The 72089-nt window shown below is 45.1% G+C and overlaps 1 pseudogene; it reads right to left on the reverse strand.

Annotated features, from left to right (window-relative positions):
* Positions 1 to 37200: 37200 nt before the first annotated feature.
* LOC121558459 lies at positions 37201 to 58133 on the reverse strand (annotated as a pseudogene).
* Positions 58134 to 72089: the final 13956 nt, after the last annotated feature.

The raw sequence follows: 72089 nt of genomic DNA on the forward strand, positions 1-72089 counted from the left end.
TGATATGTCGGCCAGACATGCAGAGATGCGATTCGCCACCTGGTTATCAGAAGGGGGAAAGGAGAAGATTAGTTGTGTATCGTCAGCGTAGCAATGATAGGAGAGGCCATGTGAGGATATGACAGAGCCAAGTGACTTGGTGTATAGGGAGAAAAGGAGAGGGCCTAGAACTGAGCCCTGGGGGACACCAGTGGTGAGAGCACGTGGTGCGGAGACAGCTTCTCGCCACGCCACTTGGTAGGAGCGACCGGTCAGGTAGGACGCAATCCAGGAGTGAGCCGCGCCGGAGATGCCCAGCTCGGAGAGGGTGGAGAGGAGGATCTGATGGTTCACTGTATCAAAGGCAGCAGACAGGTCTAGAAGGACAAGAGCAGAGGAGAGAGAGTTAGCTTTAGCAGTGCGGAGAGCCTCCGTGACACAGAGAAGAGCAGTCTCAGTTGAATGACCAGTCCTGAAACCTGACTGGTTTGGATCAAGAAGGTCATTCTGAGAGAGATAGCAAGAGAGTTGGCTAAAGACGGCACGCTCAATAGTTTTGGAAAGAAAAGAAAGAAGGGATACTGGTCTGTAGTTGTTGACATCAGTGGGATCGAGTGTTGGTTTTTTGAGAAGGGGTGCAACTCTCGCTCTCTTGAAGACGGAAGGGACATGGCCAGCAGTCAAGGATGAGTTGATCAGCGAGGTGAGGTAGGGGAGAAGGTCACCGGAGATGGTCTGGAGAAGAGAGGAGGGGATGGGGTCAAGGGGCAGGTTGTTGGGCGGCCTGCAGTCACTAGTCGCAAGATTTTATCTGGAGAGAGAGGGGAGAAAGAAGTCAAAGCATAGGGTAGGGCAGGTGAGCAGGACCAGCAGTGTCATTAGACTTAACAAACGAGGATCGGATGTCGTCAACCTTCTTTTCAAAGTGGTTGACAAAGTCATCCACAGAGAGGGAGGGGGGATTCAGCAGTGAGGAGAATGTGGCAAAGAGCTTCCCTAGGGTTAGAGGCAGATGCTTGGAATTTAGAGTGGTAGAAAGTGGCCTTAGCAGCAGAAACAGATGAAGAAAATGTAGAGAGGAGGGAGTGAAAAGATGCCAGGTCGGCAGGGAGTTTAGTTTTCTTCCATTTCCGCTCAGCTGCCCGGAGCTCTGTTCTGTGAGCTCGCAATGAGTCATCAAGCCACGGAGCTGGAGGGGGAGGACCGAGCCGGCCGGGAGGATAGGGGACACAGGGAGTCAAAGGATGCAGAAAGGGAGGAGAGGAGGGTTGAGGAGGCAGAATCAGGAGATTGGAGGGAGAAGGATTGAGCAGAGGGAAGAGATGATAGGATGGAAGAGGAGAGAGTAGTGGGAGAGAGAGAGCGAAGGTTGCGGCGGCGCGTTACCATCTGTGTAGGGGCAGAGTGAGTAGTGTTGGAGGAGAGCGAGAGAGAAAAGGATACAAAGTAGTGGTCGGAGACATGGAGGGGAGTTGCAGTGAGATTAGTAGAAGAGCAACATCTAGCAAAGATGAAGTCAAGCGTATTGCCTGCCTTGTGAGTGGGGGGGGATGGTGAGAGGGTGAGGTCAAAAGAGGAGAGGAGTGGAAAGAAGGAGGCAGAGAGAAATGAGTCAAATGTAGACGTAGGGAGGTTGAAATCCCCCAAAACTGTGAAGGGTGAGCCATCCTCAGGAAAGGAACTTATCAAGGCGTCAAGCTCATTGATGAACTCTCCAAGGGAACCTGGAGGGCGATAGATGACAAGGATATTAAGCTTGAATGGGCTAGTGACTGTGACAGCGTGGAATTCAAATGAGGAGATAGACAGATGGGTTAGGGGAAAAATTGAGAATGACCACTTTCATCATCATCATCAATGGCTGATACATTCCTTTAGCACTAGTTTTGAACTTGAATGCATTCTTATAAAGCACTGGATTTCTCCACTACACTGTTCTTACTGGCTTTTATATAATGTTACATACCTTTAGCATTGGACTCTTAGAAAGAGTTAGATTGTCTTAGGTCGTGGTGATGTTGTGATTATTTCATGTGTGACCAAGCTCTCCTGTGTTCATTGACTGTGTTCGTCATCCTCCTCCTCCTCCTCCTCCTCCTCCTCCTCCTCCTCCCTCCTCCTCCTCCTCCTCCTCCTCTCCTCCTCCTCCTCCTCCCCCCTCCTCCTCCTCCTCCTCCTCCACCCTCCTCCTCCTCCTCCACCCTCATCATCATCAAATAAGTTGTGTCTGTATACTGCAAATCAGTGTTAAGCCGCTAATGTGTACAAGATCAAATAAGCCTTTATATCATCACAGTCTATGACGCCTGAATCCTTGTAACAGGAACCCTCCTAGAGAGTTTAAAATGAGCTTTCAACTTTTCAGCTGAGCCTTTTAACTGTCAGAGGGCTATATAGGCCACTTTCACAGCACTAGCTTTCACATGAAGTCTCTGCTTAGATTGTAGGAAGTGACACGGTCAGTCGAGCCGTACTAACCTGGGCCCGTGCTGTTTCTGCACCATTTGAGCCATCTGTGCAGAGAGAGAAGCAATATCATTCACACACACACGTGCACACAGACGCACGAACATGCACACGCGTGTTCGTGCGTGTAGAGATTTTCTGTTTCTTACATTTCAACAGTAAGAGAGGGGACCTACAGATAAACACATAAAGGTGATGTACTGTGCATTACCATCCCACATATCTTAGACTTGTGTTGACAATAACACAACAAATAATACGTTGAATTTAAAGCGTCGTTAAAAAAAAAACAAAGACACCTTAGAGCAAAAACAAGGAAAGAAAAACTACGAAGAAAGAGCTTCTCATTTCGCATCCATTCATACATCCATCTATCCATTTATCACACGTCCATGTGTGTTTGTGTGAGTGTAACATTTCTCAGGCTATTGTAAATGTGTTGCAGTGGTTACATTTGACATTTACATTTACGTAATTTAGCAGTCGCTCTTATCCAGAGCGACTTACAAATTGGTGCATTCACCTTATAGCCAGTGGGACAACCACTTTACAATGTTTATTTTTTATTTTATTTTATTTTTTTAATGGTGGGTTGGGGTAAGAGGGGGGTTGAATGATTACTTGATCCTATCCCAGGTATTCCTTAAAGAGGTGGGGTTTCAAGTGTCTCCGGAAGGTGGTGTGTGACTCCGCTGTCCTGGCGTCGTGAGGGAGCTTGTTCCACCATTGGGGTGCCAGAGCAGCGAACAGTTTTGACTGGGCTGAGCGGGAACTATGCTTCCGCAGAGGTAGGGGAGCCAGCAGGCCAGAGGTGGATGAACGCAATGCCCTAGTTTGGGTGTAGGGACCCTCTCTGTGTGAAAGCAGTGAAGCAGTGCTGATCTTAACCCGAGGCCTCAAGTGTGGCAGAATCTGAAATGGGGTGGACAAGTGGCAGAGAGAACTGAATACACTAAACAGCATAACGTTTGGTAAAGAGACATCACTGGAGCGTTTGAGAATACAACTCAACAGTACTAGAGGCACATATCGCTCTCTTACCTGTTCTTCCAAAGACACCCAGTCTACCCAGACATTCCTTATGAGCTCCAAGTCCACACTTAGGACAGAGATAGCCCTGGTTGAAGATACCCCTGGAGGAGACAGGAGACATTACAGGTGGGGTAAGTTGAGCCACCCTTATTTCCAGTGGTGTAAAGTACTAAAGTACAAATACTTGAAAGTACTGCCTAAGCAGTTTTTTTGGGGTATCTGTACTTTACTTTACTATTTATATTTTTGACTACTTTTACTTTTACTTCACTACATTCCTAAAGAAAATAATGTACTTTTTACTCCATACATTTTCCCTGACACCCAAAAGTACTCATTACATTTTGAATTCTTAGCAGGACAGGAGAATGGTCTAATTCACTAATCAAGAGAACATCCCTGGTCATCCCTACTGCCTCTGATCTGGCGGACTCACTAAACACAAATGCTTCGTTTGTAAATGATGTCTGAGTGTTGAAGAGTGCCCCTGGCTATCCGTAAATGAAACAAAACAAGAAAATGATGCCGTATGGTTTGCTTAATATAAGGAATTTGAAAATATGTATACTTTTACTTTGATACTTAAGTACATTTAAAACCAAATACTTTTAGACTTTTACTCATTGAGTATTTTACTGGGTGACTTTCACTTTTACTTTAGTCATTTTCTTTTAAGGTATCTTTACTTTTACTCAAGTATGACAATTGGGTACTTTTTCCACCACTGCTTGTTTCTAGGAAACCGTATACAAATTTAATCATTTTACCAAATATTTAGGAAGAGGTCATCATTTCATTGAGTCTGTGAGGGAAGAAACCAAATTGAAAAAGTGGTAAGCAAGTTAGGTTAAAAAAACAGATTTTCACCAAGTCAAACGCATTTATTGTTAGAGCAGGGGTGTCAAACTCATTCCATGGAGGGCCTGGTGTCTGCTGGTTTTTGGGTTTTCCTTTCAATTAAGACCTAGACAACCAGGTGAGGGGAGTTCCTTACTAAGACCTAGACAACCAGGTGAGGGGAGTTCCTTACTAAGACCTAGACAACCAGGTGAGGGGAGTTCCTTACTAATTAGTGACCTTAATTCATCAATCAAGTACAAGGGAGGAGTGAAAATCTGCAGACATTCGGCCCTCCGTGGAATGAGTTTGACAGATGTGTGTTAGAGGTTTTATGATGCTTACATCTAAACCAAAGTTTTAAGATTGTTCTATACATCAGTTGGGGTCTCTATAAGCTTCAATATGAGGTCCTAAATCCTTGTAGCTGTAAAATATTTGCCTTGGGGTAAGATGAGCCAATGGCCATGGGGTAAGTTTAGATGATGGTTTAGCCAATGGCAAGTTGAGCAAATTGAAGTGTTTTCTTCCCAGGTGTAATGCAAGACATTATCACTGGGACATGAGGAAACAACATGGCCAATGTTAAAAATGTTAGATGTTAAGCCTGTGTTAAAAAATGCTATACGCTTTGAACACACCGACAGCATCATTGCATTTTTGTTCACCAGAAAGAAGTACATTCAATTCCAATTAATTTCTGCGTTTGCCTTGCAGCATTGCATTGCAGAGGCAGTTGCAGTGCGTTCTGTGTGGTGCATACATTGGATTTGTCGAACGTATGTGTCAAACCGTATGTTTAAATGGGTTGACAGAAATGGTAGCAGAAGGTGAATGTTGAACATTTGTTGCGCACATATCTAGATGATGCCTCATACTATTTTGCGCAATGACGCAGTCGATGTGTTCAAAGCGTTCAATTATCAAAAGACAAAAAAGTGATTGTGATAGACTCTTAGAAAGAGTTACATACCTTTTGTCACAACCCGGGCTAGAAACTCCGGTCTCAGATGTGGAGAGCTGGGGGTACTACCCCTTAGCCACAGAGGAGGTGTTGTAGGACCCAAATGAAACACCCAAGGCAATACTCCAGGCAAGTAGATTTAATGTTCCAAAACAGGAGGCAAAACAAAACAACTCCACGAGGGGAGAAAAACTAACTAAAGATAACTTTGAACAACTTACTAGGACAGACACGGTGGGACAAAGCAGGAGACACATAGTCAGGACGCAATAACCAAGTGAGAAACAAGGGGAAAACACACAGCTAAAATACACAAGGGGGAAACAAGGCACAGGTGACCTGGATCAAGCTAATTAGGACACATGAGGAAGAACTAAGGCAGAGGGGGAACACAGATGACCTCTAGAGGCCCGGAGACAAACAGGAGGCAGGAAGCTGACACACACGAGGAAGAACTAAGGCAGAGGGGAACACAGATGACCTCTAGAGGCCCGGAGACAAACAGGAGGCAGGAAGCTGACAGGACCCCCTCCTCTAGGAACGACTCCTGACGTTCCTTCCAGAACACCCTGGCCCCAGGGTGCGAAAATCTCGGATCAAACCTGGGTCCAGGATGTCCCTGGCTGGAACCCAGGAGCGCTCCTCCGGCCCGTAGCCCTCCCAGTCCACCAGATACTGCAGAGAGTTCTGGACCCTCCGGGAGTCCAGTATCCGGCGGACTGTGTAGGCTGGCTGGCCGTCAATGATCCTGGGAGGTGGCGGGGTCTGCGTGGGGGGGCAAAGGGAGAAGACAAGACAGGTTTAAGGAGTGAAACATGGAAAGTGGGGTTAACTCTAAGGGAGCGAGGGAGAACCAAACGATACGACACAGGGTTAACCTTTCTAGCAATGCGGAAAGGCCCGATGTATCTCTGGGAAAGCTTCCTGGATTCGACCCGGAGGGGCAGGTTCTTTGTGGCCAACCAAACTCTCTGACCAGCTCGGAAACTAGGGGCCGTCCGGCGGTGGTGATTAGCCTGACTTTGGTATCTCTGGGAGGTCCGAAGGAGGGCACGCCTGGCCTTCTTCCAGGTCCGCCTACAGCGTTGGACAAAGCGCTGGGCCGAGGGAACACCAACTTGCGCCTCCTCCTCTGGAAACAATGGAGGGTTGTAACCGAACTGGCATTCGAAGGGGGGACAATCCGGTGGCTGAGGACTGGAGGGTGTTGTGGGCATATTCAGCCCAAATGATATAGGTGGCCCAAGACGTGGGATTACTGGCCGCCATACACCGCAGGGTGGTCTCCAGATCCTGATTAATCCGTTCCGTTTGGCCATTAGACTCTGGATGGAACCCCGACGATAGGCTGGCTGTGGCCCCAACAAGCCTGCAGAAGGCCCCCAAAACCGGGACGATTGGGGACCTCGGTCAGAGACCACGTCCAGGGGAATACCAAATATCCGGAAGACATGGTTCATGAGGAGCTCAGCAGTCTCCTTAGCCGAGGGCAGCTTGGGCAGGGGAATAAACCGGGCAGCCTTAGAGAACCGGTCTACCACCACTAGGATGACGGTGTTGCCCTGGGATAGAGGAAGTCCCGTAACAAAGTCCAGAGAAAGGTGTGACCATGGCCTTCGAGGAACAGGTAAGGGATGGAGCAGTCCCTGGGGTCGCTGGCGTGTCGACTTTCCCTGGTTGCACACAGGGCAGGCCTCAACATAGACCTGCACGTCCTTCTTGATGGACGGCCACCAAAACCGCCGTCGGAGGAACTCCAGTGTGCGAGCACTGCCTGGATGGCATGTCAAGGGCGACTGCATGACCCCACTGCAAGACGCGGCCCCCGAACAGAGAGAGGAACGTACAGGCGACCGGCAGGACCACCGCCTGGATCGGGCTCCTGGACAAGAGCTTCTCGTACCCCTCTTTCTAGTTCCCACTGAAGAGGTGCGACGATCCTAGACCTCGGAATAATCGATGCCAAGGGCTTCTCTTGTAACTCGGGAGAATAGACTCGAGACAGAGCATCCGGCTTGACGTTCTTGGTGCCAGGTCGGTAAGTCAGGAGGAACTGGAATCGATTAAAGAAAAGGGACCATCGTGCTTGCCGAGGGTTCATCCGCTTAGCCTGTTGGAGATATTCCAGGTTCTTGTGGTCTGTGAGAACCTGGAAAGGGTGCTGAGCCCCCTCAAGCCAATGGCGCCACTCTTCCAATGCCAGTTTTACCGCAAGCAACTCTAGATCCCCCACGTGGTAGTTGCGCTCGGCCTCAGACAGGCGGCGAGACATGAAGGCACAAGTGTGTAATCTCCCATCCGCACCCCTCTGTGACAGGACGGCTCCCACCCCCACCTCTGAGGCGTCCACCTCCACCACGAAAGGTCTCTCTGGGTCAGGGGTCACCAGAATCGGAGCAGACGTGAAGCGGCGCTTGAGATCCTCGAAGGCCCCTGCTGCTTCCGGACCCCAGTGAATCTTGGTCCCTCCTCCCTTGGTAAGCGTCGTCAAGGGGGATAACACCGAGCTGAAATTCTTAATGAACTTCCGATAGAAGTTAGAAAAGCCAATGAACCGTTGAACCTCCTTGACCGTGGCAGGTGTGGGCCAATCGTGGACCGCCTTGACCTTCTTGGGATCCATCTCTAGGTGCCCGGGAGTGACAATAAACCCGAGAAACTGAGTCTGAGAAACATGAAATTCACACTTCTCAGGCTTAACGTAGAGGTGATTGTCAAGGAGCCTCTGGAGAACCCTGCTAACATGCCCCTCATGCTCCTTCAGTGACCTCGAGAAGATGAGGATATCGTCCAGGTACACGAAGACGAACAGATTAAGCATATCCCGGAGAACATCATTAATCAGGGCTTGGAATACTGCGGGGGCATTGGTGAGCCCGAACGGCATCACCCGATATTCATAGTGCCCCGTGGGCGTGTTGAACGCCGTCTTCCATTCGTCTCCTTGCCGGATCCGCACGAGATGGTAAGCATGCGGAGATCCAGCTTAGTAAAAATGGAAGCCCCTTGAAGCAGCTCAAAAGCAGTGGCCATGAGAGGAAGGGGGTATCGATTCCGAACCGTGATCTTGTTGAGTCCCCGGTAATCAATACACGGCCTAAGACCCCCGTCTTTCTTTTCAACAAAAAAGAAGCCCGCCCCAGCCGGGGAAGTAGAGGCATAGATGAGACCGGCTGCCAAGGACTCCTTAATGTAGGTGTCCATAGCTGCGTGCTCGGGGAGGACAAGGAAAAGATCCGACCTCTAGGAGGGCAGCACCCAGGGGAGTAGATCAATGGCACAGTCATACGTGCGATGAGGCGGTAAGGAAGTAGCCCGGGCCTTGCTGAACACTGCCTTGAACCGATGGTAAACACTGGGGACTCGGGAGACGTCAACAGACTCTTGAAACTGGGTACTAGGGGCTGAGGGACTCTGAAGCATGCAGGTGAGTTGGCAGGCGGGACCCCAGCTTAGAATGGTGCCCGTAGGCCAGTCGATCTGGGGATTATGTCTGCATAGCCAAGGGTGACCCAGGATAATAGGATACTCGGGAGAGTCAATGAGATAGAAGGTCTCCTCCTGCTGGTGTTGAGAGATGGTAAGTCGCAGGGACTGAGTCGCCTCGGTAACCTTTCCTGGTTCCAGAGGTCTGCCATCTAAGGCTGTAACTGCCTGGGGTTGAGGGGAAGTAGTTGGGTAGGGATCTTAAGTTCCTTAGCCAAGGTTACATCCAGGAAATCACCTGCGGCACCGGAATCGATCATAGCCTGGACCCGATGCTGGTGGCCCCCCCAGGACAGAGTGGCTGGAATAGCCAGGACAGCGTTAGTAGGAGGCGCTCTAACTCTCCCCATCACAGCCCTCCTGTAGCTGGGCGGGGACAGGCGTTTCCCGAAAGCTCGGGGCAAGTGGAGCGGAAGTGGCCGGCAACCCCGCAGTAGAGGCACCGACGTTCCCTCATGCGACGTTCCCTTTCGTTGGGAGAAAGCCTGGAACGGCCTAACTGCATGCTCTCCGGGAATCCTGGAGCAGTTCAGGAGCCGGGGAAGCTCTGAATGACGGAGTCCAAACAGGAGAAACAGAGCTGCTCAGAGGAACTTGGGAATGAGACACCTGACGGCGAGCCGTTCTCCGCTCTCTTAGACGATTGTCCAGGCGGATGGCCAAGGCTATGAGGGACTCGAGATCACCAGCTGGTTCTCGGGTGGCTAACTCATCTTGAAGGGGCTCAGATAACCCTCCCTGAAAGCAGACCCTCAGCGCTTCATCATTCCATCCGCTCCTTGCTGCTATGGTCCGGAAATCAATGGCAAAAGCTGCCGTGCTTCGGGGCCCCTGACGGAGAGACAGTAGGCGCTTGGAAGCCTCCCGCCCACTGACAGGATGATCGAACACCCGCTTGAACTCTTCTACAAATGCAGCGTGGGAGTCACAACAGGCCTCCTGGGACTGCCACACCGCAGAAGCCCAGGCGAGCGCCTTGTCTGAAAGAAGGGTAATGATGTAGGCAATCTTGGAACGGTCTGTGGGAAAACTTGAGGGTTGGAGCTCGAAGGTGAGGGAGCATTGGGTGAGGAAACCCTGGCAAGAGCTTGGATCCCCAGAAAAGGGCTTGGGAGGTGGTAGTCGGGGCTCCGGCCAACCGAGACGACCTGTCGTCACTGGGGGTGACCTGGGGGAAGGGAGAGGACCAGGGAGGCGTTCAAAGAGCTGGCGGAGGGAACTCATCATTTCGGCCAGGAGTTGAGAATGACTAGCCATCAGCTCCTCTTGTCGGCTGAGAACGGCTTCATGGCGCTGGAAAGAAGCCTCATGTCGAGTGATCACCGCCAACAGGTCCGGGGGAACTGAGTGTTTCTGGGTCCAGATTGACTTGGTTATTCTGTCACAACCCGGGCTAGAAACTCCGGTCTCAGATGTGGAGAGCTGGGGGTACTACCCCTTAGCCACAGAGGAGGTGTTGTAGGACCCAAATGAAACACCCAAGGCAATACTCCAGGCAAGTAGATTTAATGTTCCAAAACAGGAGGCAAAACAAAACAACTCCACGAGGGGAGAAAAACAAACTAAAGATAACTTTGAACAACTTACTAGGACAGACACGGTGGGACAAAGCAGGAGACACATAGTCAGGACGCAATAACCAAGTGAGAAACAAGGGGAAAACACACAGCTAAAATACACAAGGGGAAACAAGGCACAGGTGACCTGGATCAAGCTAATTAGGACACATGAGGAAGAACTAAGGCAGAGGGGAACACAGATGACCTCTAGAGGCCCGGAGACAAACAGGAGGCAGGAAGCTGACACACACGAGGAAGAACTAAGGCAGAGGGGAACACAGATGACCTCTAGAGGCCCGGAGACAAACAGGAGGCAGGAAGCTGACACCTTTAGCATTGGACTCTTAGAAAGAGTTAGATTGTCTTAGGTCGTGGTGATGGTGTGATTATTTCCTGTGTGACCAAGCTGTGTTCCTCCTCCTCCTCCTCCTCCTCCTCCTCCTCCACCCTCCTCCTCCTCCTCCTCCTCCTCCTCCTCCTCCACCCTCCTCCTCATCATCATCGAATAAGTTGTGTCTGTATACTGCAAATCAGCGTTAAGCTGCTAATGTGTACAAGACCAAATAAACCTTTATCAACATCATCATTGACATCATCATCATCATCATCATGACAGTCTATGAAGCATTAAAAGTTGTGTTGAATTGTGTTTGGGAAATAAAGATGGACATGTTTAAAAAGAAGAAGAGGTAATATTTCATTCAGTACATACATTTTGTAGACGGCTTAACTAACCCTGTCCTGTGGCTCAACTTACCCCATACCCGGGGTAAGTTGTGCCAAGAAACCACTTTCTTTGGACAAGCTACCCACTGGGCACACACAGGTTGAATCAACGTTGTTTCCACGTAATTTCAATGAAATGGCGTTGAACCCAGTGGGTGTTTTCAAAACTGTAATGTTTACATGAATTTTGATTATTTCCATACACAACATCCTGAAATACAGTAGACGAGTGGAGGAAGGGGAGGACCATCCTACTCAGTGAATTTCATATTTTTTTTAAATTAGGGAAACATAACAAATCTATCATTTTTTAGATAAAACTATACTAAATATATTAATGTCACCAAATAACTGATTAAAACTCACTATTTTGCAAAGAAGGTCTACAGTAGTGAGATATTTTTTATATCTCCTGAGGATTTTGTTCACTTTCACTTACTTAGCTAGCTAATTTAGCCTACTCAAACACCCGGCTCAAAACAGAGAGGAATGATATTTACGTTAAGCAACCTGGCTAAGGCTATCCAACACTGGAACTCTTCCAAGTCAAGGTAAGTTTACGGTTTTTTATTCATTTATTGCCACCGGGGCCCGCCGGTGTAACTGCTAAACTGCTTGCTGCTGACTGTACCGATTGTAGCGGGTTTACTAACACATTAGTTCTAGTAGCTATATATGATGTTAGCTAATATGGTGACAACGATGTAGGCTGTGTGTAGAGGTTTGCGGTTATGGTATGAAGCTTTGGCTTTGAGAGGTTTTTTCATCTACAGTGTTGTGCACTGAAGTCTACAAGCGAAGGGAAAAAGTGAGAGGACGCCACTGATGTGGATATCTTTGTTAGAAATAATAATATATTTCTCTTGATGGAGTGATGCTGAAGGTAAAAAAAAAAAAAAAACTTACCCCACTCTCCCCTAAAGCATCTATCTAAAGGATACATCTAAAGAGAGGGGATGGTGTGTGTGTTTGTGTGTGTGTAGCTGTAGAGAAGTCAGAATGACATATATCCAGGTCTACAGCGTGTCACTACAGCTAACTGCCAAAATAAAGGAAACGCCAACATAAAGTCTCTTAATTGGCCATTGGGGCAAGCCAGAATAGCTCTAACGTCTCTTAATAAGCAGTTGGGCCACTGCAAGCGAATCAAATCAAAATCAAATAGTATTTGTCACATGCTTCGTTAAACAGGTGGACTAACAGTGAAATGCTTACTTACGGGTCCTTTTCCAACAATGCAGAGTTAACGATAGCAAATAATACAAATCAGTAAAATGAAAGTGACATGAGGAATAAATACACAGTGAAAAACGAATAGCAATAACGACAAAAAATAACATGGCAGGGAGTAATAGTACTGAGTCCATGTGCAGGGGTACGAAGTAACTGAGGTAGATTTGTACATATAGATAGGGGTAAAGTTGACTTGGCAAAAGGATAGATATACATATTAATAATAACAGACAGTAGCATCAGTGTATGTGGTGAGTGTGAAAGTGTGTTTTGTGTGTCTGGGCGTATGTAGTGTGTTTTGTGTGTCTGGGCGTATGTGGTGTGTTTTGTGTGTCTGGGCGTATGTGATGTGTGTCTGGGCGTATGTAGTGTGTTTTGTGTGTCTGGGCGTATGTGGTGTGTTTTGTGTGTCTGGGAGTATGTGATGTGTGTCTGGGCGTATGTAGTGTGTTTTGTGTGTCTGGGCATATGTAGTGTGTTTTGTGTGTCTGGGCGTATGTGGTGTGTTTTGTGTGTCTGGGCGTATGTAGTGTGTTTTGTGTGTCTGGGCATATGTAGTGTGTTTTGTGTGTCTGGGCGTATGTGGTGTGTTTTGTGTGTCTGGGCGTATGTGGTGTGTTTTGTGTGTCTGGGCGTATGTAGTGTGTTTTGTGTGTCTGGGCGTATGTGGTGTGTTTTGTGTGTCTGGGCGTATGTGATGTGTGTCTGGGCGTATGTAGTGTGTTTTGTGTGTCTGGGCGTATGTAGTGTGTTTTGTGTGTCTGGGCATATGTAGTGTGTTTTGTGTGTCTGGGCGTATGTGGTGTGTTTTGTGTGTCTGGGCGTATGTGGTGTGTTATGTGTGTCTGGGCGTATGTGGTGTGTTTTGTGTGTCTGGGCGTATGTAGTGTGTTTTGTGTGTCTGGGCGTACGTAGTGTGTTTTTTGTGTCTGGGCGTATGTGGTGTGTTATGTGTGTCTGGGCGTATGTAGTGTGTTTTGTGTGTCTGGGCGTATGTAGTGTGTTTTGTGTGTCTGGGCGTATGTGGTGTGTTTTGTGTGTCTGGGCGTATGTGATGTGTGTCTGGGCGTATGTAGTGTGTTTTGTGTGTCTGGGCGTATGTAGTGTGTTTTGTGTGTCTGGGCATATGTAGTGTGTTTTGTGTGTCTGGGCGTATGTGGTGTGTTTTGTGTGTCTGGGCGTATGTAGTGTGTTTTGTGTGTCTGGGCGTACGTAGTGTATTTTTTGTGTCTGGGCGTATGTAGTGTGTTTTGTGTGTCTGGGCGTATGTAGTGTGTTATGTGTGTCTGGGCGTATGTAGTGTGTTTTGTGTGTCTGGGCATATGTAGTGTGTTTTGTGTGTTTGGGCGTATGTAGTGTGTTATGTGTGTCTGGGCGTATGTAGTGTGTTTTGTGTGTCTGGGCGTATGTAGTGTGTTTTGTGTGTCTGGGCGTATGTAGTGTGTTTTGTGTGTCTGGGCGTATGTGGTGTGTTATGTGTGTCTGGGCGTATGTAGTGTGTAAAATAGTCAACCTGGAGGCAAAAAAGGGAAGTATGATTAAGATGCTCCAACTGATTATAGGCCACTGACTTGCAGCTGCTCCACAGAGTTTTGACAAAAACAGTGGAGAGAAAATAACATATCTGATAATCACACGCTGCTTTCTGTTGCTGACCAGCAGATGTCAGTGATGTGCGTTGTGAAAAGATAATGAAGCTCAGAGTATTGAACCGTTTTTCGGCAACAATTTGGAGAACGTGCCGAAGCCTTCAGAAAGCCTTGGTTTCCGATCACTAGCTAGAATGTCCCCAGTCTTGCGAGCAGCATGATGGATGATGTCTTTAACTCAGTGTCTGTGGTGTCCCAAGTCCTGAGGACACCCATGGACTTGCTAATATTAGGATAAAGTAATCCTTCTACCCCACCTTACCCCACCCCAAAGAAAGAAAAAAAATATATATTGTAAAGTGGTTATCCCACTGGCTATTAGGTGAATGCACCAATTTGTAAGTCGCTCTGGATAAGAGCGTCTGCTAAATGACGTAAATGTAAATGTAATGCTAATCCTGTCTGCTCAGTCAAGTTTGGACCCAGGGCCTTCAAAAATGACTTTGTGAAGTTGTTGAGGTGTTCGAGGTGAAAGTCAAAGGATGTTATATTTCCCTTCCCATTACAGAACCTGTTCCAGGTAAGACTGCCAACCGAGGGGGAAAAGTCAGACAAGGACCAAAACGAGACAGGTGGGGGTTCTGAAAGACACGCGTGGGAGTGTCCACTGAAAGTTGACTAGGGAACAACAACTGGAACCTAGAAGACACCCACCATGAACACCCACTAAATTTGCCCAAGAACAGATAAACGAAATAAACCCCCACACCAAACTTAAAGTCAGGAAGCAAAAAGTGGATCAAAACAAAAACAGTGAAGATCAGATAAAGGATTGTTTTTTTTTAAAAATCAAATAGGGAGAGACAACTAAAGGTGTTAACCCTCCACATCTCTCAAGACAACTAGAGTGCTGCACCAGCCGCTCTTAAATATCACCTATTCCTGCACAGGTGTAACACCTTCTGAATAACGAGATGTCAAGCGAGCACAGGTGTAACACCTTCTGAATAACGAGGTGTAACACATACTAACAAGGTATTTATTTATTATTATACATTTTTTCATTTTAGCAGACGCTCTTATCCAGAGCGACTTACAGTTAGTGAGTGCATAATTATTATTTTTTCCATACTGGCCCCCCCGTGGGAATTGAACCCACAACCCTGCCGTTGCAAATGCCATGCTCTACCAACTGAGCTACACGGGACTATGACACAGGTGACACCAATCGACGCACCCAACGTGCTAATGTCCAACCTTGAAATATAAATGGAAAAACCAAAGCCTGTAACACTTGCAAGGTCAGTAGAAGGGTACTATGGTCCTCTGTAGCTCAGCTGGTAGAGCACGGCACTTGAAACGCCAAGATAGTGGGTTCGAGCCCCGGGACTAAACATACACAAAAATTTATGCACGCATGACTGTAAGTTGCTTTGGATAAAAGCGTCTGCTATATGGCATATTATTATTATTATATTGGTTGTGACCATAGATAGGTTAGAATGGAGTCAATGTAATGGTGTCAATCACATGGAAACCAGATGTTTGATGAGTTTGATACCAGAGCATATGAGCGGAGTGGAGCGGGAGCGAGCGTGGAGCGTGAGCGGACGGATTTTGAACAGAGCGCAGAGCGGCATTTTTAAAAGGACGGAGCGTCGCCCTATGTCCCGCTCCAATTTCGCTCGCTCACACCACGAGTCTGAAGCATGCTCAAGCCTGACCCAGAATCCATCTGTTTAATTTAATTTGTGTCGTCCATGAATTTGTATTTTATAGAGCGAGAGGAGCAGCAGCAGCAACAAGAGAAAAGCGTTGAGGAATTCAAAAGTTTATTCACTGCACGCAAAGGCCCAACCATAACAAGGGAGAGAAAAAGAGAGCTGGATGTAGCATTTTTTGAAATTATTTTCATGGACTATGAACCGCTGAGTAAAGGAGAACGCGAAGGGATGCAACACTTCGCCAGCGCAGCTCAACCGGGCTACACCCCCCCAAGAAACTATGATAAATCAGTACTTTACTTTGTCAAATTTACATCTGAGATGCCCCATTCACATGCTTCAGCTGGCGATCAAAAAACGCCTTTAACGAGCACGACAACATTAATAGGCTGTTAGTGAAAGTCGGGCACCTGGTGAAAAGTGTACGCAAGAGCACAGAGGAAACCGACCAATTAGGTGTCCGCCCCACAAATGCCTGCGCCATTCGATGGAGCAGCCAGCTGCGGATGATTCAGTCGTTCATCCGGTTGTTCCAAAAAAGACCCGTTATGGCAAAACAAACTCAAGTCTAATGTTGCTAACATCACCCTGAATCAAGTACGGCAGCTGACGCACCTTGTCAGTGTGCTGACACCACTAGCAGATCTCACAGACAAAATGCAGAAGGAGCTGGGGAACCTGGGGATGATCCTCCCTGCTGTCACAGAAATCAAATCCCTGCTCACCGATTACACTCACGCTGCACTTCCAATGTGCATCGCTGCTTTTGCAGAAACATTGGCAAACAACGTGTCAATTCGCTATGGAATATACTATACTGATTAACATCTCATTTTAGCGTCAGTGTTAGATCCCGCTTTCAAGACAGAATGGATAATCCGGGGAGATAAAGTAAGGCTTTGGTTTAAGCTAAAAGTGAAATACATGCAGATTTTGTTCCTTTTTTGGAGTGAGCGGGGGGCGATTTGAGTGGAGCGCGATGCAAACTGCGTTGAGCGCTGAGCGATAATGAGCGGACTGGCCTGATGTGGCTTTGAGCGGGGGGAGCGGAGGGGTGAACAGCTCCGTGAGCGAGGAGCTGAGATTCTCACCGCTCCACTCCGCTCATATGCTCTGTTTGATACCATTTAATTGTCTCTATTCTACCCATTATTATGAGCCATCCTCCCCTCAACTTCCTCCACTGATACAGTGGGGGAAAAAAAGTATTTAGTCAGCCACCAATTGTGCAAGTTCTCCCACTTAAAAAGATGAGAGAGGCCTGTAATTTTCATCATAGGTACACGTCAACTATGACAGACAAAATGAGGAAAAAAAATCCAGAAAATCACATTGTAGGATTTTTAATGAATTTCTTTGCAAATTATGGTGGAAAATAAGTATTTGGTCAATAACTAAAGTTTCTCAATATTTAGTTATATACCCTTTGTTGGTAATGACACAGGTCAAACGTTTTCTGTAAGTCTTCACAACATTTTCACACACTGTCGCTGGTATTTTGGCCCATTCCTCCATGCAGATCTCCTCTAGAGCAGTGATGTTTTGGGGCTGTCGCTGGGCAACACGGACTTTCAACTCCCTCCAAAGATTTTCTATGGTGTTGAGATCTGGAGACTGGCTATGCCACTCCAGGACCTTGAAATGCTTCTTACGAAGCCACTCCTTCATTGCCCGGGCGGTGTGTTAGGGATCATTGTCATACTGAAAGACCCAGCCACATTTCATCTTCAATGCTCTTGCTGATGGAAGGAGGTTTTCACTCAAAATCTCACGATATAAGGCCCCATTCATTCTTTCCTTTACACGGATCAGTCGTCCTGGTCCCTTTGCAGAAAAACAGCCCCAAAGCATGATGTTTCCACCCCCATGCTTCACAGTAGGTATGGTGTTCTTTGGATGCAACTCAGCATATTTTGGTTTCATCTGACCACATGACATTCTCCCAATCCTCTTCTGGATCATCCAAATGCACTCTAGCAAACTTCAGACGGGCCTGGACATGTACTGGCTTAAGCAGGGGGACACGTCTGGCACTGCAGGATTTGAGTCCCTGGCGGCGTAGTGTGTTACTGATTGTAGGCTTTGTTACTTTGGTCCCAGCTCTCTGCAGGTCATTCACAAGGTCCCCCCGTGTGGTTCTGGGATTTTTGCTCACCATTCTTGTGATCATTTTGACCCCACGGGGTGAGATCTTGCGTGGAGCCCCAGATCGAGGGAGATTATCAGTGGTCTTGTATGTCTTCCATTTCCTAATAATTGCTCCCACAGTTGATTTCTTCAAACCAAGCTGCTTACCTATTGCAGATTCAGTCTTCCCAGCCTGGTGCAGGTCTACTATTTTGTTTCTGGTGTCCTTTGACAGCTCTTTGGTCGTGGCCATAGTGGAGTTTGGAGTGTGACTGTGTGACGTTGTGGACAGGTGTCTTTTATGCTGATAACACGTTCAAACAGGTGCCATTAATACAGGTAACGAGTGGAGGACAGAAGAGCCTCTTAAAGAAGAAGTTACAGGTCTGTGAGAGCCAGAAATATTGCTTGTTTGTAGGTGACCAAATACTTATTTTCCACCATAATTTGCACATAAATAAATTTAAAATCATACAATGTGATTTTCTGAATTTTTTTTTCTCAATTTGTCTGTCATATTTGACATGTACCTATGATGAAAATTACAGGCCTCTCTTATCTTTTTAAGATGGAGAACTTGCACAATTGGTGGCTGTGTCATGAACCCTGCGTCCTGAGTTGGTTCCTGCCTGTGTTGCCGTTTTTCTGCTCTGAATCTCCTGTTTCCTGAAGGTTCTTGAACGCTCCCTGCCTGGTTGCCGGGCGACGTTGCTAGGCGGGAGATCTCCCGATTACCCGCACCTGCATCTCATCAGCTATCTGCACACCTGGTCCTGATCATCACCCTTCATAAGCTCTGACCTGACATCCATTCCCTGCCGGATCGTTAGCCATGAACAGTATGTTTGTCAGCGTATCAGCCTCTGAGTTACTAGCGTTAGTTTTGTTGTTTTGCACCTTGTTGGCTTGCCGTGTACTTACCTCCGTTTGTTTCTATCTACAGTCATTCTCCCGGAACCTTCACCCAACCCCTGCCTGGTTGTCGGCGGCTGCCGAGCCATCATTGGATCTGCCACTTCACCTCCACCAACTCATCTCCGCTGCCCACTCTGTCCCCTGGATTATTCTGCATCGTTTTCTGAATCTGTTAATAAATTCTCACCTTTGTTCCACTCACCTCATCCTGGTCTGCTTCTGGGTTCTGGCTTAGAAAACCGTGACAGAACGATCCGGCCAGAAATGAACCCAGCGGACCTGGTCTCTGTTCGCCATGCCATTACCCATCAGGAGAAGATGTTGGGACAACACAGCACGGCGCTACAGGAGATAGCGTTGTCGGTTCGGAACTTTTCTACCAGCCTGACGAAGATCCAGGCTCAGCTCAGTTTGCCGGTGGAGAATCCACCACCGGTTTCACCCCTCTCGCCTGCCTCTTCTGGAGCTGTGCCCTTCCGTGAGCCCAAGGTTCCGACGCCTGATGAGTATAAAGGGGATTTGGGAAGATGCCGTTCCTTTCTTATGCAGTGTGGATTAGTGTTCGATCTACAGCCCCACTCTTACGCTACAGACAAGGCTAGGATAGCCTTTGTTATCGAATTGCTGCGTGGTAGAGCCCTGGAGTGGGCTTCAGCCGTATGGGAACGACAGGACACCTGCATGGCGTCATACCAGGAGTTCACGGCAGAGATGAGGAGGCTGTTTGACCATCCAGTCCGAGGTAAGGACGCAGATAAACGGCTGTTTTCTCTTCGCCAAGGAGCTCGCAAAGTTGCCGACTTCGTTATCGAATTCAGGACACTGGCTGTGGAGAGTGGGTGGAATGAAGAGTCACTGCAAGCGGCTTTCTATCAGGGGTTGTCGGAGCAACTCAAGGATGAGCTGATCTCCTATCCGGAGCCTAGTGACCTGGACAGTTTGGTAGCTTTGTCTATTCGGGTGGATAACAGAGTTCGAGAGAGAAGGAGGGAGAAGCAATGGGAGCAGTCCAATCAATCAGCTTCTCGGTTTCCATTCAGGTCAGGAGGTGGACCAGAACGCGTTGATCATTGTCCATCACACGGGATTAGTGGAGAGGTCCTCCCTCCAGATTCTGAACCCATGCAAATGGGGCGGCACGGGTTAACCAAGGAGGAGCGCCAACGTAGACGTGAGACCAACCGCTGCCTCTACTGTGGTAGTTCGGGACATTACATCTCCACTTGTTCCCAGCGGCCGTCAAACTGCCCGGCTCACTAAGTTTGGGAGGACTTTTAGCGAGCCAGTTACAACCTCTCAATACCCCTGTCAGACCCCGTTTCCCGGCTACCATCATGAACGGAAATCAGAGTTTAGCGATTAACGCTTTCGTCGATTCTGGTGCCGATGGCAGCTTTATTGATGCCGACGTGGTGGAACAGCTGGGGCTTTCCAAGGAGCGATTACCGGAAGCCATTGAAGCTACCACTCTGAACGGCAGTAGTCTGGCACGTATCACGATGAGGACTGAACCGGTTAGGATGCTGTTGTCAGGGAATCATTCTGAGGTTATCTCATTCTTCATTCTGCCTTCTCCCCATGTTCCTCTGGTCCTTGGATACCCCTGGCTGAAGGAACACAATCCCTCGTTCGATTGGGTGACTGGCAAGGTAACTAGTTGGAGCATTGATTGTCATGCTAACTGCCTCAAGACTGCCTGTTCCCATTCTGTTCCCAGTCAGGTCATTGAGGCTAACCCCCCAGATTTGTCCCTGGTTCCCAAAACATATCACGAGTTGGGGGAAGTGTTCAGTAAGCAGAGGGCTCTGTCACTCCCTCCCCACCGACCATATGATTGTGCCATAAACCTGTTCCCTGGGGCTGCCTATCCCAAGGGACGGTTATACAGCATCTCCCGACCTGAACGTGAAGCTTTGGAGACCTACATCAAGGAGTCCCTAGCTGCTGGTCTCATTCGTCCCTCGTCATCACCCCTGGGGGCAGGATTCTTCTTTGTGGGTAAGAAGGATGGCTCTCTTCGACCGTGTATTGATTATCGGGGGTTGAATGATATCACGGTCAAGAACAAGTATCCCCTGCCCTTGATGAGCTCTGCTTTCGACTCCTTACAGGGTGCTACTGTATTCACCAAGCTGGACCTACGCAATGCGTATCATCTGGTCCGGATCAGAGAGGGGGACGAGTGGTTGATGGGTTTCAATACACCGATGGGTCACTTCGAGTATCAGGTGATGCCGTTTGGACTAACCAATGCTCCAGCAGTGTTCCAGAGTATGGTGAATGACGTCCTGAGAGATATGATCGGTCTTTTTGTGTTTGTTTACCTGGATGACATTCTTATCTTCTCGAAGGAACCTTCCAGCCACGTCCAGCATGTCAAGCAGGTTCTGCAGCGATTGCTGGAGAATCGCCTGTTTGTGAAGGCCGAGAAGTGTGAATTTCACGCCCACACTACATCCTTCCTCGGGTACATCATCTCCAGGGGAGAGATTAGGATGGACCAGGAGAAGGTTAGGGCGGTTCTGGATTGGGCCCAGCCCGGTACGAGATTGCAGCTCCAGAGGTTTCTGGGGTTTGCGAATTTCTATCGCAGATTCGTCCGGGATTACAGCCGTGTGGCCGCTCCTTTAACTGCCCTGACTTCCAGTACCAGGACCTTCAGTTGGAATCCTGAGGCGGACCGAGCTTTCCTGGATTTGAAGAGGCGATTCACCAACGCACCGATTCTCTCTCAACCTGACACGGCCCGTCAGTTCGTCGTTGAAGTGGATGCGTCTGATGTGGGGGTTGGTGCCATCCTGTCCCAGCGATGCTCCACTGACGGTAAACTCCATCCCTGCGCCTACTACTCTCGTCGTCTTTCGTCTGCAGAGAGGAACTACGATGTGGGTAACCGGGAGCTTCTCGCGGTGAAGCTTGCCTTGGAGGAGAGGCGCCACTGGTTGGAGGGGGCGGAGCAACCGTTTATTGTCTGGACTGACCACAAGAATCTTGCTTACGTGCAATCGGCTAGACGTCTCAACTCCCGTCAGGCCAGGTGGGCTTTGTTTTTCGGACGTTTTAATTTTTCCCTGACGTTCCGACCTGGGTCTAAGAACAGCAAGGTGGACGCCTTGTCCCGGATGTTCTCCAAGACGGAGGAGAGTGGGGCCAAGACCGAGACGATTCTTCCCCGGAACTGTGTCGTGGGAGCAGTTATGTGGAGGATTGAGGAGGAGATTATGGCGGCCCTTCGGACGCAGCCCGGTCCCGGTAACGGTCCACCCGGTCGGTTGTTTGTGCCTGAGTCGGTTCGTTCTGCTGTCCTCCAATGGTCCCATGCCAGCAAGATGGCTTGTCACCCTGGCGTGGCTCGGACGATGGCGTTACTTCGCAGACGATATTGGTGGCCTGCCATGGGAGAAGATACTCAGAGGTTTGTTGCTGCCTGTCCAGTGTGTGGCAGAATAAGAGTGCCAATCAGCCCAGCTCTGGACTTCTTCACCCCCTCCCTATTCCCCGGCGACCATGGTCGCATCTGGCCCTGGACTTTGTCACTGGGTTGCCCTCTTCTGAGGGGAACACGGTCATTCTGACTATCATGGACAGATTCAGCAAGTTCGCCCACTTTGTGCCCATTTCCAAGCTTCCCTCTGCCTCTGAGACGTCCGAGATCCTGGTTAGGGAGGTTTTCAGGGTCCACGGGTTGCCCAGTGACATAGTTTCCGACCGTGGTCCTCAGTTTACCTCTGCTGTCTGGAAGTCCTTCTGTTTGGCCATTGGAGCTACAGTCAGTCTAACATCTGGTTTTCACCCCCAATCTAATGGTCAGGCGGAGAGAGCCAACCAGAAGATGGAATCCACGCTACGCTGCCTTGTCTCCTCCAACCCCACCTCCTGGGTCTCTCAGTTGCCTTGGGTTGAGTATGCCCACAATACTCTCCCTACATCTGCCACTGGGATGTCTCCCTTCCAGTGCCTGTATGGCTACCAACCTCCCTTGTTTCCTTCTCAAGAGAAGGATCTCTCAGTGCCCTCTGTTCAGGCCCACATTCGCCGTTGCCACCGGACCTGACATCGGGCCAGAAAGGCCCTCCTTAGAGTTTCTGACCGGTATCAGCTCCAGGCGAATCGCCGCCGGATTCCCGCCCCCACCTATACCATCGGAGATAGGGTCTGGTTGGCTACACGGGATCTTCCTCTGCGGACTGAGTCTAAGAAACTGTCACCGAAGTTCATTGGTCCGTTTGTGGTGGAGAAAGTGATCAATCCTGTTGCGGTTCGACTCAAGTTACCTAGAACGCTCAGAGTCCATCCCACCTTTCATGTCTCCTGCTTCAAGCCTGTTCTCCTCAGTCCTCTGTTGCCCCCTCCGCCTCCTCCTCCTCCCCCTCGGATGATCGGAGGTGGTCCTGCCTACACGGTGCGCCGCATTATAGATTCCAGACGGCGGGGCCGGGGTTTCCAGTATCTCGTGGACTGGGAGGGGTATGGTCCTGAAGAGAGGAGTTGGATTCCTCGGCATCAGATCCTTGATGCTGACCTCCTTCGTGACTTCTACCGCCTCCATCCTGGCGCTCCGGGTAGTCCACCCGGTGGCGTTCGTCGGAGGGGGGGTACTGTCATGAACCCTGCGTCCTGAGTCGTTTCCTGCCTGTGTTGCCGTTTTTCTGCTCTGAATCTCCTGTTTCCTGAAGGTTCTTGAACGCTCCCTGCCTGGTTGCCGGGCGACGTTGCTAGGTGGGAGATCTCTCATCAGCTATCTGCACACCTGGTCCTGATCATCACCCTTCATAAGCTCTGACCTGACATCCATTCCCTGCCGGATCGTTAGCCATGAACAGTATGTTTGTCAGCGTATCAGCCTCTGAGTTACTAGCGTTAGTTTTGTTGTTTTGCACCTTGTTGGCTTGCCGTGTACTTACCTTCGTTTGTTTCTATCTACAGTCATTCTCCCGGAACCTTCACCCAACCCCTGCCTGGTTGTCGGCGGCTGCCGAGCCATCATTGGATCTGCCACTTCACCTCCACCAACTCATCTCCGCCGCCCGCTCTGTCCCCTGGATTATTCTGCATCGTTTTCTGAATCTGTTAATAAATACTCACCTTCGGTCCACTCACCTCGTCCTGGTCTGCTTCTGGGTTCTGGCTTAGAAAACCGTGACAGGCTGACTAAATACTTTTTTACCCCACTGTATATATATATATCAAATACTTTTTTCCCTCACTGTGTGTATATATATATATATATATATATATATATATATATATATATGTATATATATATATATATACACAGTGAGGGAAAAAAGTATTTGATCCCCTGCTGACTTTGTACGTTTGCCCACTGACAAAGACATGATCAGTCTATAATTTTAATGGTAGGTTTATTTGAACAGTGAGAGACAGAATAACAACAACAAAAATCCAGAAAAACGCATGTCAAAAATGTTCTAAATTGATTTGCATTTTAATGAGGGAAGTAAGTATTTGACCCCTCTGCAAAACATGACTTAGTACTTGGTGGCAAAACCCTTGTTGGCAATCACAGAGGTCAGACATTTCTTGTAGTTGGACGCCAGGTTTGCACACATCTCAGGAGGGATTTTGTCCCACTCCGCTTTGCAGATCTTTTCCAAGTCATTAAGGTTTTGAGGCTGACGTTTGGCAACTCGAACCTTCAGCTCCTTCAACAGATTTTCTATGGGCTTAAGGTCTGGAGACTGGCTAGGCCACTCTAGGACCTTAATGTGCCTCTTCTTGAGCCACTCCTTTGTTGCTTTGGCCGTGTGTTTTGGGTCATTGTCATGCTGGAATACCCATCCATGACCCATTTTCAATGCCCCGGCTGAGGGAAGGAGGTTCTCACCCAAGATTTGACGGTACATGGCCCCGTCCATTGTCCCTTTGATGCGGTGAAGTTGACCTGTCCCCTTAGCAGAAAAACACCCCCAAAGCATAATGTTTCCACCTCCATGTTTGACCGTCGATATGGTGTTCTTGGGGTCATAGGCAGCATTCCTCCCCCTCCAAACACGGCGAGTTGAGTTGATGTAAAAGAGCTCGATTTTGGTCTTATCTGACCACAACACTTTCACCCAGTTCTCCTCTGAATCATTCAGATGTTCATTGGCAAACTTCAGACGGCCCTGTATATGTGCTTTCTTGAGCAGGGGAACCTTGCGGGCGCTGCAGGATTTCAGTCCTTCACGGCGTAGTGTGTTACCAATTGTTTTTTCTTGGTGACTATGGTCCCAGCTGCCTTGAGATCATTGACAAGATCCTCCTGTGTAGTTCTGGGCTGATTCCTCACCGTTCTCATGATCATTGCAACTCCACGAGGTGAGATACATTTACATTTTAGTCATATAGCAGACGCTCTTATCCAGAGCGACTTACAGGAGCAATTAGGGTTATGTGCCTTGCTCAAGGGCACATCGACAGATTTTTCACCTAGTCGGCTCGGGGATTAGAACCAGCGACCTTTCGGTTACTGGCACAATGCTCTTAACCACTAAGCTACCTGCCGCCCCGATCTTGCATGGAGCCCGAGGCCGAGGGAGATTGACAGTTATTTTGTGTTTCTTCCATTTGTGAATAATCGCACCAACTGTTGTCACCTTCTCACCAAGCTGCTTGGCGATGGTCTTGTAGCCCATTCCAGCCGTGTGTAGTTCTACAATCTTATCCCTGACATCCTTGGAGAGCTCTTTGATCTTGGCCATGGTGGAGAGTTTGGAATCTGATTGATTGATTGCTGCTGTGGACAGTTGTCTTTTATACAGGTTACTAGCTGAGATTAGGAGCACTCCCTTTAAGAGTGTGCTCCTAATCTCAGCTCGTTACTTGTATAAAAGACACCTGGGAGCCAGAAATCTTTCTGATTGAGAGGGGGTCAAATACTTATTTCCCTCATTAAAATGCAAATCAATTTCTAACATTTTTGACAATGGTTTTTCTGGATTTTTTTGTTGCTATTCTGTCTCTCACTGTTCAAATAAACCTACCATTAAAATTAAATTAAAATTATAGACTGATCATGTCTTTGTCAGTGGGCAAACATACAAAGTCAGCAGGGGATAAAATACTTTTTTTTCCCTCACTGTAGGTGTGGCCTTGTGTTTGAGGTTAATTGTCCAACAGGCATGAATGAAGAATTGTTAATGAAGTGTTTTTCTGGAACAGGTTTATTTTCACTTATTGGTGTTCGATACTCCCATCTAGTGGTCTCTCCAACTCCGTGCTCTAGTACAATCTTGTGTTATTTATGCTGAGATGTTCAGATGGTAAATGTAAAAGCAATAACTGATTATATTTCTCTCTCTGCTTTTGAATATTTTGTATATAATCTAGATTATTGCACATTATATTTGCACTAGGTACTGATTCATAGATTTTCTGATGTATTTTCTTGACATGCACTTATCCGTGAAGACATGCACTTATCCTTGAAGTAGAAGCCAGGTGTGTGTGCCGACGATTTACAGTGATGATGGCCTGAAGACGAAACATTTCATTTATGAAAATGTCTCCCATTAAATTGAGTGTCATTTCAGTTATTTTCAATTGGACATTACATTAAGTACAGAGCTTGAACACCGTTTGATACCACATCTTTAGTTCATGACTAGAGAACAAGGCAGTTTATTCAACAGTTTTCTTTCTTCACACAGCATGGGTTTACAATTTCAATAATTCATTTCTTTATGACATTTCTTGCACTATGGTTTTTTGGGCACCATGATATTTTAATAAACATCTTTATTTTGCGTTCAAGCCTCAGTTTTGGATTTATTCATTTTTTTAGACAGTGTGCGGGTCTCCAACTCTTCCAGCTAAATACACTTGGCATGCAGTTCAACACGTTGGAGTCAGTCAGCTGCTCCGCCAAGACTCAAATCTGTCCAGTTCCTTTGAGATCTGAGCTTTTGTTCTCCTTTATAAAAGAGGCTGCTGAAAAGGCAACCAGCCCCCAAAGAAACCAAAACAAATAATGGCAGGTCATTTCACAGTTGAACAAAGAGGAATTGAAGTACAAGGCTATGCTACTGCTATGATGAATAACTAACTTTGATGAGATTAGCCCAGGGACAGGTGTGGACTGGCAGGCACTGTTTCTCTAGAACCAAACCTCTGCCCCTCCCCTCTGCCCCTCCTCCATCCCCTCCCCTTTCTCCCTCTCTCTTCTCTCCCTCTCTCTTCTCGCCCTCTCTCTTCTCTCCCTCTCTCTTCTCTCCCTCTCTCTTCTCTCCCTCTCCCTCTCTCTTCTCACCCTCTCTCTTCTCTCCCTCTCTCTTCTCTCCCTCTCCCTCTCTCTTCTCTCCCTCTCTCTCCTCTCTCTCCTCTCTCCCCTCTCCTTCTCTCTCTCCTCATCTCTCCTCTATCTCCTCTCTCCCCTCTCCTTCTCTCTCCTCTCTCCCTCTCTCTCCCTCTCTCCTTCTCTCTTCTTCTCTCCCTCTCTCTTCTCTCCCTCTCTCTCCTCTCTCTCCTCTCTCCCCTCTCCTTCTCTCTCTCCTCCTCTCTCCTCTCTCCCTCATCCCCTCTCTTCTCTTCTCTTCTCTTCTCTTCTCTTCTCTTCTCTTCTCTTCTCTTCTCTTCTCTTCTCTTCTCTTCTCTTCTCTTCTCTTCTCTTCTCTCTCTCCTCTCCTCTCCTCTCCTCTCCTCTCCTCTCCTCTCCTCTTCTCTTCTCTTCTCTTCTCTTCTCTTCTCTTCTCTTCTCTTCTCTTCTCTTCTCTTCTCTTCTCTTCTCTTCTCGTCTCTTCTCTTCTCTTCTCTTCTCTTCTCTTCTCTTCTCTCCTCTTCCTCTCCTCCTTCTCTTCCTCTCCTATCCATTTATTCTGTTTTCTTCCCCTCTTCTACTCTTCTCCTCCACACGGAAGTGCAGAAAGAGATAAGAGGTGTGGTGGATGTCTCCCCATAGTGGTCATCTATGACATGATCTTGTCCCAGTGGATGTGAGTGTATCTGTACACTGTCTGTGGTAAACAAACAGTTGATGTCAGAAGTTTACATACACTTAGGTTGGAGACATTAAAACTCGTTTTTCAACCACTCCACACATTTCTTGTTAACAAACTATAGTTTTGGCAAATCGGTTAGGACATCTACTTTGTGTATGACACAAGTAATTTTTCCAACAATTGTTTACAGACAGATTCTTTCACTTATAATTCACTGTATCACAATTCCAGTGGGTCAGAAATTTACATACATTAAGTTAACTGTGCCTTTAAACAGCTTGGAAAATTCCAGAAAATTATGTCATGGCTTCAGAAGCTTCTGATAGGCTAATTGACATCATTTGAGTCAATTGGAGGTGTACCTGTGGATGTATTTCAAGGCCTACCTTCAAACTCAGTGCCTCTTTGCTTGACATCATCGGAAAATCTAAAGAACTCAGCCAAGACCTCAGAAAAAAAATTGTAGACCTCCACAAGTCTGGTTCATCCTTGGGAGCAATTTCCAAACGCCTGAAGGTGCCACGTTCATCTGTACAAACAACAGTACGCAAGTATAAACACCATGGGACCACGCAGCTGTCATACCGCTCAGGAAGGAGACGCGTTCTGTCTCCTAGAGATGAACGTACTTTGGTGCGAAAAGTGCAAATAAATCTCAGAACAACAGCAAAGGACCCTGTGAAGATGCTGGAGGAAAACTCAGTCTGGTTTTGGAGCAGTGGCTTCTTCCTTGCTGAGCGGCCTTTCAGGTTATGTCAATATAGGACTCGTTTTTCTGTGGATATAGATACTTTTGTACCTGTACATAGCTACCTCAAATACCGTATTATTATCTATCCTGATGCCTAGTCACTTTACCCTGCCTTCATGTACATATCTACCTCAAATACTTTATTATAATCTATCCTGATGCCTAGTCACTTTACCCTGCCTTCATGTACATATCTACCTCAAATACCTTATTATTATCTATCCTGATGCCTAGTCACTTTACCCTGCCTTCATGTACATAGCTAGCTCAAATACCTTATTATTATCTATCCTGATGCCTAGTCACTTTACCCTGCCTTCATGTACATAGCTAGCTCAAATACCTTATTATTATCTATCCTGATGCCTAGTCACTTTACCCTGCCTTCATGTACATATCTACCATTTTCTATTTTGCCCTGTTTATCAAAAGTGTTGGAAAAACCTGTCAATAATCAACTGATTGGCTTTCTTGATGTCTATAGTATTCTCTCTGGTATGCAATCTGGTTTCCGCTCAGGTTATGGATGTGTCACTGCAACCTTAAAGGTCCTAAATGATGTCACCATTGCCCTTGATTCTAAGCAATGTTGTGCTGCTATTTTTATTGACTTGGCCAAAGCTTTTGATACGGTAGACAATTCCGTTCTTGTGGGCCGGCTAAGGAGTATTGGTGTCTCTGAGGGGTCTTTGGCCTGGTTTGCTAACTACCTCTCTCAAAGAGTGCAGTGTATAAAGTCAGAACATCTACTGTCTCAGCCACTGCCCGTCACCAAGGGAGTACCCCAAGGCTCGATCCCAGGCCCCACGCTCTTCTCAATTTACATCAACAACATAGCTCAGGCAGTAGGAAGCTCTCTCATCCATTTATATGCAGATGATACAGTCTTATACTCAGCTGGCCCCTCCCCGGATTTTGTGTTAAACGCTCTACAACAAAGCTTTCTTAGTGTCCAACAAGCTTTCTCTGCCCTCAACCTTGTTCTGAACACCTCCAAAACAAAGGTAATGTGGTTTGGTAAGAAGAATGCCCCTCTCCCCGCCGGTGTGATTACTACCTCTGAGGGTTTAGAGCTTGAGGTAGTCACCTCATACAAGTCCTTGGGAGTATGGCTAGACGGTACACTGTCCTTCTCTCAGCACATATCAAAGCTGCAGGCTAAGGTTAAATCTAGACTTGGTTTCCTCTATCATAATCGCTCCTCTTTCACCCCAGCTGTCAAACTAACCCTAATTCAGATTACCATTCTACCCATGCTAGATTACGGAGACGTAATTTTCAGATCAGCAGGTAAGGGTGCTCTCGAACGGCTAGATGTTCTTTACCATTCGGCCATCAGATTAGCCACCAACGCTCCTTATAGGACACATCACTGCACTCTATACTCCTCTGTAAACTGCTAATCTCATTATTATATTTACCCAATTGGTAGTTACAGTCTTGTCCCATCTCTGCAATTCCTTTACGGACTCGGGAGAGGTGAAGGTCGAGAGCCGTGCGTCCTCCTGAACACAACCTAACCGAGCCGCACTGCTTTTTGACACAATGCCCGCTTAACCCGGAAGCCAGCCGCACCAATGTGACGGAGGAAACACTGTACACCTGGTGACCGTGTCAGTGTGCACTGCGCCCGGCCCGCCACAAGGAGTCGCTAGTGCGCGACGGGACAGGAACATCCCTGCCGTCCAAACCCTCCCCTAACCAGAACAACGCTGGGCCAATTGTGCGCTGCCCCATGGGTCTCCCTGTCACGGCCAGTTGCGACAGAGCCTGGACTCGAAACAGGATCTGTAGTGGCACAGCTAGAACTGCGATGCAGTGCCTTAGACCACTGCGCCACTCGGGAGGCCCTGTAAACTGGTCATCTCTGTATACCCGTCGCAAGAGCCACTGGTTGATGCTTATTTATAAAACCCTCTTAGGCCTCACTCCCCCCTATCTGAGATACCTACTGCAGCCCTCATCCTCCACATACAACACCAGTTCTGTCAGTCACATTCTGTTAAATGTGCCCAAAGTACACATATCCCTGGGTCGCTCCTCTTTTCAGTTCACTGCAGCTAGTGACTGGAATGAGCTGCAAAAAACACTCAAACATGACAGTTGTATCTCCATCTCTTCATTCAAAGAATCAATCATGGACACTCTTACTGACAGTTGTGGCTGCTTCGCGTGATGTATTGTTGTCTCTACCTTCTTGCCCTTTGTGCTGTTGTCTGTTGCCCAATAATGTTTGTACCATGTTTTGTGCTGCTGCCATGTTGTGCTGCTGCCATGTTGTGTTGCTACCATGTTGTTGTCATGTGGTGTTGCTACCATGCTGTGTTGTCATGTGTTGCTGCCATGCAATGTTGTTGTCTTAGGTCTCTCTTTATGTAGTGTTGTGGTGTGTCTCTTGTCGTGTTGTGTGTTTGGTCCTAGATGTTTATTTTTAATCCCCCGTCCCCCGTCCCGCAGGAGGCCTTTTGCCTTGTGGTAGGCCGTCATTGTAAATAAGAATTTGGTCTTAACTGACTTAACTGAAAAAAAAAAATACCTCATACCTAATTATTATCTATCCTGATGCCTAGTCACTTTACCCTGCCTTTATGTACATATCTACCTGAAATACCTGGTACCTCTGCACATTGATCTGGTACTGGTACTCCCTGTATATACTGTAGCTCCTTTGTTTTGTATTTAATTTTATTCCTCTTGTGTTAGTTACTATTTTATTTGTATTGTTATTTTTCAACTCTGCATGGTTGGGAAGGGCTCATAAGCAAAGCGTTTCACGGTAAAGTCTACAGTTGAAATCTACACCAGTTGTATTCGGTGCATGCGACAAATACAAATTGATTTGATGGTACCAATGTTGATAACCTCAAAGTCTGGGTTCACATAGAATTGATTAATGATGAAACCTCAAAAAGTAGTGCCGAGTTGACGATTAGTGCTTTCGACCAAAAAATATGGCTTTAGTTTTCTTTATTTACTTACCCCACAGCTGGTGAAAACAGTGGGAGGGTCAATGTCATGATGATTACAAAAGCATTATCAAACCCTCAATGTCACTTCTAACCTAAATACCATATCAAGTTGCACATATAGAATAATAATAATAATAATAATAATAATAATAATAATAATAATAATAATAATAATATTGGAGGATATTATAGGAATACTAGTATTTATAATACATTTCCTGTATAATACATATTTTTTCAGAGGATACACATCAAAACAGCACTATGTGTACATTTTAGAGTCTAGCAGGTTTCTGTATTACAGTTCTACCAAGTATTCATACCACTAACAGACTTGTATGAGCTTTTATATGTAAGGTAATTTTGATTTTGTTCACGGTTCATACCTAGTTATAACCATAGGCGAGTACATAAGGTGCTCTATCTCTGCAGGTGATCTGTCTATCTGGTCAAAATCACTGACACAGGTCCCCCTCTACCCTCTGATAATATGTATAACTGAATATTCTGTCTCCAGAGAAACCTGGATTCAAATAAAGACTTTATTAGATTTGCCCTACTTCTCAGAGAATACGCACCAGTACAGCTCTCTGTGTAGATTCAGAGTGTGTCTGAGTTCTGTATTGCAGTTCTGTCAAGTATTTATACCAGTGGCAGATTTTTATAAGGAATTTTGGTTCTGTACACAGTCATGTGATACACGGTATAGAAAAGTCCAATCTTAGGGAGAGCTTCAGTACCATCTCTGCAGATGATCTGTCTATCTGGTCAAAACCCGTGTCATGTCAGTGTTAGGGGAAGCTACTCTGAAAATATAGTTTACCAAAGCTACCTTCACACTGGAAGAAGTTCAGCTACACTATAAAACAAAACAAAAAAACGATGTTTCAAGTGATAATTAGGCAGGTCTGATCCCGAAAGATAAAGGACATTCTTGCCTAGTAGTTATCTACACTGCTACATGGCAAAAAAAATGTTATTAACTACTGAAAACACTACCAAGATTTGAATTAAACTACCACCAAGCTACTGCAAAAATGTAGTTCAATTACTAGTTGAACTACATGTAGTTCACTACTCCTCAACACTGTCGTGGTGTATGGGACGTGAAATGTCATCCTTAATTATAGAAAGCTGATGTATGGCGCATCATTGGATATAATTGTGTTTGTGTGTGTGTGTGTGTGTGTCTGTATAAGAGATCCTTTATGATCTTAAAAATGTTAAGGTAATAATGTCCGACAATACCTTTTTAATTATATGCGCTACACATTTTGCTAGAATTTTTGCATCACAACACTGAAGTTTAAGGGGCCTCCAATTTTTTTAATGGACTGGACCTTTATATTTTCCACTTGTATCCTGTTTCAGTAATAACGAAATCAGACCTTCTTCTTGATTGTCTGATAATCTACCATTTACATAGGAGTGGTTAAAACATGCTAATAATGGTCCTCTGAGTATATCAAAAAAGGTTTGGTGGACCTCGACTGGTATGCCATCCAACCCTGGAGTTTTCCTGGACTTAAAGACTTTAATTGCATCCAGAAGTTCCTCCTCTGTAATTTCCCCTTCACATGAGTCTTTCTGTATGGCTGTTAATTTCATATTATCAATAGAAAAAAATATCCCTACAATTAGCTTCAATTAGAGGAGATGGAGGCGACTGAAACGAAAACATATGCTTAAATTACTTTGCTTCCTCCTTCAAAATATAATTTGCTGAATCATGGGTGACTCCGTCATTTGAAATCAGTTTTCAGTAAATTCGAAATGGTATAAACATAACTGCATTTGTCAAATAGAAACTCTTGTTTGCAACTGTTGGACTAATGATTACACCCTAGATCAGCTAGATGCAGGCAAGAGTATGTATTGAATGTCTGTCGCCTTTGATTTCTCAAAATGATCTCGACCTGTGCACCTACGTTGTAAACGCTAATTGATAGAGTTTAGCAACCTCATGACGGGTACAGGGAAAGTGTTGTATCATGTAGTAGCCTAAACCTATCGACGTTACATTGAGCTGGGTGAATGGAATATGAATGTCAGTCATCCAATATGCTGTAATACGATAATATATGTTTACGACGCATGTGACACACACACACTGTGACCTGGAACCCAGTATGGCCAGTCAGCCTGGCCCATAGAGATGTAAAGAGATCGCAACGTTAATGCCAACACTCAAAACATCCACACACACAAAAAAAAAAAATGCCAACAACGACTGATCCTCCGGCGCAGGCTGAGACAACTGAAAGTCAACACCCGGATACCGTCCAACTACTACAGCAGACTGAGACACCTGAAAGTCAACACCAGGATACCGTCCAACTACTACAGCAGACTGAGACACCTGAAAGTCAACACCAGGATACCGTCCAACTACTACAGCAGACTGAGACACCTGAAAGTCAACACCAGGATACTGTCCAACTACTACAGCAGACTGAGACACCTGAAAGTCAACACCAGGATACCGTCCAACTACTACAGCAGACTGAGACAACGGAAAGTCAACACCAGGATACTGTCCAACTACTACAGCAGACTGAGACACCTGAAAGTCAACACCAGGATACCGTCCAACTACTACAGCAGACTGAGACACCTGAAAGTCAACACCAGGATACCGTCCAACTACTACAGCAGACTGAGCCAACGGAAAGTCAACACCAGGATACTGTCCAACTACTACAGCAGACTGAGACACCTGAAAGTCAACACCAGGATACCGTCCAACTACTACAGCAGACTGAGACACCTGAAAGTCAACACCAGGATACCGTCCAACTACTACAGCAGACTGAGACAACGGAAAGTCAACACCAGGATACTGTCCAACTACTACAGCAGACTGAGACACCTGAAAGTCAACACCAGGATACCGTCCAACTACTACAGCAGACTGAGACAACGGAAAGTCAACACCAGGATACTGTCCAACTACTACAGCAGACTGAGACACCTGAAAGTCAACACCAGGATACTGTCCAACTACTACAGCAGACTGAGACAACTGAAAGTCAACACCAGGATACCGTCCAACTACTACAGCAGACTGAGACAACGGAAAGTCAACACCAGGATACTGTCCAACTACTAGATCAGGCTGAGACAACTGAAAGTCAACACCAGGGTACCGTCCAACTACTACACCTGCCATGTAGATTGTGCTGTCTTTCTGATGATAAAAGGACAAGGCCAAGAGCATCATAGAGGACCCCAATCATTACACAATCTTGCCCAATGTTTTGAGCTGCTGCCCTCTGGAAGGAGATTAAAGGTCCCACTGTTCAGCCAATTTTCCTGACTCTTCAATACAGGAACGTTACCAAAACTACTTCGCATAAACTCATTACATCCATGACTCTCCGAATGATGTTTTAAAAGAGGAAGCAAAATATTATAAGCAGATGTTTTCTTTTCAGTCTCCTCCTCACACACTGAATCACGATTATAGTAAGGATTTATTTCATAATAACAATAAAATAACAAATGCACAAAAAGATCAGTGCGAAGGCCAAATTACAGGAATCACTTTTTTGAGGCTATTAAATCCTTTCAGTCGGGAAAAACCCCAGGGCTTGATGGCATACCAGCAGAGGTATATCAAGCCCTTTTTATGTACTCAAAGTTCCATTATTAGCATGTTTTAACTACTCCTATACAAATGGTAGTCTGTCAGGTACTCAGCAAGAAAGTCTGATTTCACTATTAATAAAATAAGATCCAGATGGTAAGTACAGTATAAACATCCAGGCCATTTCAGAAGCTGGAGGCCTCCTACACTTCAATGTTGTGATGCAAAAATACTAGCAAAATGCATAGCGCATGGAATTAAAACGGTTTTTACCAAGTACACTACCAGTCAAAAGTTTGGACACACCTACTCATTCAAGGGTTTTTCTTTATTTTGACAATGTTTTACTTTGTAGAATAATAGTGAAGACATCAAAACTATGAAATAACACATATGGAATCATGTAGTAACCAAAAAAGTGTTAAACAAATCAAAATATATTTTAGATTTGAGATTCTCAAATAGCAACCCTTTCTCTTGATGACAGCTTTGCACACTCTTGGCATTCTCTCAACCAGCTTCACCTGGAATGCTTTTCCAACAGTCTTGGAGGAGTTCCCACATACGCTGAACACTTGTTTGCTGCTTTTCCTTCACTCTACCGTCCGACTCAACCCAACCCATCTCAATTGGGTTGAGGTCGGGGGATTGTGGAGGCCAGGTCATCTGATGCAGCACTCCATCACTCTCCTTCTCAGTAAAATAGCCCTTACACAACCTGAAGGTGTGTTGGGTCATTGTCCTGTTGAAAAACAAATGATAGTCCCACTAAGCCCAAACCAGATGGGATGGGCGTATCGCTGCAGAATGCTGTGGTAGCCATGCTGGTTAACTGTGCCTTGAATTTTAAATAAATCACAGTTTCACCAGCAAAGCACCCCTACACCATAACACCTCCTCCTCCATGCTTTACGGTGGGAAATTCACATGCGAAGATTATCCATTCACCCACACCGCGTCTCACAAAGACACGCCGGTTTGAACCAAAAATCTCAAATTTGGACTCCAGACCAAAGGACATATTTCCACCGGTCTAATGTCCATTGCTCATGTTTCTTGGCCCAAGCAAGTCTCTTCTTATTGGTGTACTTTAGTAGTGGTTTCTTTACAGCAATTTGACCATGAAGGCCTGATTCCCACAGTCTCCTCTGAACAGTTGATGTTGAGATATGTCTGTTACTTGAACTCTGTGAAGCATTTATTTGGGCTGTAGTTTCTGAGGCTGGTAACTCTAAAGAACTTATCCTCTGCAGCAGAGGTAACAATGGGTCTTCCATTCCTGTGGCGGTCCTCATGAGAGCCAGTTTCATCATAGCGCTTGATGGGACATTTTCCGTATTGACTGACCTTACTGTCTTAAAGTAATGATGGACTGTCCTTTCTCTTTGCTTATTTGAGCTGTTCTTGTCATAATATGGACTTGGTCTTTTACCAAATAAGGCTATCTTCTGTATACCCCCCTACCTTTTCACAACACAACTGATTGGCTCAAACGCATTGAGAAGGAAAGAAATTCCACAAATTAACTTAAGAAGGCACACCTTTTAATTTAAATTCATTCCAGGTGACTACCTCATGAACCTGGGGTGGCAGGTAGCTTAGTGGGTAAGAGCGTTGTGCCAGTAACCGACTAGGTGAAAAATCTGTCGATGTGCCCTTAAGCAAGGCACTTAACCCTAATTGCTCCTGTAATTCGCTCTGGATAAGGGCGTCTGCTAAATTACTAAAATGTAATGAAGCTGGTTGAGAAAATGCCAAGAGTGTCCAAAGCTGTCATCATGGCAAAGGGTGGCTACTTTGAAGAATCATATATATAAATATATTTTGATTTGTTTAACACTTTTTTTGGTTACTACATGATTCCATATGTGTTATTTCATCGTTTTGATGTCTTCACTCGTATTATACAATGTAGAAAATAGTAAAAAATAAAGAAAAACCCTTGAATGAATAGGTGTTCTAAAACTTTTGACCGGTAGTGTATGTCCAAGTTAATGTTTTTAAATGTATGTCAATTGTTAAGTATTTTTTGTCTATAATGTGTTCTTCGTTTTGTGTCAGACCCCTAGGAAGACTAGCTGTCGCCATTCATGGTGGCTTATGGGAGTCCCAATAAATGCTTAAAGTCTATGAATTTGATGGTGGTTACATTCCTCCAGCCTCATCCCTCAGCTGTTTACCAAAAAGGTGACAGCTTAAGTTTGTTGGTCTGACCACTTCATTGTTTTAGGAATCCCAGATACTTAAATTAAAATGCAATATTTTGATGGTATGAAAAAGCTGTTTGCTGAGTAATAAGTCCACAGTCACAAAGGAAGTGTATGTAGGTCTACATGTTTTTAATCAATGCTCATTTTCACCATGAAAATCATATTTTATGCAACACAGGAAAATGATATAAGACTTTCGTCTTGTTTATTCAGCAACTTCTTTGCCCTGTAAGAAGAAAGAAAGAATATAATGGATGAGTATTAATAATGAACATGCTAAATATATTAATATATGTACATTTGGAAATAATGTAATGGGATCAAATATTTAAGGCTCAGTGTTAAGCTTAGATTTTTCAATTTTTAAGTACCAACTTTGAATTAATCTATTTATTTTTTGCCCTACCTGAAATGTCCTTCTTAGAGATCTTAAATACATTTTGAGTTTGTGTGAAAGTTTGGTATTGACCTCTGTGAAGACTGATTCATAGGTGGTGTTGATGTGGCCATATGTGATCATTTAGTCAGGTACAGGTTCAGCAGCAGTTCTGTACCTTTCCAGTGTCGCGGGCCTTGGCTCTGAGCTTGTTGACTTGAGTCTCAGCGATGTCAGCACGCTCCTCAGCCTCCTCCAGCTCATGCTGAACCTTCCTGAACTTAGACATGTGGCTGTTGGCTTGTTCCTCCTGGGTGAGGAAAAGCATTCAAAGTTTCAAGTAGCAAATTAATAGTATTTTTTTTTTAAGGTATTTTTTTAAAGTTGTTGTTTTTTATTGACAGATTTAGGATAGCAATGTAAATAGGGAGATAGATGATATAGCAGAGAAACTGAGTGGTGAAATGGGGGATCAAACTGCTGCCTCCATACAGTGTCTATCAGAAGTATTCACCCACCTTGGATTACTTCACATTTTGTTACAAATTGGGATTCAAATGGATTTAAATGTATTTTCTTTTTTTTCCAACAATCTACACAAAATACTCTGGAATGTCAAAGTGGAACATTTAAAAAATAATGTATGAAAAATAATGATGTTAAATACTATTATTGCACACAGAGCTTATGTGATTTGATAAGCAAATGTTTACTCCTGAACTTATTTAGGCTTGGCATAACAAAGGGGGTGAAAACTTATGAGAGGCACAGTATGTGATCCAGGAGCACTACTACTAGACCAGCCCCCAGTACAGTACTACCACTAGACCAGCCCCCAGTACAGTACTACCACTAGACCAGCCCCCAGTACAGTACTACCACTAGACCAGCCCCCAGTACAGTACTACCACTAGACCAGCCCCCAGTACAGTACTACCACTAGACCAGCCCCCAGTACAGTACTACCACTAGACCAGCCCCCAGTACAGTCTACCACTAGACCAGCCCCCAGTACAGTACTACCACTAGACCAGCCCCCAGTACAGTACTACCACTAGACCAGCCCCCAGTACAGTACTACCACTAGACCAGCCCCCAGTACAGTACTACCACTAGACCAGCCCACAGTACAGTACTACCACTAGACCAGCCCCCAGTACTACCACTAGACCAGCCCCCAGTACTACCACTAGACCAGCCCCCAGTACAGTACTACCACTAGATCAGCCCCCAGTACAGTACTACTACTACTAGATCAGCCCCCAGTACAGTACTACTACTAGATAGCCCCCAGTACTACCACTAGACCAGCCCCCAGTACAGTACTACTGCTAGACCAGCCCCCAGTACAGTACTATCACTAGACCAGCCCCCAGTACAGTACTACTACTAGACCAGCCCCAAGTACTACCACTAGACCAGCCCCCAGTACAGTACTACTACTAGACCAGCCCCCAGTACAGTACTATCACTAGACCAGCCCCCAGTACAGTACTACCACTAGACCAGCCCCCAGTACAGTACTACTACTAGACCAGCCCCCAGTACAGTACTATCACTAGACCAGCCCCCGGTACAGTACTACTACTAGACCAGCCCCCAGTACAGTACTACCACTAGATCAGCCACCAGTACAGCACTAGATCAGCCCCCAGTACAGTACTACCACTAGACCAGCCCCCAGTACAGTACTACCACTAGATCAGCCCCCAGTACTACCACTAGACCAGCCCCCAGTACATTACTACCACTAGACCAGCCCCCAGTACTACCACTAGACCAGCCCCCAGTACAGTACTACCACTAGACCAGCCCCCAGTACTACCACTAGACCAGCCCCCAGTACTACCACTAGACCAGCCCCCAGTACAGCAAATTAATATTCCCCTCTCCTTTAAGTTGGTAACACAGAGGTATAGGAGGTGCTCAGAGATGTGCATAAGTTCTTCAGCAATGACTTGCACTAACTTACTTCAACTTTTAATGTCTACTAAGAAAATAATATGTTTTTGAATGTATGCTTTCAGAGTATTTGACAAAGTATGTGACTCACCGCTTCCTCAGTCTGCCTCTTGTAGGCCTTGACTTTCATCTGCAGCTTATCTACCAGGTCCTGAAGTCTGCCAACGTTCTTCTTATCCTCCTCAGTCTGTGGGAGAAGATCAAAGAATCAATGCCCCATAGTTTTATACACGAACCTGTCTGTGTTAGTGTCAAGTTTGTGAAGAAGGTACTTTCTCTTACCTGGTAGGTGAGCTCCTTGACTCTGCGCTCATACTTGCGGACTCCCTTGACTGCATCTGCACCTCTTCGCTGCTCAGCCTCCACCTCATTCTCAAGCTCACGCACCTTCGTGGAAAAAATTTACGGTAGGCATTTATTTGAGATGGTGAAATCAGATTGTTTGTTCCTATGTACTTTTACAATTTTAATTGAAGGGTGTCTGTAATGATAACAACATCTTTTCATTCTCTAGGTGAGAGAAAAAGTCATTACTCAATGCTCCTGTGTATTTGTATATGATCAAATACATTTCCAGCAATCAGTCTTTCAATCTCTAATCTCTAATCCACCCTGCTATTAACTCACCCTGGACTCCAGTTTCTGGAGCTGCTTCTTGCCTCCCTTCATGGCCAGATTCTCAGCCTCATCCAGGCGGTGCTGCAGGTCCTTGATCGTGACCTCCAGGTTCTTCTTCATCCTCTCCAGGTGAGAGCTGGTGTCCTGCTCCTTCTTCAGCTCCTCAGCCATCATGGCCGCCTGGAATGGTAGTTTGTTTAATTTATTGGCAATAATCATAACGTCCCTATGAGATCTTTGTTGTGGTAAACCAGCCCAGCTACCATTGGCCCTTGGATACAAATCAAGTTGCTGTAATTGAATAGATCATAAGGACTCACGTCAGTGATGGCCTTCTTGGCCTTCTCCTCTGCATTCCTGGCCTCCTGGATGATGTCTTCCACCTCTCCCTGCACCTGCACCAGGTCAGACTCCAGCTTCTTCTTGGTGTTCAGAAGGCTGGTGTTCTGGAGGAGGGAAGACAATTTTCTTGAATCTCAAGAGAACTTTCAAGTCACAAGGCAGAAACGGTATGCTTGGTTTAGTTTCATTATTAATGGCTTACTTCGGTACCTGGGAGTGCAGCAGTCCAACGCGCTCGCTGGCGTCTACCAGCTCAGTCTCAGCCACTTTGCGGCCTCTCTCTGTCTGCTCCAGAGCAACTCTCAGCTCCTCGATTTCAGCCATCATCAGACCGTTTCTGCGCTCCACCATGGCTGCCTGCTCCTTCATGTCCTCTGCGGCGCGGGACGGCGTCATCAAGGTGCAATTGGGCATCCTGGGGTTCACAATGACAATGTAGAGGTGATAGGATGGGTGATAGAAATGCTCATTGGTAAGAATTTCCCCAATATCACTACCTTTCTACAGCATATTAGTTAACTCTATTAAATTCCTCTGTGCTAATAATTTTTACAGATCCCCCACAAGCAAATCCCTCCCCAGTCCCTTTACCTTGAGCTGTCCCTGGACGTTCCTCAGCTGTTTCTGAGCCTCAGCGGCCTGCCTGTTGGAGTGGCTCAGCTGGACCTCCATCTCGTTCAGGTCTCCCTCCATCTTCTTCTTCACCCTCAGGGCGTCATTCCTGCTCCGGACCTCAGAGTCCAGGTTGCTCTGCATGGAGTCAATCATCCTCTGGCTGTTCCTCTTGATCTGCTCCATCTCCTCGTCCTTCTCAGCCAGCTTCCTGTCCACCTCACCCTTGATCTGGTTCAGCTCCAGCTGCACACGCAGAATCTTGGATTCCTCATGTTCCAGTGTTCCCTGAACAAAGAGAAGCAGTCAGGCAAATTGTGTTCAATACATTTGGATGTGTATAACACAAGGAATTAAATATATATGACTACAATAAACACCAATACAGGGAGTGTTGGACTGTAGCTGGCATTGGCTAGTGTACCACTTTAGTCGTATTGTTTGTATATCGTATTTTAAATTTGTGTGACTGTCCTTGTCTATCAGGGTTTTGTTACTTGTCATGTTTTGTGTTTTTAGTGGACCCCAGGAAGAGTAGCTGCTGCTTCTGCAAAAGCTCATGGGGATAACACTATTTTTCCAATCAAACAGCTGTAGTTTGTACCTCAGCCTCCTCCAGAGCGGTCTGGATCTCAGACTTCTCGGTCTCCACAGTCTTCTTGGCCTTCTCCAGCTCATGGATGCTCTTGCCAGTCTCTCCGATCTGCTCAGTCAGGTCAGAGATCTCCTCTGCACACACAAACACAGGAGCAGTTTAGACTTGGGAGATTTTCAGTGGATACCGCCATTACACTGAAGTTGACATTGAATCATACTAATAAATTAATCAGCATTTCATACGGTCTTGCAAATCTAAGTGCTGCTACTTCCTTGGGTCGTTCAAAGGAATACCGATTTACAAGTTCAAATAATTAAGTTCTAAAATGGTGTAATAGAAATGTTGATTACAGTCATTTTAAAACACTAGTATGAGCCCAATAGATTACTGCTGTCAAATGCTCACGTTGCAGGTTCTTGTTCTCTCTCTTCAGAGTCTCCAGATGATCCAGAGCCTCCTCGTAGGAGTTCTTCATCTTGAAGAGTTCAGTGCTCATAGAGCGAGCCTCCTTCAGAGCTCCTTCCAGCTCAGCCTGACCCTCCTCATACTTCTGCTTCCACTCTGCCAGAACCTAGGGAAAATCCATTAGAAGTCATTGATGAAGTTTGGAATCAGAAATATGTTACAATTATATTACAATTGATCATATAGCAGACAGAAAATATCACCCTAGCATGAGGTTTATTCATTTTAACCTTGTCAAAGTTCCTCTGCTTCTTGTCGAGGTTGGCAGCCATTGCGTTGGCTCTCTCAACATCAATCATGAGGTCCTCCACCTCTCCCTGCAGCCTCTGCTTGGTCTTCTCCAGGGAGGCGCACTTGGAGTTTGTTGCCTCAATGGTCTCCTCAGCATCCTGCAGACGCTGGGCCAGCTTCTTTCCTGATGGACGACAGACGGTGTACAAATGTTAAAATACATATCAACGTAATATTTTCTTAGAGCCCCCTACCACCCTCACCATCCACACCGTATGTTTGAGTTTTTGCTGTTGAGTGTGACTCACTTGGCCTCCTCCAGCTCCTCTGTGCGCTGGATGGCATCAGTTTCATACTTAGTCCTCCACTGAGCCACCTCACTGTTGGCCTTGGACATGCCGCGTTGCAGCTCTGCCTTGGCCTCCTGCTCCTCCTCAAACTGCTCCCTCAGGAGGTCACAGTCATGGCGGGCAGACTGAACACCGTGGGCCAGTGCGTTTTTAGCCTGTAAGAGAGAAAAGGAGATAAATTACAAATGACAAAGTCTCTGAGGGTGGCGTAGTCACCGTCTATATGAAGCTCTAAACTCTGTAGTCGGTGATGTCCGTTTTGAGTCCCTTACCTTGACCTCCTCCTCAATCTGCCTCTTCAGCTCCTCCACCTGCTGAGTGAAGGCCTGTTTTCCTCTGGTCAGCTGAGACACCAGGGATTCCTTCTCCTCTAGCTGGCGGCCAAACTCACCTGCAGGGATAGAGGGACGTCTTGTTAATGGGGTCTCTGTTCTCTAAGATTGAACATGTATTTTAAGGTATCGTATGGCAATGTTAGGTGTTGAATAGTCGGGTTTTGGGGCAGTAGAAACTGTGGACTGGAATACAGCCCCCAACCCATGTTATTGTGTTTTACAGAAAGAAAGCATTGGTTTGTTGTTCATTGGTGATGATGGGTACCATTTTCTGTCAGGAGTCTGGCCCTCTGTCCACTGATGTCGTTGATCTGGCGAACATTCTCATCATTCTTAGTCTTGATCTCGCTCAGCTGGTCCTCAAGAGTACGGCACATCTTCTCCAGATTGCCCTGTTAGTGAAACATGTTCCATCATTACTTTATATATGGGACTCCTGTCAACTTCAGTTAACTTGAATGGTAATGTAGTTGACCCTCCTCAACACTGCTTGATCAAAGCATCACTACTCACCTTAGCCTTGGCGACAGCCTCCATGTTGCTGGAGAGGTCATCAATCTCCATCTTGTACTCACTCTTCTCCTTCTCCAGCTTCTGCTTGACGCGCTGCAGGTTGTCGATCTGCTCCCCGAGCTCAGCCACACTGTCGGCCTGCTTCTTGCGCAGAGCGGCGGCTGTGGACTCGTGCTGCAGGGTGGACTCTTCAAGATCACGACGCAGCTTCTGGAACTCAGCCTCACGCTTCTTGTTCATCTCAATCTGTGCAGCAGTGGCGCCTCCGGCCTCCTCCAGCCTCTCGCTGATCTCCTCAAGTTCCCTGGAGAGATCGGCCCTCTGTTTCTCAACCTTAGCCCTGGCAGCACGCTCAGCCTCAATTTCCTCCTCCAGCTCCTCAATCCGGGCCTAGAACAGGGGGCAGGAGCAGGGAGGGATGAACACTACAATACATAAAATAATAATAGTATGTATATTTTTCATAAATGTGTTCATTCAAAGCCAGTTACACTAATATAATAAGTAAATAGTGTCCCATGCGGGAACCAAAACCATAACAGTAAGAAGCACGAGCAAGAAGCACCATGTTTCAACCTACAAGCCACCAGGAAAAATGTGTGCTACCAGAATATTTTTTTATGAAATGTTTCAGGTGTGTGCTTTCCTGTACTGTACCTGGAGTTCCTTGATCTTCTTCTGCAGCTGAGATCCCAGAGACTGCTCATCCTCAATCTTGCTGAGGAGCTGGGAGGTCTCAAACTCCTTCCTAAGAAACACAAACACGTCGATTGCAAAGATGGTTTTGGTCCGATAGGGTAAAGAGAGAGTATCATATGTAAATGCTATTTCATAATTTCAAGAATTAGTCAAGAACAACCATTATGATCAAGATGGCAGGTAATACTGTGTTAATTTATTTGTGTTTACTTCTTGATTTTCTCATCAGACTGCTGCTTGTCATTCTCCAGGTCCATTATGGACTCCTGGGCCAGTTTCAGATCTCCCTCCAGCTTTCTCTTGGCTCTCTCTAGGTCCATACGGAGCTTCTTCTCTTGCTCCAGAGAACCCTCAAGCTACAAGATAAAAACACACATGTATTTTTCTTATGTAAACAACTGAAGATAATATCATCTTACATACTATCATGGCCAAAATGTCAAACTCCACTCACGTCGTCCACTTGCTGTTCCAGCTTGGTCTTGGACTTGGTCAGAGTGTTGACTTTGTCCTCCTCTGCCTGCAGGTCGTCCAGTGTCTGCTGGTGGGCCTCTTGGAGGGCTTTCTTCTCCTTGGTCAGCTTGGCAACACTCTCATCCATAGATGCCATCTCCTCTGTCAGGTTTTTAACCTGAAAACGGCCACAACAAAATTAGTCTTTGGTCACTTGACCATAAAGGGGAGAATTAGTTTGATATGTATTGCATTTATTTCATTCAGATTAGAAACGTCAACAAGTACTGTACTATAGATTGAACACTAGATGGCAGTGTACTCAATGCCAGTATACTGAATGGAAGTCATAAAGGTGGCGCAGTACATACAATGAATGTAGGGAGTACCACTATTCCACCATTTTGTGTCTTCATTTTTCCTGCACCCAACTGGAATTCAAGTTCTGTTGAGCTATGTTTTGAGTTGATTATTGTTTGGATTATTGTTTGGTTAGACTGTCTATGGAAGACACAAGACCTTGTTTTCAGTTGCGTGCTTCTCCTTCTCCACTTTGGCCAGGGTGAGCTCCAGGTCATCAATGTCCTTCTTCAGCTCAGAGCACTCATCCTCCAGCTTCCTCTTCTTGGCAGTCAACTCAGCATTCATCTCCTCCTCATCCTCCAGCCTCTCGGTCGTCTCTTTGAGTTTGGCCTCCAGCTGGATCTTGCTCTTGATGAGCCCCTCGCACCTTTCCTCAGCATCGTTCAGATTCTCTGATTCCTGGTTTCAGAACAGGAGAAAAATCAGCAGCCTCACTTTGTGTATCAACATATATATTTGATTTAGTCAGAGGTCAGACCAAATCTATATACATTCATGAAATATATATTTAAAAATGTGTGTCCTTGTGTTTTGTAATCATATTTACGTAAATGTTCCTTTATGAGGTTTGTTTCTCACTCACGGATGCAACTTGGAGTGCCAGATCATTCTTCTCTTGAAGCATGGACACCATCTTCTCCTCCAACTCTTTCTTGCGGGCCAGAGCCTTGGCCAGGTCTGTCTTCATCTTGTCGAAGTTCTCCTTCATGTTGGCCAGCTCCTTCTCAGTCTCGGCACTCTTAAGCAGGGGCTTGATCTTGAAGTACACCTTCATCCATGGCCAGGTCTTCACATTCATGAATGAGCGGATGTTGTACTGGATGGTGAAGACTGCATCTCTGGTCGACAGGAAGGATGGAGTGGCATGGTGAGTGACATGGTGAGTGGCATGGTGAGTGACATGGTGAGTGACATGGTGAGTGGCATGGTGAGTGGCATGGTGAGTGGCATGGTGAGTGGCATGGTGAGTGACATGGTGAGTGGCATGGTGAGTGACATGGTGAGTGTCATGGTGAGTGGCATGGTGAGTGACATGGTGAGTGGCATGGTGAGTGGCATGGTGAGTGGCATGGTGGGTGGCATGGTGAGTGGCATGGTGAGTGGCATGGTGAGCGGCATGGTGAGCGGCATGGTGAGTGGCATGGTGAGTGGCATGGTGGGTGGCATGGTGAGTGACATGCTCAAAGCTACATTCTGGGATTTGAAGAACAACAAAACGGGCCTTCCCCAACACTTTTTGTCTACAGCTGAGGAATGGGGCTAAGGAAATGGAACCACTTTTAAATTCATAGACAGTGCTCTAGATGCATGGACTGACAGGTTATGCTTAAATCATGAGGCATTTTATATTCTTTAAGAATGAATGGGTAAATATCACAAATATAAATGACAACAGAACAGCTTGCCAAATCCCAAACTGCAGCATTAATAAAGCATTATAAGACATACTTTCTCATTCTGATCACCTCACAGCATATACAATATGTAATCATAATGCATTACATACAGGTGGCCCACAGAAAGCTTTGCCAAAATGTCTACTATTCCTAACCTCCTCTCCATCATCTTGGTGAACTCTTTCCTCATGAGGAATCCACGGCTGAGAGCCTGGACCATGCCGACCAGAACGGCCAGCTTCTCATCTCTCATCTCCTCCAGGACACCCAGCAGACCGGCTTTGAAGAACACCTGAGGCACAGGTAAACATGGAACATTGGAACCACAGTCAGATGGTTACAGATAGAAAGAGTTGGATCAAAACAGGGCAACAACACCACTAGATTGATTTGAACAACATAAACATTGCATAGGCTGTTTCTAAGTTGTAAAATAAGTTATTGTACAGTTGTAGATGAATAATGTACACAGATACAGATAACTGCAACCAAACCACTATAAACCAATGCAACATGATAATGAGTTGAGTTTCTATACTTGTACGAATTTGAAGAAAAAAATTGTTTTTCAACCTTTTTCATTAGTTAAATGAAGATACTGGTGAGATGTTGAACAGTTAGGGTTGAAATGATCATTGAAGTTGTGTTTTGTTGTCAGCTTTTGCTGGGGGTATTTGACTGACCTTGGTGTGTCCAAACTTGTAATCGTCGTGATTTATGTCAATGGACCCAAGCAGCTTCTCAGAAGCCTTCTTGTTGTCCATGAACTGGCCCTCGGGGATGACACTGGCATTCAGTACTTTGTACCTGAATGAGGAGACATTTTTAACTTATGTGAAGTTGTAATAGGTTGGTTATACAGTGCATTCGGAAAGTATTCAGACCCCTTGACTTTTTCCACATTTTGTTACGTTACAGCCTTATTCTAAAATGTATTCAAAAAAAATATTGTTCTCATCAATCTACACAGAATATCCGATAATGACAAAGCAAAAACTTGTTTAAAAGGTAAGCCTATTCTAATGCTGGGAAAACCCTTGGAACTTTATTGTGTGTGTGTGTGTGTGTGTGTGTGTGTGTGTGTGTGTGTGTGTGTGCATTTGTGTTTGTGTGTGTGTACCTCTGCTTGAAGTCAGCATAGATGATTCTGCTGGGGAAGCCCTTTCTGCAGATCCTGATACCCTCCAGAACACCATTACACCTGAGCTGGTGAATAACCAGGAAGTTCTCCATCAGACCTGGTAAAGCAAACCAAGTCTCTTTTAATACACATAAACAGATTAAAGATTGGACTCATTAAGGTTACTCATACTGTATTGATAAGATGTAATATTTAACGCAATGTTTCGGGCACCTGGAGTCTTTGACTCGTTGGGGATCAGGCAGCGCACAAAGTGAGGATGAGTGCTCCTCAAGTTGGTCATCAGCTTTTGTAAGTTCTCCTGTAAGAGGGTTACAAACCATTTTCTCAGACATCATTTATGATAATCAATGCACCTTTTGAAGGACTGAATATACACATTTCAAGAGCTCACCCTGAACTGGGAGGACACAGTCTGCATGGAACCACCCTTCTTCTTGCCTCCTTTCTTGGTTGTATCTGTTCAAATGTGGAAAAGTAAAATATAATTATAAATTAGATAATCAAATGCAAACGCCGCCAATGAGATTGTGTAAAATAACACCTATTGTATGAGTAAATTAACCCAGTGGATAACCCTGGGAAATTGTGATACATTCAAAGGCTTTAAAGCAGTGGTCACCAACCGGTGAGTCGATCAGCAAACATTTCTGTAAAAACAACAGCGATAAAGCGGTCGTATTGTTGTTGTTGTTGTTGTTGACAGTAGCTGCAATGGATTCAGCAGCCATAGCATTGGGAAGGCAACATTTTCCCATTTTGAACCACTTCATGTTTGAAGGTAGACAGCAAATCAACTGCACGTATGTACGTACTGTGGGCAATCAGATCATCGTCTGCACAGTTTCCTCGAGCCACTGGGCGGCAGGTAGCTTAGTGTTAAAAGCGTTGTGCCAGTAAAGGTCGAAAGGTCGCTGGTTCTAATCCCAGAGCTGACTAGGTGAAAAATCTGTCGATGTGCCCTTGAGCAAGGCACTTAACCCTAATTGCTCCTGTAAGTCGCTCTGGATAAGAGCGTCTGTAAATGACTAAAATGTAAGAAGAAGCCTCGAACGCACAGCAAAGTTGAAACTGTGAATTTCAAAACATGACTGGAGAGAATCAACGAATACAGCAAAGTGCTGCTGTTTTTATTTTAGTGAGTTCATGTTTAAGTTGTTATTCAACACTTTGTTCAACACTTTTATAAGATGTTATTATTAAACACTGTTAACACTTTGTTCAACACTTTAAGCCATAAAATGTGCGTTCTCCCTACTTCCACTCACGCTACAACCAGCACTGCAGCTGCAATGAATGAGTATAGCAAAGTGTTCCGAGAAGCTTGCGTTGTTATTATTAGCAGCTTGTGTCTTTTTTAATATCGCAGAATATTTCACTTTCTCTGGTCATAGCAGTAACAACATGAGTTGGTGCATGAGGCAGAAATAATGCAGTGCGACTTGAGTTTCACCATCAGCTGGAAGACTGTGTCCCCTTTTCTCAGCAGAGGGAGGGAGGGAGAGAGGAGGGACGGTGAGTTGGGTGAGAGGCAGCCTCACCGCGCTGTTCCCTCCCTCCCCACAGACTGACCATCAGATGAAGGCCATCAGTTCAGTAAAAAAAAAATAGCTAATTATTATGCTCACTCAGCTATGCCTCACAAGTAATACAACAAAGTATATATTACCAGTGTGATCATATACCTATTTTAAAATATATAGAATTTCTAAATGGTCTGAGAAGAACAACATTGGCATTTCATTTTCTTGGCTTGCATTCTGACTCAGAAAGTGATCAAGAGTTTGTTGGCTTTAAAGACAATGTGGGTCTAGAGTTGTAACTAGGTCTTAATTAAATATGTTGACGTGATGCTGGTCTTACCCTCAGGTGGGGCAGCAGGATACAGGGCAGCCAACAGTTTAACTGAGGACTTCCCGTACATCAGAATAACTGAGTCGTTCAGGGGGTCCTTGTTCTTCTCCAGCCAGCCAGTGATGTTGTAGTCCACAGTACCGGCGTAGTGCACCAGGGAGAAGTGGGCCTCTGCCTTGCCTTTGGCAGGCTTGGGCTTCTCATATGCCTTGGTTTTGCCAAGATGTTGGTCGTTCAGTTTGTTCTTGAAGGTAGTGTCTGACGCCTTGGGGAACATGCACTCCTCTTCAAGGATGGAGAAGATGCCCAATGGCTTTACAAAAGGAAATGTATATCAAATGAGTGATATTTACATTTAGGATCACATTTATTCCTTTAGCAAACATGCTTTTATAGGATTCTATTAATTTAGGGGCACATAATAGGAAACATATTGAGTTCAGATACGTTGTACCACTGTGATAATATCTCTCAATGCGCTCCCTATGAGCTTTGCTGTTGATGCCCATAATAATCCTTACAGATAACTTACTTTCTCAATAAGCTCAATGCAGGCAGCCAAGTCCATGCCGAAGTCAATGAAGGCCCAGACGATTCCCTCCTTCTTGTACTCCTCTTGCTCCAGGACGAACATGGTGTGGTTGAAAAACTGTTGCAGTTTCTCATTGGTGAAGTTGATGCACAGCTGCTCCATGCTGTTGTACTGTTGATGGAATTTCAAAAGGGATAATTTCATTATACAAGGCTGTAATCCTTCTCAATCACAACTAATTGTCTTGTTCTGGTCTCATACTCACATCAAAGATCTCAAACCCGGCAATATCGAGCACACCAATATAGAACTGCCTTGGATTCTTGGTGTCCAACATCTCGTTGATACGGACGACCATCCACAAGAACATCCTCTCATAGATGGACTTGGCCAAAGCCATGACTGCGTTATAAACCTGCAATGATAATACCTCAAATTAATACATGAGATATTGACCATGTCTAGTGATATGGTGATATTTTTAAAAAGCAATGCAATTGCCCCCAAAATAATTCTGGTGGTCAGAAAATGTTTGATGCTGTGTTTGACCGCATTACCTGAGGCACAGTCTGTCCCTTGGTCACGTACTCGTTGCCGACCTTCACTCTGGGGTAGCACAGAGCCTTCAACAACTCAGCTGAGTTCAGGCCCAGCAGGTAGCCGATTTTATCAGCAACTGTAGAGAGAGCCAACAACAACAGATCGCTTGTTTCTGATGTCACACTGACAAAATAGTTTGGCCAGCTCTTTGTAGGTTAGGTTAAGATTTTAACCCACATCCATTATTCAAATCCTTTCTGGAGGTTGGAATGTGGTCTCCAAAATGATATCCTGCCTGACTTTCATGTGGCACTGTCTGTCTTGGTCATCTCCATGTGAAAGGACCCATGAGCACCAACATTTGAAGTTCATCGGAGCATATCATTGGAACATGTCAAATTGGGTGTCAAATGAAAGCTAAGAGTCTATATATTTTTTTGAAATTAAGGCACACATAATTTTTTCAACCATTTTCCATCCTGAAAATGAGGAATCAGTAAATGCTTTGATTTCTGGTCAAACAGATGGAAAAGGGTCTTCGAAAACATCTACCGGAAAAACTCTTAAAAGGTATTAGAAATACATCAAAAACACAATGTTGTAGTAAAGACCCGTTCAACTAATATCAACACTTATATTTCATTGTGGAGAAATGTTTCTGTAAGTTTAAAACATGATCTAGAACATTCTAAAAGTTAAAATATGTTCTAGATTCTCTCCTAGAGGAGGGAGGATATTGAACGTAAAGGTAGACCTACCAATTAGTTAGTCTTTACTAATATTAATTTTGTTTATGAATTATTAAGTGATTAAAACTCTAGATGCTCTGTACTTTGATGTCCAAACTTGTGAAACAAGTCTATATATAAAATATATACAGTATATAAAAAATATATATATATATATTTTATTTTATTATTTTCCCCTAACCCTAATTAAACTAATGGACAACAATAATTAGGCTTCTACTTCCAGCTTATACATACTATATACATTTTTTGGACACAGTCAATTTTACAATAATTCTATTTTTTGTTCACAGTATATGTTACGTTAGTTATGTTGTTATTTTTAGTCCTAACCTTCAGCTCCCCTCAACCCATCTATCACTGAACACCATCCAGTTTTGATTTCTATTTGGCATATATTTTTCAACTGTGCTTTGATGTTTCACAAAAGTACTGAACCTTTCTTTTCTCATAGTTTCTAAATATTGTAAATTAAAGATAAACATTTTTGCTAAGAGTATTATTATATCATTGATGGATTTACTATGACTTTTCAAATAACCCAGCAGTGCCATTTGCAGACATTGTTGAATCTTAATTCGGAGCAGATATTTAAGAGAAAAAAATGAGGGAGATTTTACCAAAATTCTTCTTACCAAATTTTGCATCTGCACAGTTATTCCAGTAAATGTGTTTTTGTAATATGTTCAGTGTAAATTGTTAAAAGTGGTCATTGGTCATAGAGTTGAATGTTTTTTTTTTAACTTTAAAATTCATGATTTTTGTTTGGCATACATTTTAAGTGAAAAATGTGACTTTCAACACAATTCCGTTAATGTGGAATTGCCCTCTTATGTGTTCTATTTCTATGTTTGGGACTGGGAAAGGGACTAATGCTTTCCATATTGTATATCTTTGAGTGGGACTCACCCTCTGTTCCATCTGACTCGGCCTGCTCCTCACGCTGCTTCTGCTTGAATTTCAAGTTGCCATGGTGCATTACAGCTCCTGTCAGCTTGTAGATGGCCATCTTCTCATCATTAGAGAAGCCCAGGATTGTAATGGCATCCTGGCATTAGAGAGGAAGTACAACCGTGAAGAACTGAACGGCAGTTTGCTCAGTTACAGTACACTACCGTTCTGGGTTCAGTCCAGAACAAATGGGATGGATACAATTGACTGGCTTCTCTGTTCCAAATGATTACTCTTGGCCAACACACTAGTATATGGCAGCACAAAATTAGTTTTACACAGTTCCACAGGGCATATAGTGGCAGTCTCTTGTGGATGTCTTACAGGTATGTGCCTCAAGGCGAAGAGTGAAGGCATGAAGAGTGCCTTGAAGCACGTGCCTAACTAACACAAGGTGCCCTGCTGCCACCAAGTTGGAATTGCACAGTGCATTCAGTGTGTATGGTGATCCTACCCATTCCATATCTAGAGTTTGGTTAACACTTTGTATGACTCACATCTGTGGCATCCAGCTCGACCTTGTCGTCGATGCTGGCCACAGTGATCTGACCCTGGCTGATCATGGGGAAGTCGTAGGGGTTGGTGGTGATGAGCGTCATTTCTGTGGACAACGGAGAATGGTTTGTCAGTTAAATCTCTTAGAATTGTGCTGTCCTACCTTTACAGTATCTCTCCCTCCTTTACTCAATAGATGGACTCAAGGATACATGTAGTATATAATACATAGCATCAAAAGAGGGGACTGAGGCTCCTGGACTAGTGCATCACAGTGCATTACTTGATATATCTTTCCCATGAAAGACCTTGAAAGACCTGACCCATGTTTAGATGCCTTGTTACCTTGGATGTAGTCATTGTAATAATATTAACAGTGTGGAGTAGGAAAATGTTTAATAAATTCCACAGATGGGGGTGGGAATAATTTCACATAAACCTCTACTTTGCCTTACCAACTAGCTCAGGTTTGTGGTTGGTCATCATCTGGTAGAAGATATGGTAGCCTCGCTCAGCGGGCAGCTGGAAGGCCACTCTGGACTTCTCGAGCAGGTCTGAGAGAGAAAGAGAACAAGTGATAGAAAAATATGATATCTGATGATATGATCTCCTCAAAATATGCTGTGTGAATAAAAAATATTCTCCAGTACTTTTGTATACTTTATAGCCAGTAGTTCTGAAAGTATCGCTCACGAGTCAAAAATGGTCCCCGAAAATTTCGTGCTACCTCACATATGTGCAGATATGTGCACCAAGTCATTACTCTCTCTTTTGCTCTGCTGTGTGTGCAAATTGCTAGCTGTCACTCAAATGGCGAAGGGCTGAAGCTCATTGGCTGAAACTTGAATTGCTAAGGTCACCTGGGGGGAAATGTAGGGAAAAATTGAGCCACACAACTTCCAGAAAACAGTCGCTTTAAAACTAGGGATTTCCTGGCTAATTAAGTTAAGACAGATTGTGCATGTATGAACTACACATTGACACATCCAGCCCAAAGCGCGAGATTTAAAAAATACTTGCTAGTCTTCAAAGTTCCGGAGCAAGTCTTTAAGGAAAGCATTGAGAAACAATCAAAACCAACTCACAGGTCTCAATGTCAGCTTTAGCCAGTTTGCCTCCTTGGAAGTGAATCCTGATGAATTTACCCTATAGTAGAGCATGGGGGTTAGAAATAGGTCAACTAAATAAATCTACCATTTTACTTTGATAGACCCCTTGAAATGTTACAGTTCGTTGGACATCTATTGATACAACTATAGGGAACTACTGACATTTTTCCACCCAATATAACGTACTTCCACAGTCAATTCTTCATACTTACGAAGCGAGACGAGTTGTCGTTCCTCACTGTCTTGGCATTACCGTAAGACTCCAGCAGAGGGTTAGCTGCAATGATCTGATCTTCAAGAGACCCCTGATTTGAGAAAAAACACAAGTTGCTCAGAAACTGGGAAACACTTTACTTAAAACAGTATTCAGCACTTGAATTTTTTTTTTACACGGCCCACCAAACTGAAATATGTTAAAAAGGCATAACCTACCTGCATTTTGGTGGGGTCTACTTCCTTCTTGACACCAGAAACTGCAATGGTGGCGAAGTACTGGATGACACGCTTGGTGTTGACAGTCTTTCCTGCACCAGATTCTCCACTGGTTTATATGACCGAGAATGATGGGTTTAAGTGTCATATTGGCTTTTGCTAAGAAATAGCACTGACAAATACACTGTTCACCTGTTTTCTAACATAAGTAAATCATTAACAAATATTTCCACTCATCGACTCAATATTACGCACAGTCTAATCCATTCATAATGCCATGTATACTGAACACATATATAAACGCAACATCCAACATTTTCAACGATTTTACTGTATTACAGTTCATATAAGGAAATCAGTCAATTGAAATAAATTCATTAAGCCGTAATCTATGGATTTCACACGACTGGGAATTGTGTTGTGTGACAAAACTGCACATTTTAGAGTGGCCTTTTATTGTCCCCAGTGCAAGGTGCACCTGTGTAATGATCATGCTGTTTAATCAGCTTCTTGATATGCCACACCTGTCAGGTGGATGGTTTATCTTGGCAAAGGATAAATGCTCACTAACAGGGATCTAAACACATTTGTGCACAGAATTTAAGAGAAATAAGCTTTTTGTGCGTATGAAACATGGGACCTACACTTTACATGTTGCGTTAATATTTTTGTTCAGTATATTTTCATCACACCCAAGTGACCTAATCCATTCATAATGTCATGTATTTTATAACACCGTGACCTAATCCATTCATAATGTCATGTATTTTATAACACCAAGTGACCCAACATATTACAATAGAAACATCTTCTCAAGTGGAATTATAGTATATAACTTACGTAATCAGGACGGACTGGTTCTCCTTATCTAGAACCAAAAAACATGTTCCTTATTATACTCAAGCAACATTATGGGTACATAATTGCATTCATAAGCATCATCATGAATTTCATGTTGGTACATTTTCCATTCAAGTCTAGTGAAATCAAATATTCCCAGCAAACTGCTTTAACTAGAAAACAGTAAATACCATCCATCCATGCATCCATCCATCCATCCATTTTACATTTTAGTAATTTAGCAGATGCTCTTATCCAGAGCTATTTACAGTTAGTACATTCATCTTAAGATAGCTGGGAGGGACAACCACATATTACAGGCATAGAAAGTACATTTTTCCTCAATTTTTTTACATTTAAATTTTTAGTCATTTAGCAGACGCTCTTATCCAGAGCAACTTACAGTTAGTGAGTGCACACATTATAACTTTTTTCATACTGGCCCCCCGTGGGAATCGAACCCACAACCCTGGCGTTGCAAACACCATGCTCTACCAATTGAGCTACATCCCTGCCGGCCATTCCCTCCCCTACCCTGGACGACGCTGGGCCAATTGTGCGCCGCCCCATGGGTCTCCCGTTCGCGGCCGGCTACGACAGAGCCTGGATTCGAACCAGGATCTCTAGTGGCACAGCTAGCACTGCGATGCAGTGCCTTAGACCACTGCGCCATCAATAAGGTAGCTGTCAGTAGAGTCAGAGCTAGAAGTGCTGGTTAAGTGTTATTTTTATATATATTTTTTTTGTTGCATCCATTCATTCATTCATCCATCCATCCATCTATTTATCTATCTATCCATCCATCCATGAGAGCTCGTACCAATCATCATGAACTGAAAGGCGTTGTCAGAGACGGAGAAGATATGGGGTGGAGCCTCCATCCTCTTCTTCCCTCTGTAGGCGTTGACAACCTCTTCGTCGTACACGGGGAGCCACTTGTAGGGGTTCACCGTGGCACAGAAGAGCCCAGAGTAGGTCTGGATGAAAGGGATTCAATGAAATTAAGGGATTTATGTGAGGATGAGGGTGTGCTTTGATATACTAATGTGGGTCTACTGTATTGGTATGTTTTGGTTTCTACCGTTCATTTCTGTGTAGTACTGTTTGTGTGTTCATGCATGTGGGAATTTCTTATGTTCATTTACAGTATGTGTGTATGTTTATGCAGGTTTCTTACATAAATCATCCATGCTGCATAACGCTCTTTGAGGTTATACAACACAGAGGCTTCATTCAGGTAGGTCATCATGGCCATGTCCTCAATCTTGTCGTACTTAGGGGGGTTCATCTGGTAGATGTCTGCTTCTTTGAACTCTTTATCCTGAAACGGTCAGAAATCTAGATTACACACGGATCAAACTGGACATGACTGAATGCTTTTTGCTCATTAAATACAAGTTCAATCTTTTTTAAAATGCATCGTTTTATCCCCCTCTGACATGGTGATTCTTGACTAGTCTATATCAGTAACACCATGCCATTTTTAAATAGTAGCAATAAAATTGTTCTGTTATATTTATTTATTATTAACTTTTATTTAACCAGGGAAAAACACATTGAGACCTATGTCTCATTTGCAAATGTACCCTGCGAACAATACAGAAGAAAAAATTATACACAATTTAAAACACAAAATTAAATAAATAGCTAACGTTATATACAAAATAAACACATGAATCAATATAAAAATCCCTAGAGTTTCTCCTAAACTGACCTAGAGATAACAACACATCCAAATGAAACGTTACTTGGAGATTATTCCACATTATATATATATATATATAGGGGCCTGGTAGGAGAAGGGAGATTTACCCAACTCTGTGGATACACGTGAAGTCTCCATCGTTAACCAACCCTGTGATCTAGTGTTGTAATCCGAGTTTCTATATTTAAAGATTTGAAGGTTATATATATATATATATATATTATTATTTTTTTAACAAAGAAATGCTTCTTAATCTATTTTTTTGTTACTGATTTCATATTGGCTTTTGGCATGTTTTTTGATCATTTGAATAATTGTTTTACTTGAATACTTTTCAGATCAGACTTACCACTTTAGTGCCGTCAGCATTCGTGACTTTTACAGTACACTTTCCCTCTGTCCTGCCAATGATCAGACCCTTAAGGTACAGCTCCTTGACGTCTGTCACATAGCAGGCGTTCTTTGAATCAAAGGGCGTGGCTTGTGCCTCCATCCTCTCCTTCTCGGGTTTACGAAGGTACAAGGCAGCCTTGCCGTAGATTTGCATCTCCGCGTCCGTACTCATGGTGACGGATCACTAGGAAAGAGATGAAACAAGAGACATGATTGACTCTGTGGTGCATTCCTCCCCAGTCAACAGAGTGAGCGGTATCTCACACAGAATATTTTCACCTTCACTTTTTTATATGAAGACTCAAACCACGTCTCACCTTCTTTTCCCACTCCTACAGATGAATTTGTACGTCTTGGAGGACCCTGTGAAAACATTAAGGTGTTGTGAATACGCACAAGTCTAAAACCTTATCGTAGATAAGGCCCAGAAGGGCAAGAAAACATCTCAATCAACTTATCGTAGAATCAGAAGGGCAAGAAAACATCTCAATCAACTTATCGTAGAATCAGAAGGGCAAGAAAACATTTTGAATGGCGTCAATCATCTCAATCATTACAGCCATTCCATCCAATTCAACTGCAGGTGCAACTGGAAACGTTCATGTTCTTACTTTACTGTACATTCTGTCAAATAGCCCTGAAAAACCCAGTTACATTCTAGACCACCCCCCTCAATTTACAAACAAAATGCAGGTGCAGCACTTTTGACCGTGAATGAAAGTGACAGATTTTAAGCAAAACACATTTAAAGTCAACATTTTACAAATTACATTTTAAATCAATGCCACTTGATTGCATATTATAAAGTCTTACGATATATGAAAGAGAAAAAAAAGTTTAAAAAATGCTGAACTCAAACAGTGTAGTTAGTTACTGCCTCAGATGCTGAGCGCAAATATGAAACTGTATGTACAAATCTAAGGAGGCGGAGAGAGTCTTACCACAGAGGAAGAAGGTATCTGACTTAAGAACGCTGAGGCCTCAGCCTCCTTATATCTGGTTGGAAGTGCCAAGCAAGCAAAAGTTAATTATGGACCACTCTGGTGAAGGAAATGGATTGGATGAGAGACCTCTGTGTGTCTGTGTCTCACTAGCCCCACCCACTTCCAGGAGAACCACACTCCTTATTCTTTAACCATTGATTGTTCTAGACTATGTCGAGACCTTAAGGAGGATCAGGTTACCTACTGCAGGAATGTCTGCACATGACATGTCCATCTAACCTGCTACTAGAGTAAAGCTGTGGCTGACCTTGAGCTGTTGTACTTATTAAACTTGTACAAACTGTAATTTACGTAAATCAAATACAGTGCTTTAGTTCAGAACTCAACCTACTGCTTGAATGTAAATCTCAACGTTTCGCGATCTCCCGCTATCTGCAAGTCATAACACCTTATTGACATGAAATTAACTTATTTTCTTATTTAAAGGTGTTATGAATGTTGCTATGAACGGTACAACAACATTTATTTAAAGGTGTTATGAATGGTTTTATGTGTATCACCTTCAACTAAAGTAAAAGTAATAGAGTGTTACCAAAAGATTCACAAATCCTGAAACAATTCCTGTCTTTCTCCACATTGGAGATTTCAGCTGAGATTTATCCTTAAGGTTTGACATACTAGTGCGATTTGTATTTGTTAAGCGACATAGGTTCATGGTATCAATCAACACTTTTTCTTTCAAGTCAATCATTTCACAGCTTTTAATATCCATTGAATTTTTTCTGTCAAACACCTGCAATCAGTTGTTGTGTAATAATAATATGCCATTTAGCAGACACTTTTATCCAAAGCGATTTACAGTCATGCGTGCATACATTTTTTTGTGTATGGGTGGTCCCGGGGATTGAACCCACTACCCTGGCGTTACAAGCGCCATGCTCTACCAGCTGAGCTACAGAGGACCACATGGTGTAAAAGCTATTTCTTTCCAATTGGTTCAGCTAAATTAATGTGGCATTTTGTTTTATTCAATCACGCGTCTCATCCGATCCCCTACTAGCAGAATAAAGATGTCACAATGTTCTCCCAACCTATTTACAACAATGTGACAATGTCATGTATTAATAAAGCCACTGTTGGAAACATCATAGGGGGCACTGCAGGAGTCATTTTGAGAAGGCAAGGCCAACAGTCTATTATTTTCTTGAGCTATGCTATTCTCATCTCTGCAGTCGAGGCTTATTGTTTTAAGCCTTTGTGGTGATTGAGTATCGGCCAACTCTTCCACACAGCTGTCACAACATATTTTCTGGACGCGGTTGTGGATAGAGAGAGTTCTTCATACCATGCAGATTATTAAAATGGAGTTCATGACATTCAAGATATTTTAATGGGCAGGTGTGTAGATATCTTACATGATATTTGACATTTGTCATGGTATCAGCGGGACATGTTTCTCTTAGATCCACAATTGGGTATAAGCTTTCCTTAGAATCAGCTTACCAAATCCTCAACTTAACCATTACGGGGGAAATTACAAAACAGATCTTAGATCAATGTAAAAGTAATTCAGTGCTTACCTGGTACTCCAAGCTAGAGGGCACACCTGTACACTTGGCCACAAAGGCCAAAGCTCAGGATTCTCATAATGGAGTGAGCACTGTAACGGAGTGGTAAAACGGTACCTGGACAGGAAGGGGTAAAGGTGTGCTGTAGATGAATGTAGCGGACCAAGCCCAGTTCTGGAGACCTGCTGGCAGTGTGCACAGGCTTTGTTCACTAACACATCTGATTGATTTGAATCAAGACTATGAGCAGTTGTTTAGCTGAATCAGCTGTGATAGAGCTGACACGCCTGATTGATTTGAATCAAGACTATGAGCAGTTGATTAGCTGAATCAGCTGTGATAGAGCTGACACGCCTGATTGATTTGAATCAAGACTATGAGCAGTTGATTAGCTGAATCAGCTGTGATAGAGCTGACACGCCTGATTGATTTGAATCAAGACTATGAGCAGTTGATTAGCTGAATCAGCTGTGATAGAGCTGCGGTGGAACAAAAGCCTTGCAGCTGTCCAGAACCGTTGCCAAACCCTGATGCTATTGTTAACCACCAGTTGTCAATAACTGTGCAAAAATTCTGAGATTGTTTTTCCAGGCCGCATATCTCAGTGTTAAATCTATTACAGTAGCCAATGTCAGCAATGTGAGGACAGGGTCGACATACATTTTCAAAATATTGTGCTGTCCTGCACCCGATACCTCTGTGCTCCACAGTATAGGTTGTCAGGGCTTTACTTTTACAGCAAGTCTATGAAAGGCTGAAATGTCTAATAAAAAATGTTGCTTATAAGTATAAAGAAATGAATATTTGTTTTACGCCAAACAATAAGCTGTGGGTTGAAGAAATGATGTAACCGGCCCCAGAACATTGTTGTAACTACTGCGTATAACATACATACAGTGAGGGAAAAAAGTATTTGATCCCCTGCTGATTTTGGACATCTGCGGGTGCTGCAGGATTTCAGCTGGGACCATAGTCACCAAGAAAACAATTGGTAACACACTACGCCGTGAAGGACTGAAATCCTGCAGCACCCGCAAGGTCCGCCTGAATTTTACCAATGAACATCTGAATGATTCATAGGAAAACTGGGTGGAAGTGCTGTGGTCAGATGAGACCAAAATCGAGCTCTTTGGCATCAACTCAACTCGCCGTGTTTGGAGGAGGAGGAATGCTGCCTATGACCCCAAGAACACCATCCCCACCGTCAAACATGGAGGTGGAAACATTATGCTTTCTTTTTTGCTAAGGGGACAGGACAACTTCACCGCATCAAAGGGACGATGGAAGGGGCCATGTACCGTCAAATCTTGGGTGAGAACCTCCTTCCCTCAGCAAGGGCATTGAAAATGGGTCGTGGATGGGTATTCCAGCATGACAATGACCCAAAACACACGGCCAAGAAAACAAAGGAGTGGCTCAAGAAGAAGCACATTAAGGTCCTGGAGTGGCCTAGCCAGTCTCCAGACCTTAATCCCATAGAAAATATGTGGAGGGAGCTGAAGGTTCGAGTTGCCAAATGTCAGCCTCGAAACCTTAATGACTTGGAGAAGATCTGCAAAGAGGAGTGGAACAAAATCCCTCCTGAGATGTGTGCAAACCTGGTGGCCAACTACAAGAAACGTCTGACCTCTGTGATTGCCAACAAGGGTTTTATCACCAAGTACTAAGTCATGTTTTGCAGAGGGGTCAAATACTTATTTCCCTCATTAAAATGCAAATCGATTTATAACATTTTTGAAATGCATTTTTTTGGATTTTTTTATTGTTATTCTGTCTCTCACTGTTCAAATAAACCTACCATTAAAATTATAGACTGATCATGTCTTTGTCAGTGGGCAAACGTACAAAATCAGCAGGGGATCAAATACTTTTTTCCCTCACTGTATAAATATAATATATATATATATATATATATATATATATATATATATATATATATATATATTTTGTCATTTAGCAGACGCTCTTATCCAGAGCGACTTACAGGAGCAATTAGGGTTAAGTGCCTTGCTCAAGGGCACATCAACAGATTTTTCACCTAGTCGGTTACTGGCACAACGCTCTTAACCACTAAGCTACCTGACGCTAATAAAACTTGAAATGTGAATCTGTTTCTCTCTGTCCACAGTAAAATCAAATGTCCTGATAGACAGAGAAGGGCAGGTGGTGAAGAGATATGGGTCGATGGACGACCCCATTGTTATTTTACATTTTACAATTTAGTCAGTTAGCAGACGCTCTTATCCAGAGCGACTTACAGTTAGTGAGTGCATACATTTTCATACTGGATCTTTCCAAAGCAACACCACAGGAGAGGAACGTCAGGGGAAAAAAACAGGACCACCCACTAATACCAAGCTATATCACAGGAGAGGACCGTCAGGCAAAACCCCCAGGACCACCCACTAATACCCAGCTATATCACAGGAGAGGACCGTCAGGCAAAACCCCCAGGACCACCCACTAATACCCAGCTATATCACAGGAGAGGACCGTCAGGCAAAACCCTCAGGACCACCCACTAATACCCAGCTATATCACAGGAGAGGACCGTCAGGCAAAACCCCCAGGACCACCCACTAATACCCAGCTATATCACAGGAGAGGACCGTCAGGCAAAACCCCCAGGACCACCCACTAATACCCAGCTATATCACAGGAGAGGACCGTCAGGCAAAACCCCCAGGACCACCCACTAATACCCAGCTATATCACAGGAGAGGACCGTCAGGCAAAACCCCCAGGACCACCCACTAATACCCAGCTATATCACAGGAGAGGACCGTCAGGCAAAACCCCCAGGACCACCCACTAATACCCAGCTATATCACAGGAGAGGACCGACACACAACTGCTGTAGCTACTGACATATTGAACCCCCAGCCAAACGTAAAACATTTATACTATTCACGCATGACAGTAGGCGAGAGGCAGGTATACAAAGAGTTACAATAATCTAGGCATGAAATAAAAGCATTTCTATGTTTCTCCAGATCAGTGACTGAGATAAAAGTCTTGACGTTAGTTATACTTCTTAGATGATAAAAGCAGGATTGAATAAGCTTCTTTATATGCAGCTCAAGGGTCAAAGACGACACCAAGGTTTCTGGCCGTAGGCTTTACGTTGGTGGAAAAAGTACTAAGGTTATCTACAATCTGAGTTCCTTCAACGTGGGGGCCAAATACAACAACCTCTGATTTCTTATCATTGAGCTGGAGAAAATTGTCAGACATCCAACATTTGATGTCAGCAAGACAGTTGTGAAGGTTAGCTACGCTAGCTTGGTCACTGGGTCTGAAGGTTAGCTACGCTAGCTTGGTCACTGGGTCTGATTGGTAAATAGAGCTGTGTGTCTTCCTCATAGCAGTGAAACGGAATGTTATGATTGCAGATGATGTCACTAATGGGAAGCATATACAGGGGGAAAAGGATGGGTCCCAGAATTGACCCCTGAGGGACACCATAGTGAATAGGTTCTGGGGACGATACTTAAACACCCATGCTCATTGAGAAACATCTGCCACAAAGATATGACCTGAACCAGTCGAGGGCAACACAGGAGATTCCCACCGACCTCTCCAGCCGGTCAACAAAGATGTTATGATCAAAAGTATCCAAAATAACTAGAAATGAGCCAGCAATTGCTTGAAAATAACTTTGGGATAAAAAAGGAAGCTTAGAGATACGTCTATAATTATTCAGTGAGGAGATTGGCCTTTTTAAGGAGAGGTTGGACAAAACAGTTTTAAAGTAGGCTGGAACTGAGCCAGAGGTCAGGGAACTATTTACAATAAACAATGTTGGGGCCAACAGTAGGCAAAACGTCTTCTAGTAGTCTAGTAGGGACCACGTCCAAGGGGCAGGAGGAGGTCTTCATGTGAGCAACAATATCAGGGAAGGAGCAAAAAGAAGCAGCAGACGGTCTCAGAGTGGTTGCCTCAAGTGCCTCCGGACCAGAAATGCTGGTATGGGGCTGGCTACTGTCAATCTGGCATCTAATATTCTCTGTAAAGAATTGTAAAAACTGTTCGCAGAGATCAGGGGATGTGAGCATGTCACTGTTAGGGGGGACACCAACAACAAGCTCAATTTTCGTGTTCTCAGAGACCAAGGTACAGAAATAGTATTGCATCTTTAATCCTTACGAGATTATTGTGCGTCACTCTAAGTAACATAATACAAAAATCCCCCTCAAAATCTGTCAGTTTAAGAAAAAGATAATTTTTGCATGGGCTGCGTCTCAATCCGCTGCACACGCCTACGTCGGCCTTCCTCATCAAGGGGTGGAAGCTGGCCGAGCTGCAGCCGTGTTTGTCAGACCTTGAGACATTCCGAAAATCGGCCTTCTCACGGAAAAAACGTCTGTAGCGTCCGAATGGTTTGGCCTGCAAACTAATGTGAGACTCGTATGAAGTCGGTAAAGCTGATGTGCCACCTTCTGTCTGTAGCGTCCAAAATAATATGACCCCACTGTGGATAGGAGAGACTCTCACGAACACGATCTCCGTTTTGTTCTACGACCCTGACAAGTGTCACCGGACTCGTCTGAATGTCATTCATAAAAATGAATGGAAGTATGGAGGTAGTTTGTGCCAACAAAAATATGGTGTTACATATGTGTCAAAATATATATATATATAAATATTTCCTAAGCTTTCTTATATCTACTAGATACAGGAAAGACACTTTAAAACGTATTCCTTATGACTTATTTTTACACTGTCTTTTTTTTTCCATTTATGAATGTTATTCAATGCTGTTTCTCTAGGCTATAGTAGTAAAGGCCAAATGCAAATATGTCTTTTTTTATTCCTAAAATTCTCAATTAAAATAGCTGACTTATCCATGGAATCTTAAAACAATTCCTTATTTTAGCTTAATAGAATCAAACCTACAGTGCAAGCGCCATGCTCTACCAACCACCTGAGCTACAGAGGACATACACTATGATAGTATCTTCCACACAGACTACTAAACATTATTATAGACATTATAGATACACAGTATTATACATTGATATTGCTACAAATCCAAGTATAATACATATTTTAATTTAATTATTTATTAGGATTATTTATTTATTAGGATCCCAACAACAATCTTTGAGTCACACACTGAATACTCATTCAAATCAAATATGAGTCAAATACATTAATCTGGTTTTGACAGCTTTATTTTTAGGCTTTCAAATGTAATGACAATTCAGAGACGGACAGTTCGAAGACTAGAAAAGATCATAACAAAATAGAACAAACAATAAAACTGGTAATTCCATCCCCTCCCTCAGGTCGTTCGTGCGGCAGCTGTTTGGAGGGCCAGGGACCAGCGGAGCACGGGTCCAGTCAGCTCTTAGGGTTAGGGTTTGGAGGGCCAGGGACCAGCGGAGCACGGGTCCAGTCAATTGTAAGAGTAATATACAGCACAGTCCATTAGATCACAATGGCCCCAACAATTAAATTATTAAATGTTTAGAAGTGAAAAACATTTCAGTTTAACAAATGTAAGCATTTTACACGTTTGACAGACAGTCGCACACTTGATTGCTTTCAATCAATGGAACATTTGAAAGTGTTTCTGTAACGATCCCGGCAGTCTGAGTCGGGTCCTGTCTGTGGACTAGTTTTTCTGCTCGGGATCTCCAGTTTCCCGAGGGTTCTGGAACGCTCCGGGGAGCTCTCTTGATTTCCGCACCTGCATCCCATCAGCAATCTGCACACCTGGTCCTGATCATCACCCTTCTTAGGCTCTGGCCTAACATCCATTCCCTGCCGGATCGTTAGCCATGAACAGTAGGTTTATCAGAGTATCAGTCCTAGAGCTTCTAGCGTTAGTTTTGTTGTTTTGCACCTTGTTGGTTTGTTGTTCACTTACCTCCGTTTTGTTCCATCTGCAGTCACTCGTCCGGAACCTTCTCCCTACCTCTGCCTGATGGTCGGCGGCTGCCGAGCCATCATTGGACCAACAACTGCACCCTCAACAACTCATCCACGCCGCCCGCTCTGTTCCCTGGATTATTCAGCATCACTCGTGAATTTGTAAATAAACACTCACCTTCGTTTCAACTTACCTTGTCCTGGTCTGCTTCTGGGTTCTGGCTTTGTAACTCGTGACAGAACGATCCGGCCAGTAATGAACCCAGCGGACCTGGACTCTGTTCGCCATGCCATTACCCATCAGGAGAAGATGTTGGGCCATCATAGCACGGTACTACAGGAGATCGCGTTGTCAGTTCGGAACCTTTCTACCGGTCTGACGGAGGTCCAGAACCAGCGCAAGTTTCCGGTGGAGGATCCACTACCGGTTTCACCCATCTCGCCTGCCGCTTCTGGAGCTGTGTCCTTCCGTGAGCCCAAGGTTCCGACGCCGGATAAATATGAGGGGGAGCTGGGAAGATGCCGTTCCTTCCTTATGCAGTGTGGGTTAGTGTTCGATCTACAGCCCTACTCTTATGCCACAGACAAGGCTAGGATAGCCTTTGTGATTGAGTTGCTGCGTGGTCGAGCGCTGGAGTGGGCTTCAGCCGTTTGGGAACGACAGGATCCCTGCATGGCTTCATACCAGGGGTTCACGGCCGAGATGAGAAAGCTCTTCGACCATTCCGTCCGAGGGAGGGACGCAGCTAGGCGCCTGTTTTCGCTCGCCAAGGAACTCGCAGCGTGGCCGACTTCGTGATCGAGTTCAAGACGTTGGCTGTGGAGAGTGGGTGGAATGAGGAGTCTCTGCAAGCGGCCTTTTACCAGGGTCTGTCGGAGCAGCTCAAGGATGAGTTGATCTCCTATCCGGAGCCTAGTGACCTGGACAGCTTGGTAGCCTTGTCTATTCGGGTGGATAATCGAGTCCGAGAGCGAAGGAGGGAGAAGCAATGGGGTCCGTCCAATCGATCAGCTTCTCAGTTCCCAGTCGGGTCGGGTGGTGGACCAGAACACGTCGATAATTCTCCACCACAAAGGATTAGTGGAGAGGTCCTCTCTCCCGATTCTGAACCCATGCAAGTGGGGCGGCACGGGTTAACCAAGGAGGAACGTCAACATAGACGTAAGACAAACTGCTGCCTCTACTGTGGTAGCTCGGGACATTACATCTCCACTTGTTCCCGGCGGTCGTCAAACTGCCCGGCTCGCTAAAGTTGGGAGGACTTTTAGCGAGCCAGTTTCAACCTCTCAGTACCTCTGTCAGACCCCGTTTCCCGGCTACCCTTGTGAACAGGAATCAGAGCTTAGCGATTAACGCTTTTATCGATTCAGGTGCCGATGGAAGCTTTCTTGATGCCGAGTTGGTGGAACAGCTGGGGCTTTCCAAGGAGCAATTGCCGGAAGCCATTGAAGCGACCACTCTGAACGGCAGTAGTCTGGCACGTATCACGATGAGGACTGAACCGGTTAAGATGCTGTTGTCGGGGAATCATTCGGAGATGATTTCATTCTTCATTCTGCCGTCTTCCCATGTTCCTCTGGTCCTTGGATACCCCTGGCTGAAGGAACACAATCCCACGTTCGATTGGGTGACGGGCAAGGTAACGAGTTGGAGCCTTGATTGTCATGCTAACTGCCTCAAGACTGCCTGTCCCCATTCGGTTCCCAGTCAGGTGATTGAGGCTAAACCCCCAGATTTGTCCCTGGTTCCCGAGACATATCACGATTTGGGGAAGTGTTCAGTAAGCAGAAGGCTCTGTCACTCCCTCCCCACCGACCATATGATTGTGCCATCAACCTGTTCCCTGGAGCTGTCTACCCCAAGGGAAGGTTATACAGTATCTCCCGCCCTGAACGTGAGGCTTTGGAGACCTACATCAAGGAGTCCCTAGCTGCTGGTCTCGTTCGTCCTCGTCATCACCCCCTGGGGGCAGGATTCTTCTTTGTGGGTAAGAAGGATGGCTCTCTTCGACCGTGTATTGATTATCGGGGGTTGAATGACATCACGGTCAAGAACAAGTATCCCCTGCCCTTGATGAGTTCTGCCTTCGACTCCTTACAGGGTGCTACGGTGTTCACCAAGCTAGACCTACGCAATGCGTATCACATGGTCCGGATCAGAGAGGGAGACGAGTGGTTGACGGGTTTCAACACACCGATGGGTCACTTCGAGTATCAGGTGATGCCGTTTGGACTGACCAATGCTCCAGCGGTATTCCAGAGTATGGTGAACGACGTCCTGAGAGATATGATCGGTCTCTTTGTGTTTGTTTACCTGGATGACATTCTGATCTTCTCGAAGGAACCTTCCGACCACGTCCAGCATGTCCGGCAGGTTCTGCAGCGATTGTTGGAGAATCGTCTGTTCGTGAAGGCCGAGAAGTGCGAGTTTCACGCCCACACGACATCCTTTCTCGGGTACATCATCTCCAGGGGAGAGATTAGGATGGACCAGGAGAAGGTTAGAGCGGTTCTGGAATGGGCCCAGCCCGGTACGAGATTGCAGCTCCAGAGATTTTTGGGGTTTGCGAATTTCTACCGCAGATTCATCCGGGATTACAGCCGTGTGGCCGCTCCGTTAACTGCCTTGACTTCCAGTATCAGGAGCTTCAAGTGGAATCCGGAGGCGGATCGAGCGTTTCTGGATTTGAAGAGGCGATTCACCAACGCACCGATTCTCTCTCAACCGGACACGGCCCGTCAGTTCGTCGTTGAAGTGGACGCGTCTGATGTGGGAGTTGGCGCCATCCTGTCGCAGCGATGCTCCACGGACAGTAAACTCCATCCCTGCGCCTACTACCTCGTCGCCTTTCGCCTGCGGAGAGGAATTACGATGTGGGTAACCGGGAGCTTCTCGCGGTGAAACTTGCCTTGGAGGAGTGGCGCCACTGGTTGGAGGGGCGGAGCAACCGTTTATTGTCTGGACTGACCACAAGAATCTTGCTTACGTGCAATCGGCTAGACGTCTCAACTCCCGTCAGGCCAGGTGGTCGTTGTTTTTCGGACTATTCAATTTTTCCCTGACGTTCCGACCTGGATCTAAGAACGGCAAGGCGGACGCCTTGTCTCGGATGTTCTCCAAGACGGAGGAGAGTGGGTCCAAGACCGAGACAATTCTCCCCCGGAACTGCGTCGTGGGAGCTGTTAGGTGGAAGATTGAGGAGGAGGTGATGGCGGCTCTTCGGACGCAGCCCGGTCCCGGTAACGGTCCACCCGGTCGGTTGTTTGTGCCTGAGTCGGTTCGTCCTGCGGTCCTCAAATGGTCCCACGCCAGCAAGATGGCTTGTCACCCTGGCGTGGCTCGGACGATGGCGTTTCTTCGCAGACGTTTTTGGTGGCCTGCCATGGCCGAGGATACTCGGGGTTATGTTGCTGCCTGTCCAGTGTGTGCGCAGAATAAGGGTACCAATCGGCCCAGCTCTGGACTACTTCACCCCCCTTCCTATTCCCCGGCGACCATGGTCGCATCTGGCCCTGGACTTTGTCACTGGGTTGCCCGCTTCTGAGGGGAACACGGTCGTGCTGACTATCGTGGACAGATTCAGCAAGTTCGCCCACTTTGTGCCAATTGCCAAGCTTCCCTCTGCCTCGGAGACGTCCGAGATCCTGGTTAGGGAGGTTTTCAGGGTCCACGGGTTGCCCAGTGATATCGTTTCCGACCGTGGCCCTCAGTTTACCTCTGCTGTCTGGAAGTCCTTCTGTTTGGCCATTGGAGCTACAGTCAGTCTCACATCTGGTTTTCACCCCCAATCTAATGGTCAGGCGGAGAGAGCCAACCAGAAGATGGAATCCACGCCACGCTGCCTGGCCTCTTCCAACCCCACCTCCTGGGTCTCTCAGTTGCCTTGGGTTGAGTATGCCCACAATACTCTCCCTACATCTGCCACTGGGATGTCTCCCTTCCAGTGCCTGTATGGCTACCAACCTCCCTTGTTCCCTTCTCAGGAGAAGGAGCTCTCAGTGCCTTCTGTTCAGGCCCATATTCGTCGTTGCCACCGGACCTGGCATCGGGCCAGAAAGGCACTCCTTAGAGTTTCGGACCGGTATCAGCTCCAGGCGAATCGTCGCCGGATCCCCGCTCCCACCTACACCATCGGAGATAGGGTCTGGTTGGCCACACGGGATCTTCCTTTACGGACTGAGTCTAGGAAGTTGTTACCGAAGTTCATTGGTCCGTTTGTGGTGGAGAAGGTGATCAATCCGGTGGCAGTTCGACTCAAACTCCCGAGGACGCTCAGAGTCCATCCCACCTTTCATGTCTCCTGCCTCAAGCCTGTTTTCCTCAGTCCTCTGTTGCCTCCTCCGCCTCCTCCTCCTCCTCCTCGGATGATCGGAGGTGGTCCTGCCTACACGGTGCGACGCATCATGGATTCCAGACGGCGGGGCCGGGGTTTCCAGTATCTCGTGGACTGGGAGGGGTATGGTCCTGAAGAGAGGAGTTGGATTCCGCGGCGACAGATCCTAGATGCTGACCTCATCCGTGACTTCTACCGCCTCCATCCTGGCGCTCCGGGGAGTCCGCCCGGTGGCGTTCGTCGGAGGGGGTACTGTAACGATCCCGGCAGTCTGAGTCGGGTCCTGTCTGTGGACTAGTTTTTCTGCTCGGGATCTCCAGTTTCCCGAGGGTTCTGGAACGCTCCGGGGAGCTCTCTTGATTTCCGCACCTGCATCCCATCAGCAATCTGCACACCTGGTCCTGATCATCACCCTTCTTAGGCTCTGGCCTAACATCCATTCCCTGCCGGATCGTTAGCCATGAACAGTAGGTTTATCAGAGTATCAGTCCTAGAGCTTCTAGCGTTAGTTTTGTTGTTTTGCACCTTGTTGGTTTGTTGTTCACTTACCTCCGTTTTGTTCCATCTGCAGTCACTCGTCCGGAACCTTCTCCCTACCTCTGCCTGATGGTCGGCGGCTGCCGAGCCATCATTGGACCAACAACTGCACCCTCAACAACTCATCCACGCCGCCCGCTCTGTTCCCTGGATTATTCAGCATCACTCGTGAATTTGTAAATAAACACTCACCTTCGTTTCAACTTACCTTGTCCTGGTCTGCTTCTGGGTTCTGGCTTTGTAACTCGTGACAGTTTCCGTCTGTCTATGAATTTCATTTTATTTTATTTAACCTTTATTTAAGCAGGGATTCATGCTGAGACCACAGTCTCTTTCACAGATGAGCCCTGCATGAACACATCAATAAACAATTACATCTATATGCACATCAGTTACACTATACATATCTATAACACATTAATTACACTATACATATCTACAGTATATACACATTAATTACACTATACATATCTATATACACATCAATTACACTATACATATCTATATACACATCAATTACACTATACATATCTATATACACATCAATTACACTATACATATCTACAGTATATACACATCAATTACACTATACATATCTATATACACATCAATTACACTATACATATCTACAGTATATACACATCAATTACACTATAAATATCTATATACACATCAATTACACTATACATATCTACAGTATATACACATCAATTACACTATACATATCTATATACACATCAATTACACTATACATATCTATATACACATCAATTACACTATACATATCTATATACACATCAATTACACTATACATATCTACAGTATATACACATCAATTACACTATACATATCTATATACACATCAATTACACTATACATATCTACAGTATATACACATCAATTACACTATACATGAAAATCTAAATACAATCATGTGAAACTAACACATTGTTCAGTAAAAGGCCGTCTAACATCCTCTTGAATTGCCCTATAGGCACCAACTCCTCCAGCTTTAAGGGCTTTTGGAGATCATTCCACAGGAGAGGCGCAAAAAAACTAAAAGCTAATTTACCTAACTGGGTGGAGATTGAAGGGATCTATCTCCAGGGGTTAGCCATCCCCGAGTCCAGGTCTGGTAACTTATACGTCTGAAGGTTAACAGTGAGGTACGGTATGGCGGACGTTTATGCAGGAGGGCTTTATAGACAAAAAGAGCGCAATGCATCGATCTACGAGACTTAAGAGAGACTTGATACCAAATGCAAGTAGTGTACTGAACCTATCATCTGTAATAAAGTGCAATGCGCTATGATAAACTGCATCCAATAGCTTCAATACAGTGGCAGCTGCATTGTTATAGACGATATCGCCATAATCTATAACCGGAATGAATGTTGACTGAACGATTTGTTTTCTTTCTGCTATTTAACAAAAGACAGGACCTGTTCCTATAGAAGAAGCCTATTTGAATGATTCATTTCTGAACTGAGTTGAATGGGAAGTTGTCCCCGAGTGTTTGGTGTCTGCAGTAACAGTTTTATAGCCTTGACCTCTATGGCAGCTGTTGTTTCTGTTGAACACTGAGGATACCAGTTTGACTGAAGACGTGACGAAATGATCTATTCCGAGGGACTCACTGTAACAATTGTCAAAACTGTCATGATAACTGTCAACGTAATTCAGCG

Source organism: Coregonus clupeaformis, unplaced genomic scaffold (genome assembly GCF_020615455.1).
Source record: "Coregonus clupeaformis isolate EN_2021a unplaced genomic scaffold, ASM2061545v1 scaf0867, whole genome shotgun sequence".
In the NCBI taxonomy this organism is placed as follows: domain Eukaryota; kingdom Metazoa; phylum Chordata; class Actinopteri; order Salmoniformes; family Salmonidae; genus Coregonus; species Coregonus clupeaformis.